This window comes from Malaya genurostris, chromosome 1 (genome assembly GCF_030247185.1).
Source record: "Malaya genurostris strain Urasoe2022 chromosome 1, Malgen_1.1, whole genome shotgun sequence".
Lineage (NCBI taxonomy): Eukaryota > Metazoa > Arthropoda > Insecta > Diptera > Culicidae > Malaya > Malaya genurostris.
In genome coordinates, this window is record NC_080570.1 from 94,165,186 (window position 1) to 94,237,274 (window position 72,089).

At 37.5% G+C, this 72,089-nt stretch overlaps 5 protein-coding genes across 5 annotated transcripts; 2 read left to right on the forward strand and 3 right to left on the reverse strand.

Moving 5' to 3' along the window:
• Positions 1 to 604: 604 nt before the first annotated feature.
• On the reverse strand, positions 605 to 4,069 carry LOC131425107 (rac GTPase-activating protein 1). The gene is made up of 7 exons (XM_058586702.1): positions 3,671 to 4,069; positions 3,408 to 3,610; positions 2,793 to 3,340; positions 2,553 to 2,738; positions 1,836 to 2,499; positions 1,543 to 1,663; positions 605 to 1,481 (listed from the first exon to the last, which is right to left on the reverse strand). The coding sequence occupies exons 1-7, from the start codon at positions 3,747 to 3,749 to the stop codon at positions 1,405 to 1,407; spliced, it is 1,878 nt and encodes a 625-aa protein (XP_058442685.1). The 5' UTR covers positions 3,750 to 4,069; the 3' UTR covers positions 605 to 1,404.
• A 9,016-nt stretch (positions 4,070 to 13,085) lies between these two features.
• Positions 13,086 to 49,943, forward strand: LOC131425106 (endoribonuclease Dcr-1). Its single transcript, XM_058586701.1, has 12 exons — positions 13,086 to 13,901; positions 13,971 to 15,432; positions 15,488 to 15,787; positions 35,226 to 35,465; positions 35,520 to 36,262; positions 36,329 to 36,975; positions 37,035 to 38,242; positions 38,321 to 38,434; positions 38,674 to 39,453; positions 39,510 to 39,644; positions 39,775 to 39,881; positions 43,170 to 49,943. Exons 1-12 carry the CDS (start codon positions 13,258 to 13,260, stop codon positions 43,345 to 43,347), a joined length of 6,558 nt encoding a protein of 2,185 aa, XP_058442684.1. The 5' UTR covers positions 13,086 to 13,257; the 3' UTR covers positions 43,348 to 49,943.
• Positions 32,566 to 33,424, forward strand: LOC131425109 (uncharacterized). The gene is made up of 2 exons (XM_058586705.1): positions 32,566 to 33,155; positions 33,207 to 33,424. The coding sequence occupies exons 1-2, from the start codon at positions 32,806 to 32,808 to the stop codon at positions 33,415 to 33,417; spliced, it is 561 nt and encodes a 186-aa protein (XP_058442688.1). The 5' UTR covers positions 32,566 to 32,805; the 3' UTR covers positions 33,418 to 33,424.
• Positions 49,944 to 65,185: 15,242 nt separating the features above from the next.
• LOC131426949 (uncharacterized protein K02A2.6-like) lies at positions 65,186 to 67,424 on the reverse strand. Its single transcript, XM_058589752.1, has 2 exons — positions 65,470 to 67,424; positions 65,186 to 65,411 (listed from the first exon to the last, which is right to left on the reverse strand). Exons 1-2 carry the CDS (start codon positions 67,422 to 67,424, stop codon positions 65,186 to 65,188), a joined length of 2,181 nt encoding a protein of 726 aa, XP_058445735.1.
• A 96-nt stretch (positions 67,425 to 67,520) lies between these two features.
• LOC131426955 (uncharacterized) lies at positions 67,521 to 68,459 on the reverse strand. The gene has a single exon (XM_058589766.1). It carries the CDS (start codon positions 68,457 to 68,459, stop codon positions 67,521 to 67,523), a length of 939 nt encoding a protein of 312 aa, XP_058445749.1.
• Positions 68,460 to 72,089: the final 3,630 nt, after the last annotated feature.

Here is a 72,089-nt window from a genome sequence, read left to right on the forward strand (position 1 = left end):
TTCGTTCGGCACGTCAGAAAAGACATTGCACTTCGTTGCAAAAAAAAAAAAAAAGTGTTCTGTAAATAGCAGAAACTTTACGTCTGCTTAGCGGTTCAAATTGAACTGCCGAGTTTAGCACTAAGCAGTTCAATTTGAACTGCTCTGCACTGATGAGTCAAAGACGAAACGTAAAAATAATGAAAACGGTTATGTGCCCTAGCACAAAATTTGGCTAACCCCTAAATGACCATACCTGCATCGGCCAGAAATAGTCGAAAACACGTTTTCGTTCGGCACGTCAGAAAAGACATTGCACTTCGTTGCAAAAAAAAAAGTGTTCTGTAAATAGCAGAAACTTTACGTCTGCTTAGCGGTTCAAATTGAACTGCCGAGTTTAGCACTAAGCAGTTCAATTTGAACTGCTCTGCACTGATGAGTCAAAGACGAAACGTAAAAATAATGAACACATTAGAGGTTGAATGAAAAATAGAAATTAAAGATGTAATATCTTCGCATCAGAACAATGTAATATTCCAATGAGTAATCAAAACACATGAAATATACATCCATATTGACAATAGTGACTTTTATTGTATGGGACATATGACTATTAAATATGAAAGTAACCTTAACACTGATAATAACGGAAACGGTTGTATCAAATGAAAAAAGTCTTCAATTCAATGTGCATTCTTATATCAAGCAAAGAACTAGTAATTGTATAAAGAAGTTCACACATTAAATGCAATTCATGTTCATTTTCACTACACATATGTTTTTCTATCCGCTGTAGTGATTATTATTGAATCCTATTGTATTTTACACATCATTTTAAAGTGCCCGTATTTTATACTGGAACAAACTATACAGTGAAATTCATGTCTTTCGTGTGAAGTGAACCCACTAAAAGAAAATAGACGCATACTATATATTAAACCACAACACGGACTCGTTTGACGACTCTATTAACAAAAAATAATTCTACTCCATTTTGTATGAACTCAATTTTACTTTATTTCTACGATAGGAAACGTAATGAGTTTGTTCAAATATTAAGAAAATAGTAAGCCAAATACCTTTGAGTGTCATACAAATGTAAATAATCTTAGAAACTTTACTGTAGTGATACACTAAAATACAGGATGGGTGTACTACATCGAGTACATGCAGTGGTTAAGTGAAACGAAAAAAAATGTCTATACATTGTTGGTGAATTTACACAACCGTTTGTCAGCAGATAGCTTCTGTCACTAACGGCTCTTCGAAAAACCATCAGAGACAGATCTCTAGATGTTTTTTACTTTATGATTTAATACAGTAATTATGTGCAGCATTTACATTGATTCAGAAACAAATGCAAGATTATCACTTACAAAACATTAACACATAAGTACTAATCGATGAAAGTTATTTCTACTATCTTCACTTTTTTTTAGACGGATAAGGCGGTGTTGCATAAAATTTACGCTCTCGTTTACTACTCTTCAATAATGGCGTACCTGTGTTAAAAAAATAAAAAATCGATTAGAAGAAGATAATCTTCATTATTTTTATTATTACCAAGATAACTCTTCATCGCCAATGCAGCGCACTGCTTTTGTTCTTCTTCCTGTGTATTTTCCTCGACGTTAACAAATTGTGACCAGTAATCGGTTGGTATATTTAGCAAACTATCCATAATCTGTAAGGAAATAAACGTATTAAAATTCACAGGTGACTTTCTCATTATTCTTGAATATTCTCATATTGCAAATTGATTCATCTAAAAATATACTATTTTTTGTAAAAGAAATAACAAAGGGATCAATTACCAAAGATAAACTCGTCGAAGAATGACACACACTAATACTTACATTACACTGAATGACTGTCTCGGCGAACACCACATGAGTATCAAGTTTGGCATTTGAGTAACCAATGATCGTAGGGGCGAAAACTTTTGCGAGATTTTCCAAAGGCATTTTGACATCCTTGCACTCAGCTATTCGCTGAAAATGTTGTATTAGATAAGCCAACGTGTCGCGATTAGGCTGGGGTAATCTGGCAATAGCATCGAATAGTTCTTTCTGCTTCTGTTTGTTAGATGTCACTTGAACTGCGTTCGAAAAGTCCATCCATAATGCTTGCGGGATGAGTGGTTCTCGAAGTGAACGTAAAAAGTCTTTTATACATCCACAAAGTACATGAATGTCGATATTCGTCAGGTTAGGTACGGTTTTACCACGAAGGAATTTTTCCTTTAACGTGCGAACTTCTCGTTCTGATCCGGAAACACGGTAGATGCCCACTTCGGTCAACCCTCTTGTTTCTATCTCATTGACGCAATGTACAATAAGCCCAGGTATCATTGGACCAACATTCGGCGTATAATCCGATAAACAGCCCGCTTGATTACCTTTAAGTGTTGGTGTTCCAGAGCTCTGAGGCACGCAAGCAATCGTCAGCCGATCCCTGCAATCCGAGTGAACTACAGCCTTACATTCCCGACATCGTAAACCAACGGATCCAAAACGTATTCTGCAGGATATGAAATAAGTTATACACAAGAGACAACTACACTAAATATTTACCTTTGTTGACATTGCGTACAAGTCTCGGAATACTTAAGAAATGTTTTTCCAGCAAACGCGTGCTGTCTCATAATACTACGCTTTACAGTTGGAGTCATGTTGTTTCCATTAAAAACCGGTTCCACTTCTTCAATTGGAGGAGCAGATGGCGTAAACATATTCATCTTCGAGAACTTGGAGTCGGTTCTGAAATAAATTTACATTTATTACGGAAAGTTTTAACTGGATACTTCAGCTTACTTCGAGGGCGTCTTGAAAGGGTTAGGCGATACGTTCTCCTTAGATTCTATGATATTCTTAGGAGTCGCTTTTTGTTGCTCAAATGAACCGTTATGTTGTGGAGGCATTGCCTGAATAATGGATTCTGCTAAAATTGGTCCATCGTCTTGAGGAACAGACACTTTTGTATGTGCCACAATTTTTTCATTCGGACCAAGCTCAATGACTTTCTTGCTTTCACTGGTACTTATTCTTTTAGAAGCATCTTGACTAAGGCGAGATCGCTTACTTCCTACACCGACAGCAGCAGAGTAGGACGGCCGATGCCTTCTCCAAGAGCTGTTTCTGTTGGTTTTTACATTGGCAAAATCATCTTCCGATTGAGTTAGGGATAAATCTGACAAAAAAGATCCAGTGGAATTAATATCATTTCCGAGTTTGTCCCCTCGATCGTGCGCCGATTTACGTTTATAAGAATATGCATTCATAAAAGCAAGTCTTTCTCTTGTTTCATTTTTAATGTCTTGTTCGTTCTTCATGATATCATAAACAGCTCCCATTTTTTTCTCCTAGAATCAATGAAAGTAAATGTATACATCATTTGAAAGTAACGTTCACAAACTTGACAAAACTCACGATAGCATCTCTTTCGTGTTCAGCACGTTTCCTTGCTTTACTTTCCTCGTCAAGCAGCTTGCGCGCAAGAAACAGTTTTGTATCCAGATCAGACATCTGCCTTAAAGCTGAATCAAGTTCACGCTGTAATCTCTGAGCTTCTTGAACGGCTTTCAGCCATTGTAAGCGACATTCATCTTGAAGTTGTACAAACTTGAGAAATTCTAAAAAGAACGTGAACATGAACGAAACAAAACTAAGCAAACAAAATTAAAATAATTTACCTAATTCTGCCGTTCCCTCACGCAACACATCCGAGCATCGTCGGAGCTCATCGAACTGAGCAATAATTGATAGTTCCATTATCAACTAGTTAGATTTCAGATTTCACACACCATCACTATGGATACACTGAGAATCCTCCGAATTAGATTGACTTATAATTAAATGTTAACAACTATTTTAAATAATTCTAGCTACAAACACAAAAAAACGCAAACTTCTTTAAAATTATGCCCGAAGCACGCGAAAGAGAATAACACTAGTTAAAAACGACGGTTAATTTTTGTGCCAGCGACAATCCAACGAAATGCGATTGGCGGGATTGAATACAAAATATCTCGCCTGTCAAACGACGGTGGCAGAGATGCCAGGTTAGATTTTCAAATATTACAGAAAGAATTCAGCAGTACAAATATTCTAAACACGATCTTTGAACATAACTCCTAGTTTGAGTTGCGATTACTCAAATTCATAAACTGGAACAATATGTCAAAATTTGAGTATAGATTTGAAAAGAATTTACTTGGGCCATGAGTTCTGTCACATTTAATCATACATTAGAGTAAGCGTTGAGTCGACGACACGACCTGCCACTCGTCTATCAAAACTGTATCATAAATTTAACTACCCCCCAGTAACTCGTAATGTCAAAACGAGTTTGCTTAAATTTTTTCAGTAACTGGCAACATAGGCCAAAAACTATTGATTTTGAATAACGGTTACTATAGCCATGGTTATCATTGATTGTAGGCATGATTGGGAATGTAAACAAATCTAATTTCCATACCAAACAAAGTTTTGTTTTTTATTCAATTGTAGTGAGAAATAATACAGCAAAAGTAAGTTACGCTCAATGTTCGGTACTAATGCTAGCGCAAATATAGCGATATCTTTATTCCTGGTTCTCAGCGAAACGTTTCACTACTAAACTACATAACACTTGCACTATTTTGGAGATAATTAGCACTCGTCCTATATTGCTGTTTCTTTTAAAACATGTCCCCATTTTTCTATGGACTATCTATCCGGTAAAAAAAATTCTGCGAAAATTCGATGGGAGATTTTTTTTAAATTATAGTTAAATGCATGGCACATATTTTAACCAAAGATATTTAACACTAAGTTTATTTTGGATTACTTACATTGATTATCATCAATTCGCAATCACTACCAGACAAGATCATCTAGACTATTCAATCAGATCAATACGGTTAAATATATTTACGACATAACAACGTATTTTACAATTGCGAGAGCCATTGAGCATTTAATAATTAACAAAATCTAATTACATATAATATTTTTACTTCATAGCATACATACTAAAGCATAAAGTGTTTTTAAATATTTCCGGCATCTGCACTAAGTGCTCTTAAACTGCGAGCCTTTTGCATCATGATGAGGGTCCATTCAATTGATAGGTTTCCTGTAATATCTAATCTTTATCGTATGGTTGCGTTTAAGCAATAATGGAAATGGGTGGCAATGACAGTACAAGTTCGCTTTTCATGTCCAATTTTAGGTTCATTTTAGGAGATTGTGACCTAAAAGAAGTAGAAACCCGTATTAATTGAATGAAAAACAAGAGAAAGAGAATTGTTTCGAATGCTATCGAGAGCTATGTATACTCCATGTTTTGCATTCATCGAAGCAAAATTTCAATTCAAAAGGTTTATCACTTACTTTTTCTGCTTTTGATTTCTGTTTAGCTAGCACTGACTACGACGACACGACCAGACACTCCGAAGCAACATCGGAATAAAAAGTGTTCGTGTGCGATTTACCGCCAGTTATCGAATATTGAAAAACCCCTAGGTAATAATAAAAATATATTTTACAAGCATCACTGCTGTGGTTGCTACGAAATAGTCGCCATGCACGGCATAATAAACAAACAGGTAATACTTTAAAAGATGTATTATAAGTAGAACAGTTTAACATATATCAAGTTAGGCTAAAATATATTCATTGTAGGAATGTACCAGTTATTATGGAGATAACAATATGAGGATGTGATGGTGATCTATCAAAATGGAACATATCCGCCTATATTTACCACTGAATTTCCTTTCTACGTATCTATCAACAATATTTGAATGATAGGATAATGTCCCTGTCAAGCCACCCACAGATTGTCTCGGCTTCTACAGGCGTTTAAAAAGAGATTCATTATAAGAATCATTCCACGGAAAACACCATCTGCCTAATGATAATCGGTAGCAAAACAAATTATCTCACGACCAACAAAGCACGCTCAAGAACTATTTACTTACAAAACGACTTGCTGTAATACGAGCACAACAAAAATAGATTTCATCATTTTACATTTTTATTTATTCCGGAGGTTTGAAATATGATTTACTAATAGACCGGTTGATTAAATTTGATTGTAATTGTAACAGCATGTTTCACCGGTACCTTAATCGTTTATTTATTGTTGCATTTTTATATAATTTAAATATTGGTGAAGTCATTTGAAATTCGCGAAATCTGATTAAAAATGTACAAAAATTTGGATCGAAAAACATTCGAAATATAAATAATTTAAGCTGTTCTAGTACATTTGCATTAAAAGTAAAAAAATAACGGCAATCACGATCGGGACTTTTCACCGAATTTCGAAATTGCAGCATATCACCAACATTCGGGGTCATATACGTTAATCTGAGTGCCTCAATGGGTTGCAGACCATTTTGGTCTCACGATGAAATTTTCTTCACTCTAGCTAGTCCGCTAGCTGTGAAAAGATAAACAATGGTAACTAGGGTTACTGTAACTGTTATTTCGAAAACAACAATTTCTCAGACCGCGTTGCCAATTTCAAACATTTTTCATAAGATATCATTTTGACATTACCAGTTACTGAGGGGTAGCTCGATTTACGATACAGTTTTAAAAGCGAGTGGCAGGTCGTGTCGTCGACTGACTATGTAATTTCACAATCGCAATGCTCTCTGGAATTACTTTTTCTCTTGAAACGAAGAGGCCGCACAAACAGAACTGAAAAACATTTCATAAATTTTTAATCGTTTATTTATTTATAGCTAGGTTCCTTGGCAACTACTCTGTAGCAACCAAAACAGTGTTGCTTGAGAAGATTGTTTTTATAACATTCAAGGGGCCGTTCAATTTTTGATAACTGGTGGTAAATCAATAAAAAACACTTTTTATGCAAATTTTTATACGGAGTGTCTGGTCGTGTCGTCGGTTGAGTTTTCAAACATTCGAGTGAAAATAATACTTCTTGCAGCTCACTGTGTTTTCATTCTCGGAATATTCTTATTGAAATTAAGAATGCAAGAATACGTCGTTTCTTGCCGTTTCAATATCCGGTTTTGAAACCATGCATCATAAACCATAGATGTTTTCAATATAAATTCAGTGGTTTCAATTATGCTAAGTGGGAAACCCAACGTAAGGGCACAGACTAACAGACAGGAAACTCAAATTAGATTCTTCAATCATTTTAACGGTCATTTCGAATATTCCTTTAGTTGGGACAGTACACGCATATGTCATGATGTCGCCACGTTACCCTATCAAAAACATCCTGTCTGTCATCAAGACCGACGACACGACCAGGCACTCCGAAGAAAAATCAGCATTAAAACTGTTCGCTAACGATTCACCGTCAGTTACCACAAATCTAGCGACCCCTTGTAAATGATAAAAATAATCTTCTCGAGTTCAACTTTGTCCAAATTAAGCAGAAATGCATTTCAATGAAATCGATTTTCGGAATTTAATCGAAACTATGGATGAAACCAACGAACGAGGACAATGATCTGCTTCCAGCGATTCATCCGTACACTTCAACTGCTAGCTTTTCTGGGCAGTAGGATTCGGTGTAATATACCGGTGTCAAAATTGTTTTGTGTCGGTTGATTGCGCAGCAGTAGAAACAGTATTTCACCTTGTTGGCCACTATTCGAGGATTACTAGTGAAATTCCACAATGAAATCATTTTACCGTACGTTATGCAGGTACCGCAGAGCACTAGCTCGTTGTCGGTCATTTCCATGTCTTCCTTCTCACACAACGGTTTCAAGTCAAGACCTGAATTTTGAACTTGGCTTTATAAAAGCCATAACTCAAACTCCTCAATTTTTACATTCCGCTCGAGTCAGGTAAATCCATTAAAATGTTCCGTAATATAATAACCGATCTGAAATTTATTTTGTTTACATTCATCTTGCCTTCGATATGCAGTAACCAAGGTTATGGTGACTGTTATTCAAAATCAATAATAATAATAAAAATAATCTTTTCGAGCAACACTGTTTAGTTGCTACGACCTAGTTGCCAAGGAGGTCCAACACAAATAAACAAACAGTTTGCTACAGGTAAATAACAAAATGACCATACTGGAGACAAATCGGTCCTATCACTCTTTCTCTCAGGGCAAAGTCGGTGTCTAATCTCTGAAAATTCATTGAAAATCAATTCGAATATGATTTTCCTGCCCCCGATGGCTAACTTAGCATAGCTAACACATTTCGGCTTTACTGGCATCGGTGATAATCTGTTCGGAAGCTATGGTATTGTCTATTACTGTCTACGTCACATACAAAAAACGCGGAAAAAGGAAGATTTGCCACCTGATGGCTTCAGTGTGTAATTCTAACATTTTCTCGTTGGCTGATTCGGTAGAGTAGAGAGTCGGATTCAGGTTTCTCGTTGCTTTTGCTCCGAAAATTTGCCAAATAAATTTAAATGGTCTGGAAGAGATTAGATAAGGTATTGCCGTGGTAAAAAAGTCACCTTTTTTCCTAACCAACGAAGAAGCATCCTGGTCCCGGGAACATAAATCTGTTCATGAGACACGAAAACATACTCCGTTTCATTGTTGATATCAAGGGAACCGGAACGTGGAAGTAAAGATTGCTGATAAGTTGATAACCGACCTTGAACCTGATAACCGACTTTACTTTGAAAAGCTGCTAGTTAACCCACATATGCTAAAGACTATATGGGGTAAAACATTTTCGTTCACAAAAATCAACACGTTTGATTCGACAACGGTGAAGATCAGTAAAACATGTAAAAAAGTCCAAAAATATTTAAGTAATTTAAGTACAAGAATATGTTATGTTAAAATTATGTGTATACATTAAACTAATTAAACACTTCCAATACTGCATAGATTATTTGCAGTTGTGATCCAGAGAACTGCGACTGCTATTCAGACTGTGACAACTGCTTGGATGATCATTAGATGTCCGGTAGATGTCCACTAGTCTACTTCATAACGATATTTGAATGTTCTTCTCCGTCGGACTCAAGTGATTCGAGTTTGACCGACATGAAAATTAATGAACGTCCAGTTTCATTACAACGCGGTTTCCCTGAAAAACAGTCGTTACTGATGAAACTGTCGATTTCGGATGAAAATTACCAACACAATAAAAATAATCTAGATGAGCAACGTTGAGAAAAATAAATGGTTACCCTCCAACATCGCTAAAAAAATTAATTATATTATCAACGTAATCCAATAATTTATTGTGATGATTCATTTTCAAATATTATGATGAAATCAGGCATCCCTGCAAGCAGCTGATCGGTGTTGACAAACGAGGGGAAACCAACTAGTAAAAAAACTTTCACATATCACAAGTGATGTACCGATAGTAAATAGTTCGCGCAGTACAATATAGGTGGAACTAGCAAATACAAATTATAATACGGAATACTTCGACAAATTTTCAAGGACACATTTTGCATCGTGCGGTACACTGTCATGATACGCTGTCAGAGTGACAATGTACTTTAACGAGTTTTCTATAAAACTAGCAACACTGAATGGTAAGAACAAGTTCACCATAGTTACTGTTTATTATAGTGAAAAATAAATAAACAAACAATTTTTATCTGATAATCAAGATCACAAGCGAAATATAAGTTAAACAATTATCTAGAATAGTTAAGCCACCATGAATATACTACTAGCTGTATTGATATTTGTAGATTCGTGGGTGTTTGTGTTCATTTTTCATCTTTTGTGCTAGTGCCGGCGATATCTAGGCTGATTGTTGCAGTTTAATACAGCAACGATAAATATAAACAAACAAGTTTGTTTTGCACCGTAGCAACTAGCATAAAGCGTTGCCAGAAACGATCTCCTTCCACATTTTCAAACTATCGCAATGAAAGGGAGTAATTTTCTAGGCTTACTTGTTCAGGCTGTGAACCAAACATTGGCGGTTCGTTTGTATGGGACTTAGGGGTATTATTATTTGTATTTGGAACTAGTGCATCACGAAAAATTATTTTTATAGGAATTTACTCATACTGTCATGTCTGTTAGTCTGTGGTAAGGGTTTCTTAACTTATTACATGCATATCTACGCTGAGAAAAATACCATAGTAACCGTAGCCTGTTTTTCATTGTCATTTTAACTATACTCTTAAATAGTAGCAACAATCATGATATATGACTATTCACCATCTGTATTGTATAAATTACTAGACAACAAAGACTACGACTTAACTAAACTATTTGTATTTATGACTTTTCTGGCATAGTAATCATGACAATGGTAGTCATCTCAAATATAAAATAAATAGTTAAAATCACAAGTCGTCGATAACTATTTCTAGTAAGGTGAAATTGCTCTCGAGCCTTCATATTTATGAGAAGCGAAATAGTTATTGCTACCATGTAAATATGTTCACAGTATAATAATGTTACCATAAATGGATACATGGTTTAAAAGACGATTATGAATATATATTATATTCGAGATGACTACCATTGTCAGGATGCCCATGAGCCAATTTGCGCCATTTTTTCTGATTGTATTTTGCTCAGTGTATGTGATTTTTTACATAAGATTAATGTGTGGATTTTTTTGAGTGTATACAGTCTCTACACTGTTAAAAATTGACACCTTTTAAAAATCTGTATCTCTACCAGAGATGCCATTTATACAGATTTATCTGTATGATACAGATTTTTACATGCGCATACAGATTTAATACAGAGTACAGATTTCTTAAATTTAATACAGATTTATACAGATTTCACCAAAAGTATTAAGGAAAAAATTAAACTATCTATTAGTATTTGAGCTATTTATTAGTATTTGATTGTAATGACGAGATAAACGTATAGGAATCAACGTACAAATCACTTTTTAAAATATATATTTGTTGTGCAGATATTTATGAAGAACACTGAAATCCATGTATATTAAAATTTGTAACTAAATTGAACTTAAAAGTTAGACAAGTCTTGGCATCATGAAACATTATTGCCAGACTGACAGTTGTATTACCTGACTTGTCTTATGAAGTGAACATTTTCAAATTAGACAAGTATATAGCACCATAATTCAATTGTTGTTAATAGGAAAAAAAACTATAAAATTTCGTCGATGAATATAATATAAGATATGAAATTTAATCTACCACTCTATAACCATAATCTATTGGAATAACACCTTTTAACATAATTGTATTGTAGAGATTTCATTTTATTAGCGAATACAGATAAATACAGATATTTTATACGAATCAATACAGATTTTCTATGAAAATATCTAGCATACTTCAAAAACCTACAATTTTGCCTAAAATTTAAGTTTCTACAAAAATCTTAATCTAAGTAATACAAAAAACTATAAAGGGCGAAACTGTCATTCCATTTGTTTACGTAAGTTTTGCCCTCCGTGTTCCATGCCAACAAACAGGATGAAGGGAAGAGGGAAGCTGTTATTTTTGTTATTTTAAGTGGTTTCCGAACTGTTTACTACTGGAAATAGTACATGAGACAAGATAATTGCCCGCAGATTTATCTTAGCCGCTGAAACCAGCCAATTCACGAAATACGCGCAAGGGTGTATCGTGCTTCAAAATTCTAGCGCATAAAAGTAAAGTGTGTTGTCATATGGCTCAATCAAATGTCATCACATATTAACATTAAGTGCAGACTTGTTGATATAGAATGATTTGAACATGAGACTAAAGTGTGTAACTGTATGACAGAGATCAATGTCGCAACATGTCAGTTTGAAGTGTCGCTTCATTGAAGTATATATGTTTTCTTAATAGTCTTTATATTCCCTGACAATTGCGGCAGTACTAAGTTTCAAGCATTAAGTAAAAAAGTTTTAACAAAAATGGCTACCAGAATCTTCGTGAGACTGATTGGATCAGGTTTTCTATCACATATCTTAAAAATATTAAACAGTAATTATATCGATTACATTGTCGGTGACTTTTCGAAACATCGTATCAGCAAGTGACCGTTTCTGTTTGTTTATTTTCATCGCTCAATGAAAATAAACAAGAAATCATGAACAAGCAGTTGGTATTTGAGAATAATGAAAAATATTTTATCGCATGGCAGCAAAAAATTCACCGTTTAAAAATTCATTAGATAATATTAATTTGTTTTTGTTTGCATGACTCATAAAATGTTCACGTCTTCAGGTAATGGAATTGGAGATTACCTAACAAAATCGTTCAATTCTTCTACGGTCTTGTGTCAGTTGGCGAAATGAAAATTCTATACTAAAATATTGAAAATTTGGGCAATATTCAATAAACTATGTTTAACAAATTATTTAAAAGTCGATATCTAAATGATGACATTTCAATTATAAATTTAAATTCACCTGATATGAAAAAGTATTAATGATAATTATAGGTATAAATCTTTTGAATTTAAAGAATTTTCATAAGTTCATATTTATTTGTCTGACGATTCGAATGTAAGTGTCGAGCGAATTGAATACCAAGTGTCATATGTTTGAAAGAAATCACCTGTTTGTTTGATTGAATTCAAGTGTATTTTAAATAGAAATCAATATTATTTTATTTGAATTAGTTTTGAAGAGACTTACACTTGCAATTAAAGTGTCGACTCGTATGCGGCGAAATTAAGTGTAGAACACATTAGTCCAACATGTCGATTTTTATCAGTGTAATAAATACTGTTATCCAGAGATGCCAGGTTTGCAGATTTGTCTGCAAATTTGCAGATTTCTTATATAGCACTGCAAACATTTTTTGTTGCACTCTTTTGCATACTTCTAAAAATCGAGTTTTTAGCAGACTTTCGTCAAAATTTACAAATTTTTGAAAATTGCTTCGATGTTTTGTTTTGCTCGTCAATCCAGTTTGGTGTATAATAGTTTATAGAGAAATTTAAGCCCGCAGACATTTTTTCGGATTTACAGACTTTTACAACCCTGTCTAAAGAAATTTGAAATTTTCACCTGGCATCTCTGCTGTTATCATGAAATGTAAACAAAAAGCGGCACTTACATGAGAATTGTTAATGTCATTTTTAATGATTACTAAAGTAATGACATTTCAAATTTGTATGGAGAATTCATCATTACTGTCCTTATACGTTCATTAAAAATGACATTACTTTTTAGTAATGACACTTTTAATGATCGTGTAAGAGCCGCTAAAGGGATAGGTTCGGTGAATTCTTATGCGAGGTTCTTTTATTAAACTAAATTAAATTATTAGTGTGTGAAGAATGTTAAAAAGTATACAAGCCAGTATAGGATAAAAACTTCAGATAACATGACAACATTTCAATTAAACGGTGGACCGGTGTGTTGTGTTCATTCCGATGATAATTGAAATACGTATCAGCGGAATGGCTTATTATTGGACTGACAACATACATACAACAACGCTTACTCCTCGAGACTATCAGGTGGAACTGCTTGCATCCGCAAGAGAAAAAAATTTAATTCTCTGTTTGGCTCACAATTCTTCCAAAGAATTTATTGCCTTAAAACTTATTCATGAGTTGGGTTTCCAGTTGAGAAGCTCCACAAATCGTAAATGGACTGTTTACATTACAAATAATGATTCTGCATATCACCTGATCCGAAATCTTACAGATTTGAAAGTGGTATATGTGAATGGAAACGATAATCTTGATTGGGAGCAGATAGTGGAACAGTACCAGGTTTTAATTACGAACGGTCGACAATGGTTGGATGTTGTTGTTTGTGGATATCTAGACCTACAAAACGTGAATTTGTTGATCATTGACGAATGTCACAAAATCTATGGAAATGCGGAAATTTCTGAACTATTTGCTCAGTATTACAGTCAATGTATACTCAAACCAAAAATATTAGGACTGGCTGGTCCTCTGCACAACGCTGGTTGCGTTCCGGGAAGATTGAGTGCTGAACTAGAACAATTAGAGCAATGTCTCAAAGCGAAGGCGGAAACAGCCAGTGATATTGTTACTGTTCTGAGGTAAATATCATCACTGTACAGATATGTACACCAGAGATGATTTTCTTTTTTTTTTGTTGTTGTTTCTAGATATTACACCAAACCAAAAGAAATAATTTTGCAATGCGCACCGTTGCAGGAAACAGATCTCGCTCTATATTTGAAAGAATTAGTCTCAACAAATATTCATTTTCTTGAGGACCATAGATACGACCCTTGTGAAATTTACCAAGATGATGAATTTATTGAAGAGCTGAAAAATATTCCCGATCCGAAGTCGGACCCCTTGAAGTTTTTGTATGAATTCTTAACAATCTTAGATGAAATGGGTCCTTGGTGTGCTGATCGTGCAGCTTTAGCACTAATTATACAAATTGAGAAACAAAAAATTAAAACACCATATGAGAGACACTTTCTACTACTTTGTCTTGTATCGACTATTTTCGTTCAAATTAGGTCTATTTGTGATCTTGCCTTTCAAAAATTCACCACTGAAAAGGAGAAAATCGAGGCCTTCTCAACGCCAAAAATTTTACGATTATTAGAAATTTTTCGGGTTTTTCGACCGGATGCTCAACGAAACCTAGGAGGCACAGTATCCCAGAGCTTCACTAAAGACAATAAAATAGAATGCTGTCAAAGCTTACTGCAAGAAATCCAGTGTACAGATTTTCGGAAACTAAATGAAACACTTGATGATGTTACTAGAAACATCGACAATATATCGGAGGGTATAGAAAATTTGAAAATTTCTTTGCGGCTTCTTGCAAACATTTCACCGTTGGACTCAGATGTAGCAGGACATGGGAAAAAGCCAAAATCTCCAATGAAGAATGGAATTCGGCAATTGCGTCAGCGCAAGAAGGTAAATTTTTTGAATCGTCAAAATCGGTCAAATTTTCACAACCAAAACGATCCTGATGCATTATGTGCGTTAATATTTTGCAATTCCAAATTCACTGCCAGAATGTTGTACACCATGTTTTATGAAAGTGTTCGTTCAGATCCACATCTTAATTACATAAACGTTCAGTACACTGTAGACAAGACAGCTGATCCACTAACAGAACCTAAGGAAGCCGAAATCGAGCATCGGAAGCAAGAGGAAGTGCTTAAGCGTTTTAGAATGCATCAATGCAATCTCTTAATAGGAACATCTGTTTTGGAAGAAGGAATTGATCTACCTAAATGTAATCTGGTTATTCGTTGGAATGAACCAGTTAGTTATCGGTCATACGTACAATGTAAAGGACGTGCTCGAGCTGCAGCTGCGTATCACATCATGTTTGTAACGCCTAGGATTCAGCAATCTTCTTTGACTAGGATAGAACATCTTAGCGACCGAGCACATTATTATATGTGCAAAAAAACTTCTGCCGATAGTGTAAATAATGATGATTCAGATTTCGAAACAAATATTAACAATTGTCTTAGTGATAAAGACTCGCAGGGCTATTGTACGAGCGGCACTTCTGAGTCTAGCTTACAGATAATGGAAAATTGCACAAACGAAATGATTGAAATGGTAGCAGTTTACATGGAAATAGAAAAGGTATTTAAAAATTCAGATTCGAATCGGTATGATAAGTAATAAAAAATAATTTAAGCTTCTGCTTCATAAATGTGAAAACACAGAACCACCAGAAAGCCAACAGTTGCATGCTGATAATTTCAATCGATTCCTAGAATCATTCAGACCACTGTCAGAAACAGAAGAAAATAGCAATGCTGTGAGTTTGGCCAATGCAATACAAATGATTAATAAGTACTGTGCCAAATTACCTAGTGACACGTTCACAAAATTAACACCTTTATGGCGCTGCGCGAAGACCACGCGGAATGGCTATGACCTATATCAGTACACGATAAGGATGCCTATTAATTCTCCTCTGAAAGAGGATATTTTGGTAAGTGATTTTCTTTATTTCTATTAACACTCCTCCAACCATGCCTGTTTTACTTACACCAAGCCTCAAAAACTGTCGGAACAGTATTTTCAAATGGCTATAGAAACGATATATATGACTTTTACAGTATATGCTCTGACATTTTCAGTTTAACTAAATTGACCCATGCTTAAATCCAAGTCAACATTAGTCTACAATAACCTAGACGCTCCCAATAATCCACTGCAAACTTAACCAAATCGGTTCAGGGTCAACGAAGATACAGCCATTTGAAAATACCGTTCCGAATGTTTTTGAGGCTTTGTGGTTGGATTGTTAAGAGGACACTATGAAATGCTAGAAAAATTATCGATTTTCATTTTTTTTTTACTGTACAGAATCTGTTATAAGCACGAAAAATTCTGTTTCATATAATTGTAGAAAAAAAAGTTTTACATGACGGACATATAGTGTATCTTCCGCCAGATGCTGATCGTTTTCCCTGTCGTCCGAGGTTGTAGTCTGATACATAAAATGATATATCAAATTATTCTGGAGATTTGGCTCAAATGCGAAAATTTTCATAATTTAGCAATATGTCATATAAATGAAACAATCTGATTATTTTAAATAACTCTTATTAGAAAAGTTAAAATTATGAATTTTTGAGATTCATCCACTGAAGTATTTTTGTGCGACTTTTTTCATGTGAATTTTCTTTCAAAGTAATGCGGTTTCTTTTGTGTAAATTTTAAGTTGTTATTCTCGAAAAAACGAAAAATCGCTTGGGGTTTAGAAAATTTTTATATTGATTAGATTGGTGTTTGAATCAGAGGTGGAAATAAGCCCATTTTGCGCACGAAAGTGTGAATCAAGATTTCCGATTGTGAATCAAAAAATGTGTTTAATCCACCTAGCAGTGAGATGACACGTTTTTTTTTGTCAATCCGCATGTGTTTTTTGCTTGAATATTCTTCGGTGTTTAAGTTTTCATGACATTATTCTAATGACCGTCGTTTTAAGCGACAATTTGAGATTTTAATCACTCTTTACTCTGTAATGTCGAAACTGCAAATCGGATCGAATTTGAATCTAGAAGTGTGATAATTGATTGAACATGCCATGATATGTAAGTTCCACTTTAGAGTTTACGGTTATTTAAGGTACTTCCAGAGCCGGTATTCAGGAACCAGCATAACCCAACCCGATTCGTATGGCCATACGATGAATAAATTACAACAGTTTTGAGTCCAACTTTGAAGCTTTTCGGGATTGTCATCTTCTATATCGGTTTGAATTTTAAAAATTCATCATCATGTGATGTCATAATTGGATAAAATTAATTAATTTTGTATATAAGTTTATTTTAATTTGAATTTTTGTTTCTGAAATTTGATTAGGCTTTTTTTGAGAAAACGATTGAGCTTTGAGAAACGATTTTTCACTGGAACCGGAATTCTAAAATCGGTGTGGCCGAAGTCAGATAAATTCACCTGAGTAGCTGAATAGTTTACATTTGTTTCAAAATATTTGAAAACAGTGAAGACACCTTTGAGGAATCATAGCACGAACTAAAATTTTTAGGTGCCTACTGAATCGACAACTGAATACCACTAAAACTGAAAAAAGTTAATTTATTTTATCGACTATCCAAATCTGCTAACCCAAGAAACCTGATTAATTTATGTGGAATAGACATTTTTATACCAATCACCCTGTATCCCCGAAACCGGAAGTTATATCTGACTTAAAAGCAAGATGTTTTACAGAATCTTAAAGCTTTTCATTTGAATCTTAGATGATTCTTAGATTTCAATTAGTTAGTTTTAACTATATAAAACTACTTTTTAAATCTGATAATATCGATAATAGGAGTGATTTTTTACACTTTAATTAATTTTGATTCCGAAAAATATTTCAATAGACATTTATTTATTTATCTATTTATTTGAGAGCAGGAAAGCCTTCTGGAGATGCATTTTATAATCTCTTTCTCCAAAAGGCATAAACCCTCCTTGTCTTTTCTACCAAACAGATTATAATATCCAAATGGTATAATATAAGACTTCGATAAAACTAAATTACATTACAAATAGTTGTATAGTTTTGCTTGTAAAATTGCCCTAGCCCTAGATAAAAACGACCTTGTGAACATTCCTTCGAACAGACAGCAGATCCAAGTCGATAAGTCGGCAGCTATCCGCGTAGCTTGGAAGGTTGAGGATCGAACTTAGTTTGTCATGATAAAAATATCTGATTTCTGTACAATTTGATTAAAATGAAGGGGTCGTCATCAATATCCAGCATTCAAAAATCTTTTAGATCTCAAACAACTTGTAGGTTAAATGGGTGGGTTAAGTTTAATTTAAGTTTATTTAATACAGCAAATGACTTTGAATTCGTTAGATAAAATACATAACATTCAATGTGTGGAATGAATCCCGCAACCATAGGAAAGTTTTCATGCAAAAATCAACACTCTTGCTCTGTAAGTACCGGCTAAGATTTTATCCGGTTATCTCATTCAAAGTTTTTTGTCCGATTCTTGTATTAGTACATGGCTTTAAACGTTTTCTGCTCAGGAGTCCGGTTTTACCACACAAATTATTAACTTGGTTCTCGTATTCAAAGCTACTCAAAGAGGTTTTCAGTGATAAGTTGCACTTATCAGCCGTTTATATAACGCTCAGTCACCTTTTGAAATCTGCTAGGTTTCAAACAGTATCACACACAGAGATTGTTTGATAAGAAGGTGTGGAAATTAATGTTTCATTCATGTCTCTTCATGTTAACTTGAATATGTGTATTAGGCCGCAGAGAACTTTTTTGCGGTTGTCGCTCATTTGAATCATAGTGGTCTATAACTTTGAAACGGAACTGGTATTGATCGATTTTCAGAAAAATTCCACCATAAAAATTAAAACTGGCATATAAATGAACACAAAAAGATTATAAATCTTCAAAACTGATCTCACGCATACATTTCAAATTACCTTCTATGTCGGATATAAAAACTGATTCAGGAATACATTCAAAAACGGGTTTGATTATTTTGTTCATATGATTAAACCATTTTGCTGAGAATCTACGAATAGTTTAGGCATAATTTATTCAAAATCTTGCATCTAATTAGAAACCGATCCCCTTACGTAAAAGATCCTGCAGTTGAATTCTTGAACTTTACAAGCAGTGTCTCCAATCAAGATTAAAAAATTATCAGATCGTAATCACTAGCGAAGATGATCGCTTGTGTAGGAGCGCAACATTTGGCTCATCATTTGAATGGTGCGTTTGAATTAGCGTAGCAAAAACCTGCACTCCTGTTACTTCTGTGTATGATTTTCAAGTTAAATACCACAGTTGGAAAAAAATCTTGTGATTTTACATCTTATAAGATGCATATAAATGGAGCGTCGTATTTCACATAAATTTATATTCAAGAACATTGTGTGATATGAGAATGGATTGAATTGGAATGAAATGAAAACGAAAGATCGATAACAACAGCGCGACTTGAACTGAGAAACACTAGATCACAAGCACATCGACAACTCGAATGAACCACAGAAGCACATATCCGTTCATTGAATAATTGATACATATAAATCCATACAGCCGCACTTGGTAGCCAGAAGCGAATTACACTCGGAACGTGTAAAACTCTGTGCGAGTGGAATATTGCGTCATTTGAAAAATTGAATAGTAGTGAATTGTATCTTTTGTAGAATTACGTCGCCAGTAAAATTCAAATTTTTTTTCTGTGAGGGTAATATTAATCAGCTGCGCAGCACGCTTTGCGATTGGACATGTTTTTATTATCATTATAATTATTATTCATCGCAGCATGTGTGTTAAAATTATTAGCTGTTTTAATTGATGATATTATACCACAACGACGGTATTGCTGAATAAATTTTAAATACATCACGAAGCATGGCATTTCGATGCGACCGACGAAATAAACACCTAACGGGCCTAAAATTATTAATATCGGATAATCCATATCCGAGAAAATTGAGCGATATTCAGTTTTGACGCTTACGTCACTTATACCATTATATCACGGAAATCATAAGTGACAGCCATTTGAACTTCAACCCTGTTCCATTAACACAGAGTTGCATTAAAACGAGCCTAACTTAGTTCAAATGTTGATTCAGAATCAGACAGTGACACTGATAACGATGAAGAAGTTTTAAATTCTAAGTACAATTAATCTTATCAAAAATCATTCGTTTCAAAGTTCATTATAATATTTACAATATATATGTTATATGAGAAGATAATACTGACTGTTTTTCTTCGCTGTAAATAAAAAAAATGTGCTTATTTCCACCCCTGGTTGGAACTATATGAGCCCCCAAGTAGCAATCCGCAACTAGTTCTGATACGACAAAGTCCAAACTATGTTGCAACAAGAGCACGAATATGTGTTTTATGTTATACTGGTTAAAACATGGTGACAACAATGTTTCATCATAACATATTTGTGTTATATTGAATTAAACATAGTTTATAAGCTATCGCTGCTTAATCCAAACATATTTTTAATCACAACAATGCTTCTAGCCACTAGTTGAAAATAAGTTTATTTGACGTCAACAGTAGCAACCCATAACAAGTTTTGATACCACTTAACCCAACTGTGTTGCAACAAGAGCACGAACATTTTTTTTATGTTATACTGGTTAAAACAAGGTGACAGCAGTGTTTCTTTATAACGTAAACATTAAACTAACTATCATTTGTAAGTTATCGTTACTTGATTCTAACATATCTTTAATCACAGCTATGTTTTTAGCTACTAGTTGAAAAAAGGTTTATTTTCCGTTGCGAAACCATTATAAATACGTTAACGTATATGTGAATCGTTACTGTGAATTGATATAGCAATAACTTAGATATTATAAGATTGTAACATATAATTTCTTCATCAATTCAGATAGTTATCGGTAAGTTTTCCCAACGTTATGATAACTAAAATGCAAACAAAACAACCTTTGTTGGCTCGAATATGGCGAACACAATATGGAGTCTCAAGAAGTGTATGAAACGTAAATAAAACCAAGATATTACTTTATTCAAAACTACTTTAGTTATTTTTGTTCTATGCACTGTCATAAACACGAAGAAAATAATATAGGGATTGAACATCGATTGTGATAATATTATAGGGTAAGGGCTCCCTATTTCATCTCATTTGTGAGGACGTCGCCTTCAAACGTCGATTTAGCCACTAAAATCACTATAACTATTTCATATTACTGCTTCATTCGCCTTGCTCCACATTGAGATTTGATTCACATTCCTTGGAAATTAAAATAATGTTCATAAAACAGCAAAAAACACTTATGAAATGTTTACTACTCTGCTCCTAATTTCATCTCAATGGATTTTTATCCATCCTATCGTTGATCCTTTATTCATCCTATAAATTAGCAATGGCGACAGCAATCAAAACGAAATATTCCACTATTACACTCTCAGGTTCAAAATGTCAGAATTCTTCTTAAAAACGGCCTAATGCCAACTATGAGACAATATACGATATTTTTAGAACTAGTTTGAAATCATTTCAACGTTTAAAAATTTTTCAGTCGTTTCCGTTACCTTGCGCTCTAAATTTAAAATTTTACTGAAAAGTTAAATTGGTGAACTTTAAATAAAAACAAACCTGTTATTGTTACTATTTATTCATTAGCCCTTCTTAAAACAAAGTGTAGAGCCAGAGATGCCATTTATACAGATCTATATGTATTGTATAGATTTTTGCGTTCGCATACTGGGTTAAATCAAAGTACCGATTTTGTAAAGATTTCCTAAATTTAATACAGAGTTGTACAGGTTCATAGAAAGAAAGAAGTAAAAAATTAGACTTTTCTCTGAGTATCTATTAGTATTTGATTGCGGTGATTCTTTAAAAAATTATTAATCAACGGACAAATCACATGTTAAAGTGGAAATCTTTTATGTAGATAATTGATTATGAACACTGACAAACATTTATATTAAAATTAGGAACCAATTTGAACTATTTGAAGCCAGATATTTTCATAGAATATGTATTACGTTGCCTAGGAAGTCTATAACTGGTCTATCTGTTTTCACTAATAAAATGATGTTAACAGATTTTATTAGTAAAAACAGATTTAACATCATTTTATTAGTGAAAACAGATAGACCAGATATAGAGTTTCTATACAACGTAATACATATTTTCTATGAAAATATCTGGCATCTCTGGGCACAGCCGATGAAACACACACACTTCACACACTGAAAATAATTTGCACGCTAGCATGATGTGCAAAGCATTTGAGCTATCACTACTTGTGGAACACATGAAACTCATGAAAACATACATTCAACTCCTAAAATGAATGTAAAACTTGTTGATATTTAGTGGAAATCATGTTACATTTATCTAAAATGCACATAAAAATGATAAGATATATCGTTACCTCCAGATTCTATATGTATTTCATATGAATGTCACATTGTTTTTCATATAGATTTCAATTGAAACACGGTTGACCGAATCAAGTGTTTTGCACATACATTTGTGCTGTATTCATTTCCACTTGAAAATGAAGTGTTTCACACATGTAGTTCAATTCAATAGCAAAACACATCACATCCAAAGGAAAAACACATCAATGCTATATGGAAAATAATCTGATCTTGCATCTTAGTGAATTTGCACATGAAATCTTGAAACAAATGGCATTGGTTTTGTATTGAAATGAAAAAGCACATTAAATTGAATTGCTGTTTACATATGAATCGATCGTACAAATTTTTATCAGTGCAGCGTTATGTTGACGTATAGCGGAATGAAACTAGTGCTACTAGATATGCCACAATGGTTATTTCATTAGTATTTAACATGCTCTTCCTGGTAATATTCGAAGCCAAAACAGGTTTACTAAAATATAAATATCAACAGTATAATTAAACTAATGTCACGGATACCAAAAAACATACTTTTTGATGAGATTTCGAAGAAAAAAAAACAACTTTTCTTTTGAAACATTATGAGATAACTTGGCAACTTTGCGAAACCAAATGAGATGAAAACAAAGCGCAATCAAGTGAACTAAGTGAAAAACTTTCATCTCATATTTTTAAAGACTTTTATTGTTTGTCGGGTAGTTTTTGAAGTTTTAAATCGTTAATTAAACAAGTAGCAAGTGAACATTACTAATTATGAAGTCATCCAGCATTCAATGGTAGTGTAATTGTGCGAAATAGTGATCATGTTTTGAGACGAATCGATTAGTAGATATTCAGAAACATGACGAACTGTAAATCTTGAGACGAAAATGTGTCCTAAATTGAAAAGTGAGTTTATTTGAAATGAAAAAAAACGATAACCGAAGAACTTAAAACCATTTCGTTCAATGCAAAAGTGTGACAATAGCTTTTATAATCATTTTAAAACATTTCACAGTCTGGTTCAGGTAGGTTGTAAAATATTATTCATGTTCAAAGTAATGAGGTGACGGGATGAGATAGAAATAGGAGCTCAGATGAAATAGGGAGCCGTTACCCTAGTTCTCATGATATATGAATTTAAAATGATGAGAAATCACTCTACTTGGAATAATTTTGAGCATTCTGAACATAGGGTTATAATTTTGTTTATTTTTTATATCTTTAAAAACAGATTTTTATTGAAGGCGCATAAAAAACAGTTAAGTAAAATTGAATTCCGCTCGACAATTTTTGGATCGTTGTGAAATTTGTACCTTGTATCAAGTTTGTGACTTAAAGTACTCTTCTGCTTTTTTATTGAAGATAGAAAAGTATTCTGGATTCATTCAATGTTTATAGTGTCGATGGTGACTAATACCGTTTTCGTTTTTGAACCTAGACGCGGGCTACTCTGACTCCAAGTAAAACGAACACGTTTTACGCGCCCTAAACAACAACTCATGAAAAAAAGATAAAATAAACAAACTCGGCTGGATGCGTGGTGCGACCCGAAAAAATTTTCAGAGCGAAACTACGCGATTGGAGTCCGCTCTAGAGCGACCTCAGGTTGCTAAAACAAACATATTAAACGTTGTTTGGGCGACTCTGGGTCAGCTTTCGGGCTGCTCTGATCAATAAACGAAAACGGTATAAGTTTCAACTAGTTTACTTGGAAACCAGTTATTTTCAAGTTATGAAAAGATAAGTTATTTCAGTATGGCATTACAACGTAACGACAACATATTTTTAGTCGATTTAACAACTAGTAGAAACTGCGCCTTTTGAGTCATGCAAGTGGTTAGATGTTAGTAACAATCACTCAAATATCTGGTTGCAAACTAGTCACAAACAAGCTAGCGTAACAAAAATTGTTACTTGGGCCATTGCTTAGTTTTGTAACGGTGCAATTTTGTCTGTCGTATAAATCTTTCTGAACATTGATAGCAGTTCAAATGCAAAATTTTTCAAAAATCCATCATGCTACTTAAATCAATCGTGTTTGGAAATTATTAAGAACCAATTTTACTTTCTTTGTCACCATTGAATTCTACATTTTCACTAAGGTATAACACAATACAGATACTAATTCCGAAGTTAGTAGGTATGAGCTAATGAATACTGCAAAAAGTAGTTCAAAATATGTACCCGTATTGTAAGTATTACTCTTTAACGAAAGTGACAGTGGATATTAGAATTGAATTATGATAAGCAAAGTGAAATTGACATTATTTATTTATTTACAATCAACGTTCGCATTCTGCTCCGTGACACATTAAAATCATACCCAGATGAAACACGGTTGAACGATCTCTGTAAACCAATGATAGAACCATTTGCGCCATAGTTGGTACGTCGTATAGGAAGTCGAAGAAATGCACTGTTGCGAAGAGCTCTGGGTCGCACATTAATATTAATTTCGTTGAGCAAAACGGGACAGTCGATCCTACCGTTGAATATGTCTGCTATTATCAAAGCGCGTAATAATTCCCGTCGCACTTGTATACTGTCGAGATCGAATAATAACCCGCGACTTTCATAACTAGATAGTTGATGAGGATCGGTCCACGAAAATCGGCGAAGAGCGAAGCAAACAAATCTGCTTTGTATTGTCTCAATTCTGTGCGCACCGTTCATGTAGCAGAAATTCCAAACTGCGATTCGAGAGTTGAACGAACAAGCGAGCAGTAAAGGTATTGTAGACAGTATACGACTGTAAAGTGCCTAGTCATCCTCATTAAGAATTCTAAGCTACGGAAAGCTTTAGGTACAATATAACTGATGCAATGCTTGAATGTAAGTTGTTCATTGAAATGGACGCCAAGATCCTTAACGTTAGTCGATCTTCCAATCAAGGATTCATCCAAAAAGTATGCTACATGGAATGACACTTTTATCCTTATGAACGTAATCACCGAGCACTTGTCGGGATTTACAATCATATGGTTAACTTCACACCACTCTGCGAAGACTAACAATTGCCGCTGGAGAAAGGCTGCTTTTTCTAAGTTGCGGATGACGTGGTAGATCTTGGCATCATCAGCAAATGATAAGCGAGGACCTTCCAGAGCAAAATTGACATCATTGAAGTATAGTAAAAATATTAACAGTCCGAGATGACTGGTATTCCGGATGATGCGAGGAACTCTTCAGGAGTATGATCGTCAATTTTAACTGCTAAACGACGATTCATGAGGTATGACTGTACTTCATTCTTTTCGGAACCACCATTATTTTATTTAAAAAAAAACTATAAAATTATTTCGTAGAAATTATTTGTGTGTCAGAATGTTTGATGTAACTTATCCGCAATTAAGTGTAGATGCATCGTTTCAAATTCTAGTAGTTAAGGAGGTAAATTCGGCACAATTCACATGTTTACGGACGTAAGTGGTGAACGATCCTTCATTCCCGATTCGAAGATTGGCTCACCCCCTGACAAAGAGCAGGAATGAGCGAAGAGAAAAAAATTTCCGCCAACTTCCTTTCATTAGTCTTAAATTAAACATGTATAGAGTAACACGCGTTTTTCTTTCTCTTAAAAAGGCACATGTCCGAGTTAGAAAATTCTTAAATGATTTATTCGCCGTTCCGTCGAAATCGACTTAGTTTCGTAACGTAAACGTGCTCGCCGTCGGGCAACATTTGGTCCTTCGAGCCGGATAGCAGCGAATTCGCGACTATGGAAGTGCTGCTGAATAAACGAAACATCGCCATCGAAAGGCTGAAACGGGAACACGCGAGTGCAAGAAGCTTGTGCTCACAAGACCCTCCGACGAGTGAAATTAAAGATCGCCTGCAGAAACTGGTGGATATGGAGGAGAACTTTGACCAGATTCAATCCGAAATCGAGGAGCAATTTAACCCGGATGATTTGTTGTCTGTGCTAAACGTTCGGTCGGATTTCGAAAAAATCTATTATGCGACAAAAAATTTGTATGTTCCGATGTTGAATGAGGAACAAGAAATCGGTAGTGATCAGACTGTTACGGATACTAGTAGTGGTTTAAAAGAAGCAGTAAGAGTGTTACTCGAAACACAAAGGGCGTTGCTGATCAGATAAGCTGCAGCTTCAACATCTGTGGAGGAGTTGGCTGTCCAGTTCCACGGAAGGCAAGCTGAGCCAATCGATACACAATTACCGTCGTATAGTCTTCCTATAGTCCTTCTATCAATGCAGTGATTTTAAGCAAGCACCGGTGAAAGAGCGACGTGAGTTGGCCCAGCATGCGAAACTTTGCTTTAATTGTTTACGGTCAAATCATTGGGTGAAAGTTTGCCAATCGAAATCTGTATGCAGAAACGCTGACTGTAAACAAAAACATCATACATTGCTGTGCGATAAGATGACGAATGTAGCTGTTAATAAAACAACCGTGAAAGCGAACGAGAAGCTAGCGGCGAAGAGCGACGAGGATGGCAACGAGCAAGTAGTATCCTGTTCGGCTAACGTCAAAAACAGTTGTTCAATGTTGACTGTAGGTACTTTACCGACAGCCGTGGTTCGAGTAAAATGAAAAAACGATCAGTTTTATGAGGTACGCGCGATGATCGATTGTGGTTCCCAAGCATCACTCATCACCGAAAGTTGTGTTGCACACATTGGATTGAAAAGGAACAACGCTAATCTCATTGTCACCGGAATAATGAACTGTGGATCCGAGACCACCAAAGAAGTGGTGAATCTAGAAATCTCAAGCAGTCGTCAACACGAAGGCCTTTGTGCTAACCAAGCTCACACGAAACCTTCCGCAGCAGAAAATCGACACCAACCGTTTGAAATGTTTGGAATCATTACAACTGGCAGATCCCGGATTCAGAAAGCCAAGAAAGATCGATCTAATTCTTGGAGTAGATGTGTTTCTCTCGATTTTAGGTGATAAAAAAGTGAAGAATGAACATGGGCTTCCAGTAGCATTAAATTCAGCGTTTGGCTGGATTGTTGCTGGTCAAGTTGGCGATGCGGCCTCGCTTCAATGTCGCTCAGCAGTAATCAATTTATGTTCAAAAATCAACGTTGATCGTACGCTTCGGCAATTCTGGGATGAACCGAAACCCCTCACCCAGGAGGAGGACAGAGCAATTGAACTATTTCAAACCACACACCAACGTGATACAGAAGGTGATCAAAGTCCGTTTACCATTCGACGAATCCAAGTTGGCTCTTGGAGAGTCCTTGCCAGCAGCGATACAAAGATTAAAAGCGATGGAGAGGAAATTCAATTTGGACCCCAAATTCAAAAAACTGTGTGGGTGCACAATGCTGATGCGGACTTCTAGCGGATCGTATGGAGAACTGATCCCGAATTGCCTGTAGAACATTATCGACTTCTAACGGTAACATACGGAACTGCCTGTGCCGCTTACTTAGCCATCGAATCACTACGACAAGCAGCCAGGGACAGCAAGACAGTGTACCCTGTTGCTGCTGAAAGAATTGAAAAAAATTTTTACGTCGACGATCTCCTGTCGGGTGCTGATTCGTTAGAAGATGCAGTCCAGTTGAAAAGCGATATTATCCAGATAACATCAGCCGCTGGATTTAATTTGCGAAAGTGGTCGACAAACGTTCCACAGTTGCTGAAATCAAATGAAGAAATGCTTCAATAACCGATTGCGCTGAAACTGGCACCAAAGGCGGATTCAGTGAAAGCATTGGGGATACATTGGTCTCCATCAAAGGACGAATTCTGTTATAAACTGAAACTGAACATTCATCAGCAAAATACTAAGCGTCAACTGTTGTCAGATACGGCTCGCTTGTACGACCCTCTTGGATGGATTTCGCCGGTAATCGTTCGGAATAAGAATTTGTATCAATCACTTTGGCTTCTCGATTTATCTTGGAATGACCCCCTTCCTGCTGCTATTGATGATGAGTGGACCAGGATCAAATTAAGTTTGCAGTTGATTGAGGAAATACGCATTCCTAGGTGGTTAGCAAACCACAATGGAAAGATCCAGCTGCACGGATTCGCCGATGCATCGGAAGCAGCCTATGCAGCAGTTGTGTATGCACGCTCGGACTGACTCCCGAATTGTTTTGGAGTGGCTCTCAGCGCACCCCGAAATATGGAAACCATTTGTTGCCAATCGCACGTCGACAATTCTCGATTTGCTTCCCCGAAGCTCATGGAATCATGTTGCATCCGTTGACAATCCGGCTGATTGTGCTTCTCGAGGAGTTTAACCCGTGGATTTAGTGAATCATACTCTGTGATGGTCAGGCCCTAACTGGTTGCAAGATGGCTCTGAAAGGTGGAAAACTGAATCGATTTCCCCATTACCCGAAGAAACAATGCGTGAAGATACAAAATCAATTAAGTGTTTGAATACAAATATTGTTACCCTAACATAAATATAACATTTGAAGTGGAAAAATATATCTTAGAACGCTATTCGTCTCTTGTGTTCATTAAACGGTTGTTGGCATGGGTGACTCGCTTCAAAACAAATGCACTGGAAAAGTTAAGAAAGGAAACGTTAGTGAGTAGCAATTTAACACCATCTGCAATACAACATGCAGACACGCAGTTGTCTCGACTCGCTCAGTTCGAACAGTTCGGTCGCGATCTCGATCTCATTCGTAAAGGGTTGGAACCAAAAAATGCTCAGCTGAAACCAGCCTATCCGTTCTTTGATGGACAGGGTACACTGCGAGTCTCAGGCAGGTTGCAGAACTCAGGATTACCCTACAACATGCGGCATCCGGTGATTCTACCGAAGACACATCGGTACACATACTTGCTTATCCAGCAACAGCATCTGCAAAATCTACACGGTGGGCCAACGTTGGTGATTGCTTCACTAAATCAACGATACTGGGTTGTCAGTTGTCATACAGCAGTATCATCCGTGATCAACAACTGTGTTCGTTGTGCTCGTTGGAAGGCCAAAAGGCTAGGCACAGCAGCTGATGAAAAGTTTGCCTGCAGTCAGATCGTCAGGAGGACGTATACTTTTGAAAATGTTGGGGTGTACGCCGGACCTGTCACATTACGAACCAATCTTCTGAGATCATCAAAACAGTTAAGGGCTATGTTGCTGTCTTTGTGTGCCTAGCGACAAAAGCCATCCACTAGGAAGGAGTAACCGATCTGACGTCAAATGCCTTCATTTCTGCTTTGAAACGTTTTTGTGAACGTCGTGGATTACCGTCTCAGCTGTGGTCAGATAACGGGGCCAATTTCGTTGGTGCGGATCGAATGCTACGAGAGAATCTTCAGAAGTTAAACTTTAACACCGAGATTGATCGTTATCTTAGCCGTTGCGGAGTTAAATGGAGATTCACCACATCCAGTGCTCCTAACATGGGAGGTATGTGGGAGGCCGCAGTCAAGAGCATGAAAAAACACTTTCGTACCGTGGTTGGAACACAGATTCTTACATTCGAAGATCTGACGACATTGCTCGTGGAAATTGAAGCTTGTTTAAATTCCCGCCCTCTTTGCGCGCTCTCTAATTCTGCAGATTCCTGTGAAGCATTGACGCCAGGACACTTTGTCATTGGTCAACCACTGAACTTGATACTAAAGCCGAATACAAGCCATGTGCCAGAAAATCGATTGGATCGATATCAACGACTTCGTCGGTATTCTGCTGATATCTGAGAGCGTTGGAGATCTGAATATCTCGCAACCCTTCAGCCGAGAAATAAATGGAGAACGATACAGGAGAACATCAAAATCTTGTGCTGGTCAAGACGGAAAATACACCGCCAACCTTTTGGGAGCTTGCTCGTGTGGTAGCAGTCCATCCAGATGCTAACGGGATTGTACGCAACGTCACACTTTGGCGGGCTCAAACTCAATGGGCCGTATGAATAAAATGTAGTAAAGTCTGTTGTTTGTAGTATCTCTGGTTGTGTTGTATCGCTGGTTGTGTTGCCCTGTAATTGAGGCTATCGTCTCAAGGCCGGCGCGGTGTTTACGGTCGCAAGCGGTGAACGATTCTTCATTCCCGAGTCGAAGATTGGCTCACCCCCTGACAAAGAGCAGGAATGAGCGAAGAGAAAAAATTGTTGCCAACAGGAAATGTCATTTGTAATTTCCGCCAACTTCCTTTCATTAGTCTTAAATTAAACATGTATAGAGTAACACGCGTTTTTCTTTCTCTTAAAAAGGCACATGTCCGAGTTAGAAAATTCTCAAAGTTCTCATCGTGATTTATTCGCCGTTCCGTCGGAATCGACTTAGTTTCGTAACGTAAACGTGCTCGCCGTCGGGCAACATCACACTTTCGATCAAGTAACTGATATTCGGAAGGGTGGAGGAAGCGTGCCAATTTCATTCTTATTCACTACATCCAGTTATGTCTCTGACATTACCCACCCACCTTTTTGGCATTAAAAATGCCTTACTCTTCACTATACGTGGCCGGTTGTCAATTAAAAATTTAAAAAATAGTCGCGTAACCTTTTCTGTTATAATTTAGAACTGAGTTATTAGTCATTTGTTGATGGATTTTTATAATCTTACTACCAATCGATTCGGGAACATTTAACTTAATCATGTATGGCAATGTCGTTCTAGTATTTCAATAGCATACCATTGAAAAATTGAAAAAAATGTTTTCCAAGCAATAGTGCTAACGCTACATTAGACATGAATATCAGATAAACGTACAGTTTGCAATAGCAAACTATTGAAAAATCAGTTTAAATAGACCCATGCTTTCACATGCCAATCAGAACACTTTATCAAGACATCAAACACACTATGCGGATATAAAAGCTATGGTTTGAAAATTTTCATTATTATTTTCTGAGCGGTTCCCGCAGCAAGACGGCAGTGTGAAACATTTTGCGCACCTCAACTTTCTTCTGTATGGAGCGGTCATAGCATCAGCGCGAGAAGTTTCCTGGAGCGATTATTGGATCACGACAGACAGTGCAAAATATTTTACGCACATTATTCTATCTGCTGCAGATACACTGAGCTAAATTTTCTTTTTCACATTATATGATATTCTAATGATTTTGCACTATTAGCATTTCCAATAATAGTTACAAGATGTGTTCAACATCATGTCAAATATATGAGATAATCTTATGAAACATAAAACTCTTCTTAACGTTATTTTTACAGGATTTCCATATAACGAATGAAATTTCCAGTCTGAGTCAAATTGATTGGCGCGTCCTATAACCATTACTAGATATCCGCACAACATACATACATACAATTTATGAAGCGCATATAATATTCACTTCGATTTTATTTAGATAGGTTCATATATACCATATGACTAGTTTGAAAAAAATTTTATATATATATATATATATATATATATATATATATATATATATATATATATATATATATATATATATATATATATATATATATATATATATATATATATATATATATAACTTTCAATTGAGCTCATACGAATAGCAGATAATCGCCAACTACTACTTTTCTTTGAGGATTCAAGCTTTACTAGTATTCCGTTCGGTAAGGGAGCACCTCATGATATTTGCGAAAAAGAAGTGAGATCCCGAGACTGAAAATAAAAATGAATCTTACTAGACAGATAGAGTAATGAAATGTACCGGATATATATTTAATGGTCCGTTAACGCATATCCTTGAACGAAGTTGGATGAGCTGTCTTGTCAGCGATTTAAAATTACATTGAGATGCGGAACTTCCTTAAATAAATGGTCTGGAGCAGTTGATGAATATCGGAAACACAACTATTTCTTCAGCTTCAAGCAGTACGATTCACGACTTCCATCAGATTTCCATATAAATTATTAGGGGTAATTTTTATAACTTTCATTATGATAACGTCCATTTAGATTTGACGTACACATTATATAAAGATTATAAGTTACCATATAATTTCTATGAATTATATTCTGCATATGATTCATATGACAAATCTAATGAATATAAATAAGATTTTCATTTCAGTGTAGAATAATGTGCGCTGTTTTTTAAGCTTGGAAATCGGAATGTTAAGGCATGGAAAACTGCTACATTCCTAGCGAGTTACACTGAAGTACGCTGCGCGCGTGCGGGCCATGGTTGAAAAATGTACTGCTCCGAAAGTATTAATCTTTCCATTCTGAAACATTGGCAGAATTTAGTCAAACCAAATCGCTTATTTGAAAGCTAAGAAAAAGACGCACATTTCATGTCTTGGGTGGATTTTCGTATCTTTGTTAGATTTTTCAATATAGGCTGTTTAAAAAAAGGTTCTTTTTTTTGTGAACACGAAACTTCAAAAAATCCTTCCTCGAAAATTTTACGTATCATATTGAAATAAAAAAAAAGCATATCGAATATTTTTGAGTTCTTAACCGAAAAAATAAGTTACCTACATGAAAAAATATTTGGTGGCTTATTTTGTGTGGAAATGCCTCATATAAAAAATATCTCAACTAGTCAACACGTTACGATCCCAAGTATTTTGTTAGAACGAACTGGTGTTGTTTCGAATCTAGTTAGCTTTGACATACTCGGGGATATGATTTCTACAATTTATGGCAGATCGCAATGTGAAGTGTTACATATGTTCTACGTCATCCTGTTATTTTAATTTTTTTTTGGAATTTCATTGATGGAATCGTTTGATCTAATGCTTAATTTGCATAGAGAGGCTTTACAAAACGTTGCCAAATGGTGTCCACCATTTCGTGACTGCGATGAATTCAGTACCAATTTACATGTCAACGCGGGTAATGTTTTTTCCGATACTAGCATTACTTCAAGTAGTAGTATAACATTAAACAGACATAATATTTACACTATTGAGGAGTTAACTGAGAATTCGACATTATCGATTAGAAAATCTCAGCCGGAAACATCGAGCAGTACAGAGTTAAAGCAGCGTTTGGAACAAATAAAAAAAATCTCATCATTAGCACGAAATGCTAAACGTCCAGTTACTAGAAGGGGGACAGAAACAAGGTAGGATTTTTTTTCAGATGGCCTATTAAAAAAATAAATCTATTCTTTCAGATTATCTCTCACTACATTATCCGTTCGAGGCAATTACTTCGATAATATTGTGGAGAGATTTGATTTGATGGACCGATTTTTGAATGATCAACAGGAGATAAAGCAGGATAGCAGTGATGAATCCACAAGACTCCATTGCACACAGTCGAAGTCTGCATCGAATAAGAATTGTCTTGTTCGTCGCTTTTGTTGCTATTGTATCTCTGAATAGTAAATAGTCTAACTTCATAAAGCTCCGTTTCCGTTTTTTTCTTCTGATAAGTAATACATCAGGTCATATAGAACAAAATAACCTAATTTCGAAAATATCTTCAAAGGGACACAAATATACCTGTAAATTTACCTTTCTAGGGTGAATATACCAAACTTTTGGTAAACCCGAAAAATGTGGGGGTTATATGTTCCTAAATGTGTTCTAACATATCTATAAATTTGGTATATCTATCACCTAACCGAAGCCAGGATGACCCGGTGACCCCAAACCGCTGTGTCGACGCAGGTTGAGTCAGTCGTCGACCCGTCATCGGCCTCTCTCTAGCTGTAATCCACCCGTTAGCCCGGTTTACTTAAAACTTGTTTCTATGCCTTAGTTAAGTTGGAATCCCCGTTGCGAAGCCGCAATATTTTTTATCGAAACTTGGAGGACATTACGATGACATCGCAACCTTGGTGACGAAAAGTCATCCAATGACCAGTCGGAAGTGATGTCTTCTGTATACAAATCTGTAACCGCCTCGTTCGTGTACTTGTCAAGCCCGTTTCGAAAATACAAATTAAATAGCGATTTGAAAGAATATCTACAAACCGAATGCAGCCTTCGATTTGAGGAATTCTAAAACTGTAAATTATTGATATCCACTCGCCAAGCGTGAACAAAAAGTATCTATAATTACGTTAAAAAGCCATGCCAAATTGTAAAATATTATTCACTTATAGACTGGTAACAACTAGGAATTTGTATTAAACATCGTACAAGTCAGTTGTAATACCATATAAAGAATTTTGTTGGAATATTATTCAGTTCTTTTATATAATGGTGCATAGTTGAAATCAGCTAGGATAGTTATTGTCACCATGCCAAAGATTGTTATCTGTAACCAGTGATGGCATTTCACTAGATTGATACACCAGTGCGTAAGTTTCTATTTTACACTGCGAATACATTTGGTGTGCTCTACACAAAGAGGAAAGCGCACTTCTTCTCAGTGTCCATTAGACAGACTTTAAGTGTGTGCTTGTGTTGAAAGAAGCTGGTGCGAGAGAATCACATTATCTTCACATGAATCGCTCTCACGTGCTCTCGCCTAAATACACCCAAGTGATCACTGGTGCGTGATGGTGAGCGAACACTTCTGTGAACTTCAATTAACAGAGAGTAGATCTGGCCTTGCTATGGAAAACTTTCAAGGAAAAACGAAAATTCAATAATAAATTGTTTTATTTTGCTTATTTTGTGTGCCCCACGCTTCTTCTACGCAAACCATACACCTGAGTGCTCACCGGCGTGTGAAAGTATCTGCATCCACCTCAGAGAATTTAATAGCTCTGCTCTAGCACTTTGGTTAAATTCAGTGAAGAAAATAAACACGTGCACTCATGATGCGTGCGCACTTTATACAGCAGTGGTGTATATATGTAAAAGAGAAGAGCTCTCGTTGAAGTTGTCAGTACGAGGGGAGAAATTTTGATTGCTCTTCGTCAAACAGAGGAGATGGACATCTCTGTCTGTAACAAAAAATGAACAATTTCTTAATCGGCGAAAAAATTAATTATAAGAGCATTTGGGTTATAATTGAATGAGTAAATTGACTGTCTTAAACAACATGCACAAATGTGTCACCTTCATATTAGTCAATCAAAAGTACTCATAAACATACATACTTCTATGTGTACCATAGTTTCTGAGTGCAGTATATGTGCGGGAGAAGCAATAATGCAAATGCAATTTGTGATTTTAAAATTATTTCTTTTCATAACAACAGATGAACGCTAGATTTTTATACCACTACATTTTTTAAGGGTCTGCCAATGCCTACAGAAATTTTAGCTCGAAGAATGGCTGCATATATTGCTTGCAGAGTGCTACATTCTGCTGGAGAGCTGGATGACTCACTACAGCCAATAGGAAAAGAATCATTCCGTGCATTTGAAGCAGATTGGGAAGACTTCGAACTGGAGAGCACTGATGCTCAAATTGTCAATGAAAATTCTGAGCCTAGACCAGGTACTACCAAACGAAGACAGTACTATTATAAACGGGTAAGTGGTAGTAGAAAATTTGAAGCACAAACCCGTATATTTTCTTCATCGTAGATTGCATCAGCGTTCTCAGATTGTCGCCCCAAAGTTCAATCCAATGTATATCTATATCACATCAGCATGACCTTACAGTGTCCTATTCCAGAGGAACAAAATACACGAGGACGTAAGATTTATCCACCCGAGGATTCTCCACAGGGTTTCGGGATACTAACAACTAAGATCATACCAAAAGTAAGTGCATTTCCAATTTTTACCCGTTCGGGTGAAGTTAAAGTCGCATTGGATCTGTGCAAACAGCATGCTGTTCTAAGCCAGCAACAGCTTGATAAAATCAATCTATTCATCAACTATACTTTTACCAAGGTACTGAGATTACAGAAATATCTAATGCTGTACGATCCAGAAGCTACTGAAAACTGCTTCTTCATAGTACCCACTATTACTCGTCATAGTGAAGTTACGGTAGATTGGGATTTTATCGACGTTATTGCTAAAAATGTGGATAAAATGCCTACCTCTGTACCGGATGAAGAACGAAAAAACTATGCATTTGATAGCAATCAATTTAGAGATGCAGTAGTCATGCCGTGGTATCGCAATCAGGATCAACCGCAGTATTTTTACGTTGCGGAAATTTGTTACCATTTATCACCGAAGAGCTCATTTCCAGGACTCAACTATAGTACATTTGAAGAGTATTATTTGAAAAAGTATAATATACAAATTCAAAACTGTAAACAGCCCTTACTTGATGTAGATCATACGAGTGCAAGACTAAATTTTCTCACTCCTAGGTTGGTAGTTTGTTTTTAATATTTACATATTCGAAAATAGATAAATATTATTATATACATATATAGATACGTCAATCGTAAAGGAGTAGCTCTTCCTACTAGCTCAGAAGAAACGAAACGGGCAAAACGCGAGAATCTCGAGCAAAAGCAAATTTTAATACCTGAACTTTGCACTATTCATCCTTTCCCCGCGTCCCTCTGGCGCGCTGCCGTTTGCTTGCCATGCATTTTATATCGGATCAATGCTCTATTGTTGGCGGATGAAATTCGCAAAGAAGTTGCACACGATCTTGGGCTAGGGGCTCCTAACATTCCTAATGATGGCTTCGAATGGCCAATTCTCAACTTTGGTTGGAGTCTAGCAGATGTGTTAAAAAAATCCAGAGAAGCAAAACTAGCTATTTCTAATCAAGCTCCCGAGTGTTTTGAAAATACTGAAACGAATGATCGAGGGAAACGTTCTTCAGAAGAAAAGGACATTCAAACTGAAATTAAGACTGATGAAAATTTTGATAGCCAAGCAAAAGATCCAAAAGAAATTGCACAAAATTTATCGGTTGCAAGAACACTTGAAGAAATTGATGATAAGTTCAAAGCAGATGGATTCCAGATCGGTACATGGACCAACGAAATGGCAAACAATACGGATATCTTGAGCGATGATGATTCCTGGGGCCTTCCACCAAATGTAGACCTATGCTCAAGAAATAAAAGTAAGTTATAAACTAGTTGGCTCTAACATGTATAAATAACAAATATTTCTTTCTGCAAGCAAATATTCGCTACGGTTCACCCACATCATGGGAAGTTGGGACTAAAGAACAATTGAACGATGTGCGATATTACTCTGATTCGGAAGGATCATTTATATCAGACGACGAATTGGATAGTGCCAGTGTGGATAGCGATCTGGAGCAGAACTACGGGTTGAAGATTGAATTTAAATCAGACAATGTAGCCGAAGCAATAGAATCTGAACATGATATTCTGAAACGCCAGAAACAATTGGACATAATAAATAGCACGAATATTAATGAACAAATATATCAAAATTCTAAAAATATTAGTAGTGGATTCGACTGTACGCGAAGTGTAGATCTAGAAGCTAGACTTAAAGTGCATGAAGATCAGTTCTTGAAATCTACCGATAAGTTCAAAGACCAAATCAGAAGCTCCGGAACATTGGTGAAATACGATGAACCGTTAATAATTGATACGGTCCATCAAAGGACAAACTGCATCGCGCTGTCGAATGTTTCGAATGTCGGAAACATCTATGAACTATTTCCGTATGCAAACAGAAAGGAAATTGATTCACATTTATCAACTTCCAGTGATGGGACAAAAATTATGAAACTCGATGGATTCTATGAAATTAACAGCTCATATTTTCCGGAGGAATATAATATCGTAGGAACAGGAGATTTATTTGATACTTTCAACGATCAGCATATGTTATTCGTTAATGAGAATGGAGAGAAAAAAATTAAGCTGAAAATAGAGAATCCGTTTGTTAAAAATGAAAAGGCAAAGATAGATCCCGATATTAAACTAAACAATGTTTCTCGTATTCAAGTAACTAAAAACAACTCTTCTAATCCATCAACAAACGAGTTTAGTTTTGATTATCAGCCTGACCTGAATAACCATCCGGGACCTAGTCCAAGTATTATACTACAAGCTCTCACAATGTCCAATGCAAATGACGGAATTAATCTAGAACGATTAGAAACGATAGGAGATTCATTTCTAAAGTACGCAATAACAACTTATTTGTATTGCACATATGAAAACGTTCACGAAGGAAAACTAAGTCATTTAAGATCGAAACAGGTGTCAAACTTAAACCTGTATAGACTTGGAAGACGAAAAATTTTAGGTGAAAGTATGATCGCAACAAAATTTGAACCTCATGACAATTGGTTACCACCGTGTTATTATGTTCCGAAGGAATTAGAACAGGCACTCATCGATGCTAAGGTATGCATTATATATGAAATTACTATTGTATTGCTAGCTGGTAGATGCAAACATAAAATTCGTTCATTTATGAATTAGATTCCCGCTTGCCACTGGAATTTAGCTGATCTGCCAGATATCAAACAGTTATCAAGTGAAGAGATTTGTAAGCTAGTGAAAGAACGCGCTTTATCACTGGGGCTTCTTGATGATGTAAGTATCATTTTGTTCTAATAGCGGCCCTTACACGAGCATTAAAAATGTCAGTTTTAATGTAACTAAGTAATGATGTATTTCAAATTTGTTAGAAATCTCGTCATTACTGCACCATTACACGTTCATTAATAATTCAGTAATGACATTTTTAATGACTCGTGTAAGGGTCGCTAATCGTTCAACTCCAATGTAGCGAAAAATGATTAAATTACATCAGTGTATTTATTTCTATCTAGTCCGAAAATGAAGATGGAGAACATATGAAGGAAATCCAACAGTTAGAAGTGCGAAATGATGAATTCATCAAAAATTCAGACTATTTCGCTTGCTTTATTCCATATAATCTTGTGACTCAACATAGTATTCCAGACAAGTCGGTGGCAGATTGTGTTGAGGCTCTAATAGGTGCCTATTTGATAGAGTGTGGTCCTCGTGGGGCTTTGTTATTGATGGCATGGCTAGGCATCAGGGTCCTACCAATTATTGAAGTGCCGTTTGATGTGGATAAAAAGCGAATCCCTGGCAGCTCTCCGTGCTATGAGGCGGATGGTAAAAAGATGAATTCTGTATATGGATACTGGATTCCACCAAAATCTCCTCTACTTGCCTATGTACCAGATCCAAAAACAACATTAAGTCATCTTCTTAACGGTTATGGCACATTTGAAGATTCTTTGGGTTATCATTTTTTAGACCGCTCCTACCTGTTACAAGCCATGACTCATGCTTCATACTGCCCCAATCGCTTAACTGACTGCTATCAACGGCTAGAATTTCTCGGAGATGCTGTTTTGGATTATCTCATCACACGACATCTTTATGAAGATCCTAGACAACATTCACCTGGTGCATTAACAGATTTACGGTCTGCTTTAGTAAACAACACTATTTTTGCATCACTAGCTGTAAGACATGATTTCCACAAGTATTTTAGACACCTATCTCCTGGACTGAACGATGTTATTGATCGTTTTGTACGAATACAACAAGAGAACGGCCATAGTATAAGTGAAGAGGTGCTTTAGTGAGTTAAACAAGATTACCTAATATTAATTTTTGGTTCTGTATACAGTATTACCTCATACTAGAAGACGAATGTGATGAAGCTGAGGATGTGGAAGTTCCAAAAGCATTAGGTGATGTTTTCGAATCTGTCGCCGGTGCTATTTTCCTAGACTCGAATATGTCTTTGGATGCCGTGTGGAAGGTAAATGCATGCATACCTAACGAAACTTTTCTATTTTGTAAATCATAGTCAAACTTTTAAAAGTGTTGAGAAAAATATTGTTTGCAATTATAAAAATAATCGAAACTACTCAAATCACATTTTTTATCAGGTATATCGAAATATGATGGGGCCAGAAATTGACCAGTTCAGTAACTCAGTTCCCAAGTCTCCCATTCGAGAATTGTTGGAACTGGAACCGGAGACCGCCAAATTCGGGTAAGTTCCTTCAATTAGATCTAGATCGAAAAACGCCTGTGTGTGTCAATTTTCTCAGAGATTGCTAAACCGATTCGAACATTCGTAATTACAGAGATTTTCTCAAACTTTGATCTAAATCAAAGGTCTTTTGGTCCCATACAGAGTTCCTGAATTTACCTAAAAATGTAAAAAAATGTTACTCAGTTTTCTCGAAGTGTTTAGTGTAAAAATTTCAATTTCAGGAATGCTTTTCTGAAATTGACACTGAACAGATACAAATTTCTAGAGCCGAGTATGCATGTGAAATCTGCCCACAAAGTAAATTCATATTGTTATACTACATTCGAAAGAGCTTACACACTTAATTTCGTTCGGTAATTCTTGCCTCTTTTGACGAGTTTTGAACAGCCGAACTACCGAATATTTCCATTCTACTGATATATCAGCACAAATGAACATTTGTTGACAGCAGTACCTCAAGGTACCGCAGTGATAAAACGTGAATTTTACCGATAAAATCACCTACCGAGATTTGAACAGCTGAGGTCGGTAATCCAATTTAAGTGTGTACACACTTAATTTCGTTCGGTAATTCTTGCCTCTTTTGACGAGTTTTGAACAGCCGAACTACTGAATATTTCCATTCTACTGATATATCAGCACAAATGAACATTTGTTGACAGCAGTACCTCAAGGTACCGCAGTGATAAAACGTGAATTTTACCGTTAAAGTCACCTACCGAGATTTGAACAGCTGAGGTCGGTAATCCAATTTAAGTGTGTACTGGAGATATTTTTTCCAAAATTTCGACCCTTCTACTGTCACATTGACGGAGCAAGGGTGGTTCTGTTAATTTTCATTTTATTTGAAATTTAAAGCATTTGATATTTAAAAACCTGTTTTAATCCACCTAGTGGTGTAATGATAACATTCTCATATCAATCATACTATCATATATAATTTTGCAGTACCACAGTATTATAAAACTAAAATCGGTTTGTTTGACCATCTGCTGATAAAATCTATCAATTGAACTAGTTTTGAGGCCGATTTAGAATTTTTTTTAAAGTGATGATAGAAATTTTTAACACCTTTTACCCTATATTTCCGGAACCGAAAGTCGAATCCAAATAAAATTTAGGAACTCCGTATGGGACCACAGGACCATTCATTTGAACCTAAGTTTGTGAAAATCGGTCGAACCATCGCTGAGAAAAGACAGTGAAATCAATTTGGGAAAATATGATTACTTTTTCGGTGCCTTCGGCATTGGAAACTGGGAACCGTGATAGCCAGAATTGGTCTACTGATAATTACTTGAAGTAGTCTTGAGGCCAGTTCAGAAATTTAGATTTTTTTTATTATTAAACCTACTGGTCTCCATAGTTACCATAGTTTGGCAAAGTTCAACTTATATACTTATATATTCCTTATAGAACTATTTTCGCGTGTCCAAAAAAAAGAAAACACAATTGCCAACATCAGTCTAGGATCCATCCTCTTCAGAATAACGACGATCGTTCTTCAAAAAACTCTGCTGTTGTCTTCGTACAGTCTACAATGAAACAGTGAGTGATCTGGTGTACCCAGTGCATCTTCGCATTGACAGGTGCCGTCGTCTATGATGTTGTTTCTGAACAAGTCTGTCGGTAGTCTTGAGTGATTGCTTATGAGTTTGGATATAATGACAACTTCTCTCCTGCTAAATCCGCCATCCTTGAACCACGCTGACGTTGAGACTGTGGGAATAATTGCAAAGCAGAATCTGCCTTTTGTACCGGTGTTCCAATCCCGTTGCCAACTGGATATAGCTCGCGTGTATACCGAAAACTTGAAATCGATGCTTGAGAATTTAAATGTTTTAGGTTCGCCATTTTGATTTGTTGGTTTGGCTGCAATATCCGCTGCTTCATTCGTGGTATACCTGTATGTGATGATCGTTATCGATGATCCCTTACTTTCAATTTGATCAACGAGGTGTTTGATTTCGAACCACGCCTGAGATTGGTATGAATGTATTCTCTTGTTGGACAGACTTGTTAAACTGCCCAAGCTATTTGTCAGAACGACATATTCTCCAGTCTCCAATGTAGCTATGATTTCGTCAGCTTTTCTTTTTTGTTGAAAAAAATCGTTTCTTCGCCGCTATGGTTGCGGTCAACTGCAGGATCTCGGCAGGATGTCGAAGCATTTTTGTAAAAGATAACATAGGATTGAAGGAATAATTCTTCCATTGAAACTTAACTTTGCATTCTTGTGTTGCCATTTGGAATTTGCTCAATTTCGATGAATTCACTAAGTTGATGATTTTAATATTTTCATTTTTTGAGTTTCACAAAACTTTTGCCTTTAAACAGCAAAATGATAACATAATGTGATATTATTTGAAAATTTGAAGAATCGATGTCATATTAGGATTTTAATCTGATGTTGCTATCATAATCAGATTTCAATTTGTTCTCATTTTGATGCTAGACTTTACTCGGGAAGCCCACTACACTCAATCACTGAGAATATTCCTTATTTCTAAATGTCGGTTTTGCACGAAACGCATTGTGCGATGATTTGTTCAGTTCATAGCAAAGCCTTGGTATTACATTCCTGTAGTGGAATTTGACCTTCTGTTTCAACAGACTTCGCAGCCGATTCAGAGTGTACAGAACCATTGCATGGATAATGCTACGATTCTACTGACACTACGAATTCTTCCGGGTCGGGGCTCGAACATACGACTACTGGATTGTAAGATCAGTGCCCTATGCATTGAACCATTCAACCCGGAATGTTCTATTCATGTGGTTAAAATCTCGCGTGTCTGATTTTGACACTGTATTTCACCTTAATACTCGTTCATATCAAACAATTTAAATAACTTCATTTTTGAATTAATCTTGGCTCTCTTACCGCGGTACATTTTATCACAAATTGCTGAATATATTTCCGATAGTATGGAGATAAAATTATGTTGCTGCGTTAAATACAACAAGAGATATTCACGATTAAGTTCTAGCCATTTTCTTGTACAGAGTGAATTTTTTTAAAACGCACCATAGTAAAGTAAGATTTATTCACGTCAAAAAATATACAAATCTTGACGTTTCTTGTATTTCTCATATATGACATCAAACAATAATTTTAGGAATTTCTCATTCACATGCATGGCAACCCTTAACCATGTCCGATTAAGCTAAAATATATTTTAGTTATCTATTTTTTGATACCATTTCTCAAATTATTTTTCTTGAAATCTGTAATTTTCCTTTAATACTCAGAATATTAAATAACCAATTTATTTTTTCATTTAGGAAACCGGAAAAATTGGCTGACGGACGGCGTGTTCGAGTTACGGTGGAAGTGTTTGGAAAAGGTACGTTCCGTGGAATCGGTCGAAATTATCGCATCGCCAAATGCACAGCAGCCAAATGTGCATTACGACAACTGAAAAAGATGGGCCTGATTAACAAACGTCGACAATTATCTTAAACGGGATCATATTGTGCAAAATAAATACAAAATTTATTGAGGCTGAAAACAAGCAATTGACACCTGCTCACACACGATGCTTTCGGTTAGAGATTACTATTTAGAACTAGCTGAATTACCCGGCGTTGCTCGGAAATGTTTCGTGAAGGCAAAGCTGCAAAAACATTATAGAAATTGTGCAGCTTATCGAAATAATTAGATCTCACAATTATTTTAATGTTGATTTGATTTGATCTCTTCTGTTAGGAATATTTCAAACATCTTTCTGTATGTATGTATGTATGTAAGTATGTGTGAAGCCACCATCAGTTCAAGGCATTACCAGTGGATGCAGGTAGACTTATAAGATTTTCATTTTGAAGGTCCAGTCTTACGAGGACCCAAAGCCTTCCAGTAAAAACGTCCGGCCATATAAAAAAGAATTTCACTGTTCCAGCTTAAACCTATCTGATGGTTTGTTTATTAGAAGGGTGCGTCTTACTCATTTCAGACCTTCAAGGGAACACACAAAGCTTCCTCCATGTCAATGTGAACGGTTGATAATTCACTCCTTCATCCAGTCATTCATTTGTAAAATACCCTGATGCATTCTCAGCCCCTCTCCTTTATCAATATATTTGAGCATAATATTATATAATTTAACATAATACAATATAACATAATATAATATAATACAATAAAATATAATATATTATAATATAACATAAAATACAGACATAGAATATAATACAATATAATATAATATAATTATACAGCGATTCCATGAAAAAATGATATACGGTCTCTCACAATTTCGTAATATTTGCAATAATTATTCTTTTTATTTTATTCTTTTTCTGTCATTGATTAAAAAATCGATTTTTTTTCAATTTCTTTAAAAAAAAAAGTACGGGTGTGTAATGTCAGAGACAACTGGATGTCGTAAATACGAATAAAACTGACTTCCAAGTATCAATTAGTTGATCGATTGTGTGAATTGTGCTAGCTTTCCCTTTTTTCACTACTAGAATTGGAAACGATACACTTAAAGTAAAGTACTCAAAAGAACCGTTTCGTGAGCGTTCGTGATGGAGGGGGACGAGTTGAGCTCGACCTCCGATGGATACCTCTAACTTCCGTCATCTATTTCCAGGCTGTTGTTCGTGGGTGTTGATTACGACAGGCAAATTCGAAATGAATCGCTTCTGAATCAGGTTTTTTGCATTCTATGTAGCAAATTAACAAGAAGTTCTACTACAAAAATGGGCCGTATACATTATAGTGAAGCAAAATTTCGCATAATTCTTTGGGTATACAATTATGGTTCTAAATAGCAACATACAGAATTTTGATGTTGATTATTCCATTTCGGATTTGATAATATTTCAGTGAAAACCACTATCAAAATGCGTGATGATATTTCCTCGTAATTTCCAAAAGTTTAATAAAACTTTGTTGTTCAGTTTGGTTTTACATCTCATCCAAGTCAGTCGATAAAACAAAACCGCTTACGTCCGGGACAGAAGAAACCAAGTACAGTATTGTGTAGTGAACAATAGACCTCGAAATGAGTGAACCAAACGAACAAAAGCTACCGCCGACACGAAAGAATACAATTGTTGTTGACTTTAGACAGTGCAAAATTCGACCTTCGATACGTGAACTTGAAGGTTTGCTTAAGGAACAGATGCATCTTGACATTGAACGTGTGCATTTACTTCAATGCAATAAGACGAATAATGTTGTTTACATCCAGTTTTATAAAGGGTTGAATGCAATTCAATTCGCAAAAGACAATAACAATGTGCACTATGTGGAGCACGAGAACATTAAGTACAACATTTCAGTATATTTGGATGATAGTGCTATAGAAGTGCGTGTGCATGATCTTCACTCAAGCGTCAACGATTCATATATTCGCAAAACTAGGATAACAGAGGTATTTTGGCCACTTCATATATTTTGGTTCACCTAACAAACTTTATGGATTTAATCGATGTTAAGTAACCCATGTTGCATCCATTTGAAGCTAATCACATTAAATAACCTATTGCAGAAGGGTTTTTCAAAGATATTACAACATTTGGTGAATATTTTTACAAAGTGGGCCAAAATAAAATCAATCCTAAAGTGGGCCAAAATACCTCTGTTACCTTATGTCCCAATACGGAGAGATTCTCTCTATGGAAAAAGAAAAGCGGAAGAAGTTTTTCCCCGGTATTCTAAATGGCGTACGTTTATTACGCATATACTTGAAGAGGCCTATACCTTCTTATGTGATTTTCGGTCAAGATACAAAAATTCCGTGCAAATCACTTGTTACCTATGACAATCAGATGGCCACATGTCAATATTGCCAAAAAGCTGTTCACTACGGTAAGCCATGTGATAAAGTGGACAAGGAGACAACTACACCAACGGACAACGGTGCTTCCTTCACACAAACCCCAAGCAACCCCAGTACACCTGTGACAGCCGCCAACAACAATGAAGCATCCCCTGCAACGAAACCATCAGTATCCTCTGTAGAACAAAGTACACCGGCTGCAGTTAACAACTTACCCTCCAACCAACCAGCAATTGCAACCAATATACAACAAGGTGCATCTACAGCAACTAGAAACGAAAAGAAGACGGAAATCGACAACAATACCATCGATGCGGCAATGGATGACGAGACGAACCCCGAACGAAATGCCCCTCAATCCTCGCAGGAGGGAAATGGAAGCTCCTCTCCCCCTAGAAAAAGGGTGACAACGAGATCCAACTCAAAAAAAAATCTATTTAAAAAATCGGCTCAATCGGCCACGTAAAGCTTGTACGCAAATAGGCCTGAAGAAAAAATACCTTTAAAATAAAAAAAAACTTTGTTTTTCAGGTATTTATGATTATCTCACGCTGTTGAAAATTCAATCACAAATTCCTTATCAGAACTATTCGCGATAAAGTTCTGTCCATTCTTGTAAAGGATAAATTTTGAAAAGGCGCTCCATAGTAAAGTAAGTTCACGACAAAACATTTTTTTATATCATAGCTTTTGAACCACTCGACCGATGTGGCTAATTTTTAGATATATTGTCAATGAATGCCTTTAGTTTTAATGAAAAAATATTGTGAAGTTGAAGTTTTGCGTTTAAAAAAGTCAACTGTATAACTTTTTAACGGTTTTCATGGTTTGCGACCAATGAGCACTATGTCATTTTATATTTTTTCTGAAAGCTGAATCATGTTTACATAACATATCCAAAAATTTGCGATGTATGTTTTTTTGTTTGTTTTTGAGTTATATTTTATTATTTTCAAGTTTTCGTAGTTTCCGTGTTTTTGCCTTCCACATATACAAAGGTTATGCAATCACTGTGAAAACCGACTCTTGACTCTTGCCATATACCATTCAATTCAGTTTGTCGAGTACGCAAAATGTCTGTGTATGTTTGTATGTAACGTTTTTTTTACTAACTTTTCTCGGAGATGGTTGAACCGATTTTCACTAACATAGATTCAAATGAAAGGTCTTAGTAGTCCTTAAAACACTTTCGATCTCCAACTCCGGAACTACCGTTAGGTATTACTTCGGGGTGGAAGGCTATCGGTACTCAAAGCACCCTTCCCGGCCTTATGCATCGCCATGGACGTCTGCATCGTTCTCTCCTACTTTTGGACCATATAGCTTTCGACTTTGAGCCACTCGCTTTGCTCCAGGGGATCGACCAGGAGGATGTCGAGGTTGATCCGGCGATTCCGGTTGGTTGGAACATGACTTTCGGTTCGCTGGCACCTCGACGACCTAGGGTTAATCTACGTCATGAACTTTCCCCGGGACCAACGCTCCCGAAACCCGTGAACGGTTCGAACGGCAGGATGCCTGGATCGGTCTAGTGATTCCAGTGGGATGATGACTTCCGGTTCACTGGCGCCCCGACGATCCATACCGGAGATACGTTACGCCGACGGAGTTTCTCCCGACATCGAATCTCGTGTTTCGCCACACGGAACACTCAAATAAATGCTGGGGTCGGTCCTTTGATTCCGGTTGGAGCATGGCTTCCGGTTCACTAGCGCCCCGACGACTCGACTTCGGTACTGTGGCTTCTACTCGGCTAGTCCCCGACGAAGGATTTATCCATACCAGGGCTACGTCGCAATATACTCGTCTAATGAAGGATTTAGACTACACCGACAGAAAGTACCACGACAACGAGAAAACTCCCGAGCCGACGCTTGTTCGCTGATCCCTCTTTAGCGGTCGACGATCGCGGCTGTCTGTTGTTCTGCGTTTCAATTCCGCTGCAAGATGCCCGTGATCTGGAAGGTTCAAGTTCTTCTCACTGTGACACATCCTCTGTACTAGGTTCTCTGCCACATACATCCAGTAACCTGTGTATGTAACAGCTGAAACAACCGTGGCCTCAACCTCAGTACGCCATCGTACATTAACATATATTCCACAGAAGCAAGCCCAGGATGGATCCCTGTGGTACTCCGGCGGTGATAGGAGTGCTGTGTAAGCCTTCCTCGGTAGAGCAATACCCAATTCTGAAAATAGCTTTCCAGAATCTTGTACAGCTCTACTGGTACTCCCAGTCGAAGTAGGGAGTCAGCGATATCCGCCCAATAAGAACTATTGGACGCGTTTTTGACGTCAAACGTTACTACCGCGCAGTAACGAATTCCACGTCGCTTAGGTTGATGACATCCGCGTAGACCTTTGCGGAACCCGTGTTGTTCGTTAGACCACCCGTCTCCTCTATTAACGGGGCTAACCTGTTCAGGATGATTATCTCCAGGAGCTTCCCTGTGGTGTCGATCAGGCAGATTGGTCTATACGCCGACGGATCCCCAGGAGGTTTCCCAAGTTTCGGTAACAGTACCAATATCTGCCTTTTACAAATGTCCGGGAACATTCGCTCGTCTAGACATCTCTGCATGACCTCCCTGAACATGTCCGGTTTTGAGGTTATCGCAACCTTTAGAGCCGCGTTCGGGATACCATCTGGCGATCTCGCCGCTGACAACTCTTCGTTCGTCACTCTGCCAACATCATTTGCTGGTAGCGGTACTGGCGACCACGGGGACGTATCGTGGTGAGGGAAGAGGACCCTTATAATCTCATTCATCTTTGTCAAAAAACAACGTGTTTTGTCGAATACATCACTTATACCATCATATTGCCGGAACTAAAAGTCACAACCATTTGTTCTTTGAACCTGATCAATGGTCTAACAATAGCTTTTAAACGGGCCTAGGCTTGTTAAAATCGATTCAGCTATCTCCGAGAAACTTGCGCGGTAAAAAAAAACAACTCGTTTTGTCGGTTACGTCATTTTCACCATCATGTCTCCGGAACCAAAAGTCACAGCCATTTGATCTTCGAACTTGATCAATGGCCTAACAATAGCTTTCAAACGAGTTTGTGAAAATCGCTTCAGTCATCTCCGAGAAAATTGAGTGGTAAAAATATCTTCGAACATTCATACACACACAAACATTTTCTGATCTCGTCGAACTGAGTCGTATGGTATATAACATTATGGGTCTCCGAGGCACCGTTCAATAGTTGTTTTTTCCAGAAATTCTAATACCTTTCTGTAAAAAAATGCAAAACACATCGCCAATTTTTTATATGTTATGTAAAAATGTTCCGGCTTTCAGAAAAAAATATAAAATGACATAGTGTCCATTGTTCGCAAACCATAAAAAAAATAAAAAAGTTATAAAATTGGCTTTTTAACCACAAAACTTCAACTCCACAATATTCGAATATTTTTCCTTAAAACTGTTGACATTTGTTGACTACATAACCAAAAATTAGCGAAATCGGTCCTATCGTGTCTTTTTTGAAGAAAATCGATTTTTTGATCCACCCTAACATATAAATTTTCGCCCTAATGACAAAATAAAAAAATACGGGTCTTATATTTTTAGATGGAAAATAATTCTTCCAAGTAGTTCGAAATTCGGAGATCGTATATCAGTTTCTCATGGAATTGCTGTATAATAAGAATGATAACGATAATGACAATGATAATAATGAAAATGCTAATTATAATGATAATAATAATAATAATATTAAAAATAATAATAATAATAATAATGATAATAATAATAATAACAATACTAATATTAATAATAAGATTAATAATAACTGTTTTTTGTCCCAAAGTCCACATGTCCAGAAGATCTCATCCAAACCTGAGGGAGTGTTTTACAACTGTGTAGCATCCCTATTCATATCTGTTATATACCGAGTTCTATCTTTCTAAGAAATATCAATCCAGCACAACATATCCTCGTCATCCTAAACATATTGTTTCCAAATAAATTTGCACTAAGTCATAAAATGTATGACCTTTCTCTTATTGCGCATTCTACCCGCCACATGTGCGCATCAGCACATGAGCCATTATCCGCTTGGGCCAGCAACGATTACGCTGCAATGCCGTAACACAATTGCCTTCTGCATGCGCACAGCGATACCTACGCTGCAAGACCATCGCAGATGGTTTACATTAACTTATTTTGAAACATCGTTAGTGACTTGAGTTTAGCATGTAAAATAGAAATAGGTAGCCGTAATTGTTAAGCTTTTAATACAACAGTCGTCTTTAAAACACGAACCATAAGAGTTCTTAGACCGATGACACGCCAAACGTAACTACTGCGAATACGACTTGGCACGAAATTTGGGTGCTCGATCAACCCGATTGACATTGACATTATAAGTGCCATTGATATTTCGATCATTCGATGAATGTGCTAGTGTAAAAGTAAGGCGACTTACGCCATTTCATTGAACTCCAGCTAGAGGAATGCGGGAATTCTAAGAAGAACTGGTTATTTACTAGTTCTGTATATCTGAAACTGTTGCAGCGTAAAACATACAATAGATTACTTGGATTGACTAATGATTATTGAAAATTTATTTGAATCAACAACCTACGGTGCTAGGCGTTGCTAAGGCTACATAATACATTAATTGATTAGATCTTGAACGACTACTTCGATTACAACCCTTCCTAAGCAACGAATCCAACTAACTTTATATTCTCTTTCAGCTTCTGATTAGCCAGAGCCTTTGTGAACTCAACTGCAGGTTGCTGTTTTGTGTTCACGTATCCCAGCTCGACTACTCCCTGATCTAGGACATCTCGGACGAAGTGATACTTGATATCTATGTGCTTCGTTCGTGGATTGTAACCTTGGTTCTGCGCGACACTGATTGATTGTCGCATCGGATAGTGTTTTGTTTCTAACTTTTATTTCAAACAACTAATATTTATTATGAACAAACGATGTGAACACGGTGAGGATACGCTTAACACTGAATGCTGAAAAGAAAAAGCACAGCTTGATTTAGCGGGAAAATATGTGATAATGTGTAAGTGAGCAAGGGGTCAAACAATACTACAACATCTTCCCCTTTCTATAAAAACCTTATTCTAAAAGTGTAAATCAAAATCTTGAAGTTTTTTTGGTATTCTCGTTGATCTTCTGGGTCGGTCTACTTTTGTCGGTGTAACAGAATTATTCCCTTCTAGCCCACTCGGCAACGGCGACGGTGTAGCAGCGTTCGGTATTGTTGGCAGTCTACTAATTTCAGCTGTCAAGTCTGAAACATCGGGTATCGTATGAGCTTCACGATTTAACAGCTCTCTTCGTGCAGGAACTTCTCCAGGTGAAATATCTGGAACACGACCTGTGCCTTCCTGGGCTTTAAGTGGATGCTGCGAGCAGGATGACGATTGATCGATTGGCAGCGTATTAGGTTCCTTACGCGGCTTCAAGTGAACTAGTGAGCGACGATAATTATTTCCACCTACATTCACTGTATACGAGCGCTCGTTGAAACGGTTGGTGATTCTCCCTTTTGACCACATTTTGGATGTTTCCGGATTCAATTGGACGTAGACAGGAGAACCAATCTGTAGCTCAGGTGATGCTCGTGCTTTTCTGTCGTAGTTTAGCTTTGTGCGCTTACGATTTGCCTCTATTTTAGTTGGTACATCTTCTTCTACCTTTGGTACCAAATTAGTTGCAGCTGTTGGAACACTGCATCTTGTGAAGCGAGACAACAACCGAGATGCTGGACTGGATCCAATGTTATTGGGGATATTTCTCCAGTGCAACAACGAGAACCAAAAGTCGTTGCCACTTTCTTCTGCTTTCTTCATGAGTTGTTTCGCTATTTTCACTGCTGCTTCCGCTTTTCCGTTGCATTGCTGATGATGTGGCGCTGATGTAACGTGCTCGAAGTCCCACTCTTTCGAAAAAATGACCATCTTATTATTGACAAAATTTGTCCCATTATCAGTTATTACTCTTTGAGGTACTCCAAATCGCGAGAAGTTTTCTTTGCAAGCGTTGATAACTGATTCGGGGCTTAAGTCCTTTAGAAAATTCACTTCAAAGTAATCGGAGTAATGATCGACGCTGATCAAAAATTTACTCTTTTTACCTCTTTGTTCTGCAAAAAAGACGTCCATTGATATCAGCTGAAAGGGGTGCACCGGTATTTCGTGGCTTTTCATTGGTGGATTCTGCTGAGATGCTGAAAATTTTGCGCAAACTGAGCACTCTTTCACGACGTTCTTTATCTGCGATGTCATACCTGGCCAAAAAAGGTTAGCTCTAGCGAGTCGCAAAGTAGCTTCGATGCCGTTATGGCTTGCATGACAGCAATCAATCAACATTCTGCGCAAAGAATGAGGTACTACGATGCGATCGTTGCGAAAAACCAGTGAGTCCTGAGTAGACAGCTCATTCCGATAGTTGAAGTATAGCTTCGCTATGTCCGGAGCCTGGTCGACGGTTTTAGGCCACCCATGTTGAATGTACTTGATGATTAGTTGCATATGTTGGTCTCTTTCAGTTTCTCTCATTATTTCGTTTAATTTCGAACTAGACACACTCAAGAAGTTGGTGAGTTTTAATCCCTGGATATCCTCGAAAATAGTGAAGATGTCAAGCTTCTTATATTCGTCTTGTGTATCTGAGGTTCGAAGTGGAGCTCGTGACAACGCGTCAGCAACAACATTCTCCTTGCCGGTAACGAACTCGATTGAAAGATTGTACCGCTGCAGATTTAGCAACATGTGTTGCAACCGACGAGGTGCTGAGAGGAGAGGTTTGTTAAACACACTAATGAGAGGCTTATGATCAGCTCTCACTGTCGCTTCCGGGTTACCCACTATTAATTGGTCAAATCTGATGCACGCAAATAGTATCGCTAGTAGCTCCTTCTCGATTTGCGCATAATTTTTTTCAGTAACTGTAAGTGTTCTGGACGCGTACCCGACTATTCCATTCTTCTGGTACACTACAACTCCAAGTCCAATGCTACTTGCATCACACTCGATAGTTAATGGTTCGTTGACATCATAGTATCGCAGTGTTTTAATATTCGAAACTATGGATTTCACTCTATTGAACTCTTCTTCTTCGATAGATGACCATTGCCATGGAACTGATTTTATAATCAATTTGCGTAGATTAGTCAAACTGGCACTGAGGTTACTGATGAAACGGCCTAAATATGTTACCATTCCCACAAATCTATGTACTTCTTTGTGGTTTAGTGGTCGTGGGAAATCACGTATTGCCGCAATTTTGTTTTCATCTGGCTTCAGACCTTCATCGGTAAGAATATGACCATAAAACTTCACTGAACGTTCACATAACTTTAGTTTCGCAATATTCAATTTGACATTATTGAGCTCCAAACGACATAGTAGTTTCTCCAAGCAAATGTTGTGATCCATCAATGCTTGCTCCAACGTATCACCGGCTCCATAAACGAGCAAATCATCTGCAATACATTCGACACCTTTTAAGTCTTGAATCACCTCTTGCAACTTGATTTGGAAGATTTCAGGAGCAGGTGCGACACCAAATGGAAGGCGTATCCAACGGTATCGTCCAAAAGGTGTCCAGAATGTGGTGAGTTTACTGGAAGCCTCATCCAACACAACGTGCCAGAACCCTTTTTTCGTATCTATGGTGGTGAACACTTTTGCTTTGCCTAACTCGGGTAGTACTTCGTCCAACGTAATAAACTGTAGGTTGGGACGCTTTAATGCTTTATTGAGCAAAACGGGATCCAAGCAAATACGAAATTTGGAACCGGGTCCTCCCCGCTGTACAATAACTATATTGCTAACCCACTCGGTGTGTTTAGTTTCCTTGACAATGATTCTTTCTTGTTCAAGCTTATCTAACTCTTTTTTTCAGTTTGCTTCGCAATGCGATGGGCACTCGTCGAGGTGTTTGAATCGATGGAATAATGCAGTCGTCTACTTCCAAAGAAACTGTGCCGGGAAATTTCCCGTAACCAGAAAACAGCAGTTGGTGACTGTTGATAATCTCTTTAGCCTTTACGCGATAGATATTGAACAGTTGTTCTGTGCTCTGGCTTGATTTCGTCGATGTCATTGATTCTCCGAAGCTAACTGCATTACAAAACTTCACTAGACCAAGCTCACGAGAAGCTCTGGCGGAAAGCAATGGACGATGATCTACATCCACAACTTGAAGTATCAGTAGGAATCTCTTCTCCAACCGTCGACATGGTATTTTTACTTGACCCAGTACCTTGATGGGGTTACCACCAAAGCTTTGCAGTTGTAACTTCGATGGAAGCAATGGTGGATTCTTCTGACCTGACAATTTGATAAGATAATCATGTCCTATCAGACTAGTGTTTGCCCCTGTATCAAGTTCGCAAATCACTTTTCTCCACTTATCATTGAACTTCAAGTTCAGTTCTGCCAAAACACTTCCCCCGGTAGAAGAATTATCGTAGATTTTTCCTATTTCATATTCCTCTTCTTCTGATGAAGATTCACTTTCGGAATCCTCCTCGAATTCATCGTTTTCCTTTACTTCTTTAATGCGACTCGACTTCCGGTTTTTTGCGTTTCCCGTTGCCTTGCACACTTTTTCGAAATGGTTCTTTCTTTTGCAGCGATGACAACGTTTACCGAATGCTGGACAGATTTCTTTGGCAAATTCATGAATGTCCCCGCAGAATTTGCAACGAAGTGATTTGTTCTTCAGGTATCCGGCGCTTTTGCTGACTTTATTTACATCTGACGGTGACGATACTCCAAGATCGAAAGAACATTTAGTTGCAATTTGTTCGGCACGGCACAGATCGATGGCTTTCTCCAGATCAATTTCCGGAATAGTAAGCATTTTGGTTCGCAATTGCGGCCACTTGTTAGCGGTTACGATCTTGTACGTGATCAATTCTTTTTCCATATCCCCAAGCATCGCTACCTTCCCTAGCAGTTTGAGTCTAGAATTAAAATCGTCTATGGACTCTTCAACTAATTGCACGGCGGAAAAAAAATCGAGGCGGTCAACTATCACGTTTCTTTTGACTATCACCTTGGCCTTTATCGCTGTTAGCGCTGCTCGTAGATCCGTTTGCTCTGCTGGAGACAACTCGAAGTTGAAGTACTTCTTCCTTGCTTGCTCTCCTATCACAGACAGTAGGTAGTTGACTTTTCTAGCATTCTCCGTAGCGGGCCATTTATCCATGCCAATAGCTTTCGAATAATTATCCCAGCTCTTCTCGAAAAACTCAAAATTTTCTGCCATATCACCTTCAACTGCTAACGGTGAAGGCTGCGGAACAGGAACATTTATGGGCTTTGGTTGAAGCTCCGGTTGATTTCTGCTTTGTGCTGACGTTGTTATAGCACTCATTTGTTGCGTAACTAAATTTGTCTGATGTTCCAAGAACATTCGGAATTGATTTGGATCCATATTGATGAGGATAACCACTTCACAAAATTTTAAAGTTCAGTTTTCACTTTTTTTACAAGATGGCTGCCGACACTACGCCACCTTTTCTCGTCGGAAGAGAAAGTTTACTGAATTTTTTCCGCGATTTCACTTAATGACGCCGAAAAATATTCTCAGAAGCACGCGACTACTTCTGACACCATGTTTTGTTTCTAACTTTTATTTCAAACAACTAATATTTATTATGAACAAACGATGTGAACACGGTGAGGATACGCTTAACACTGAATGCTGAAGAGAAAAAGCACAGCTTGATTTAGCGGGAAAATATGTGATAATGTGTAAGTGAGCAAGGGGTCAAACAATACTACAACAGATAGGAATCTTTTGCACTACGAAAATCTGTGACTGTAACTGATGCCACCAAAGTGCTTCCTGTAGCGTTCGGGAAAGCGCGATGTAATTTGCTTCGCACGAAGACAATGCTACTGCTGGTTGCCGCTTGACGTCTCATGATGGAGCTTCCCCCATAAACGTGAAAACGTATCCTGTAGTGGATTTTCTAGGATCCGGTTCTCTTCCCCAATCAGTATCTGTAAAACCTACTAGATCCGTGCCATTCACCTTCGAATACGTAACGCTTGGCCGCGTTTCAGTGATTACGTCCAGGATTCGCGTTGAATTTGCTAACTCGATTAACAGCAAACAAACGCGTTACCTCCGCCAGATAGGTGAGACAGCCGACTTCCTCCCGGTGAGGAATCTCCTTCAATTCGCGTATTTCTTCCTGTGTCGGACACATTGATTCACCCAACTTGACAATCGCTTCTGCTGGCGAGGGATACTGAATTGCAGTTTACCATGTTGAATCGTTGCAAAATGCTGTCGTTGTAGTGCTCCTGATCCACCCACAGTTTATCTTTCTTTTTGTCTCGCGTAATTCTCAGTCCTAAGAAGAAACGCGCTTCCCCAAGATCCTTCGTTCTGAAGCGACTGTGAAGGAACGATTTTAATTTTTGCTTCAGCTTGTCACCCTTCGTGAATATCAGGAAATCATCCACGTAAATAGTAACGAAAATCATTTTTTACCGTTGATTCGGAAATACAGTCACGTGTCAACATTCGATTGTTCTAATCCGAATTCTTTCAGCGCTTCGCCCAGTTGGTTGTTCAAAACACAGCTCGACTGTTTGAGTTCATAAAGTGCTTTTCGTAACCGACAGACTTACTTTGAAGTGCCAGCCAACCCTCTCGGTGGCTTCATGTAGATGACCTCGTTCGATAGATTGCCTTGGAGAAATGCAGTAACAGCAACCTATTGCTCTACATCTAGATCATACTTCATTGACAGCGCCAGTAGGTAACGAATGGTGGAATAACGCACCACGGGGGAATACACCTCGTCGTAATCGACACCAGGTCGCTGTGAGCACCCTTTGATGACTAGACTTACATTTTACCGCTCGATGTCACCAGATGATCCTCGCTTTGTCTAGAAGACCCACCCGCGGCTCGTTGTCGGCATCCAAAAACTCAGAATCATTTGAATCTCTGTGGGATGTTGCAAAATCGGCAGTTGCATTGTTGTAGATATCATCGTTGATATCAGGTTACATCAGTGAACGTTGTGTTGGGCTCAGCTCATCAAATGAATACAACTCCATGAACTGTATCTGCTGCTGACTTTCGTTCATTTTGATTATATCTTGTGATTTCCTTCCTGAACAAAGATCACGTCGCAGCTATTCAAGATATTACGCTTGATCGGATCATACAATTGATATCTCTTGCTAGCTTCAGCATATCCCACGAAAACTCGGCCTAAAATTCTTTTGGTAAACGCAAATCATTCAGCATGCTTCTGGCTTTCTCGATGATGGTCCTGTTCATCCTTCCCGCCACTCCGTTTTGCTGAATTGAAATTGAATAATAGAATACAATATTTATACCCGGTTTCAACCAAAATGCGGTCTTTCGCCGGCTGCCTCATCGTAGGATGATTATTCTTAAATTAATCTTCTTTCTCCGTTTATGACCAATCCTATAACCTGTTGCAGAGTAGAACATACAACTGGTTAGGTGGATTGACTAATGACTAATGAAAAATTATTTGAATAAACAATCTACGTTGCTAAGGCTACATAATACATTCGTTGATTAGATATTGAATGACTACTTCGATTACAACAGAACCACTTGAAGATTTAAAGTTATATATTCAGTTATAAAATTTTTGAATTTAAAAATAAATTGAAAATCAGCACGAAAACTTGCAAAATCATAAAAGAATAGAAATCCCAAGCAGCTCACGTTATTACACTTCAATGACAGTAACTTATATGAAACAAATTCATCGAACATGGTAAAGCCATTGCAACGTGTAACTGTCATGTAACCGAAAAAGCGTAAGAGGCGGAGCTTACGCGACTTACCGAAATTCAAGTAACACAATTTGTTACACATTGATTACAGTAACTTATTAGAGGCAAAATCATCGAACAGATTGCAGCCATAGCAACGTTAGTTATGTCTACTAAGTAACCCAATCAGTGCTCAAGTGATGATGTGTTCAATATCGGTCTCATTGAAACAAATAATACGTTTCTGTCAAGCTATTTTGGTAACTTTCGAGATGTCAATATTATTGCGCCTGAAGAATTTGTTTTGCATTTCTCTTTCCAAATGTTAAAGCTATACAAGAGTTGAAATTTTAGAAGAGCATTATCTGTATAGATTGGTAGTGGATTGTAAAAAAATTAATTAAAGAACGTGATCATTCTTAAACTTTTTATGTCTAGCCAAATTCAACATGCCATTCAATATTTATTGTGATTGATCTTTGTACTTATTAAAAACGTTCGCGCCGTCGAAATTTTTAGTTTTTGAATATTGTTTTGAAATTATTATTAAAATTTTCTTTCAGGTCATATGCAAATTGAAAGAAAACCTTTTCATAGGAAACCCAAGTTCCAAGCATTTTCTTAGTAATGACAAGTGAATTATTCACATATCATGGATCAATGGCTTAACAAACTCATTTTTTTTTTGTTTCATGAATACTGATTTTAATGTTCATAATGTAAGCCATTTGCATATATTTTGTCGAATATACACTACCGACACAATAAGTTGAAATATGTTTCCAAGTCAATAAAATGTATTTTCACTTCATTGTTATTATACAACATTTTGCATATTTACTAGCAATTTATACAAAAACGTTTATTTACATACTTTTTCAAAGCAGAATAGTGTTAAGTTGCAAAACGGGACAGGTTTTTTAATAATGTCAAGGAATAATGTTTTGGTTAACCATAACACACCTAATGAATAACTATCTTTGTTAACCCCGCGTTTGGTTAGTTTTAGTCAAAAATTACCGCTTGCTAAAGTTTTATATCTTTCTTGAACAGAATACTTCCTTAACCTTGATTCGAGTATATGTGTCTATGTGAGTATAAGAATGCGACAAAACTGTGCCAATATGTGAATTAAAACAGTTTTTTGTTTTGAATTGAGTATTTATGTAAAATTTGCGCTTAATGTAAGACTTCTGCTCATCTACAGATATTAACAAACTTGGTATTGCTCTTTCCATCATCATTATCGCTATTCCTTTTTCAAGAATTTTTCCATCACCCCTGCCTTTCCGTAAACATATCACGTATTCATTTTATAGCAACATTCACCTTGATGAATAATTCCATATTCCATTTCTAAATAGTTCGTTGTTCACTGAAAGTAACAGTAAAAAACAAAGAATTTTTATTTTCATCTCGCGTTAAAATTAATCGTTCGTGTGCAATTCCTTCTCAAACTGGATAGATTCGATACGTATTTGAAAATTTAGCGGATAGAAAAATGTACATAAACTTTCAAACTACACTGTATAAATTCTTCAAGAATTACAACTGTTACAGTAACCGATATGAATCCATTATTCCATTTAAATGTGTATTATGTTGATGTTTTTTAAGTAACATATTTCGTTGCGGTAACTAGTTAACAACAAAAAACATAGCTGGTTTGACCATGCAAATTTGTCGCATAAACATTGTTACGAATTGATTTTTTATCACACGAATTTTTGTTTCGGTGTAATCTACACATTTTGGCAGCTGCAGTTGTGTCAACTTTTATGGAAACAAAAGATATTCTGGTGATGATTAACAGATCGGCTGAAAAGTTCGTATCGTTTCTATGAGAGGGCGCCACTAGAATTAAATCCATACCATTTTCAGTTAGTACCAACCTTCAAAAGATACGTGTATAAATTTGACAGCTGTCTGATTATTAGTTTGTGAGATATTGCATTTTGAGTGAAGCTACTTTTGTTATTGTGAAAAAAATGGAAAAAAAGGAATTTCGTGTGTTGATGAAACACTACTTTTTGATGAAAAAAAGTGCCGCCGATACCAAAAAATGGGTTGATAAGTGTTATCCAGACTCTGCATCGGGCGAAGCAACAATTCGTAAGTGGTTTGCAAAATTTCGTACTGGTCATATGAGCACCGAAGACGATGAACGCAGTGGACGTCCAAAAGAGGCGATGAAAACGTGAAAAAAATCCACAAATTGATTTTCAATGACCGTAAAGTGAAGTTGATCGAGATAGCTGACACCCTAAAGATATCAAAGGAGCGTGTTGGACATATTATTCACGAATATTTGGATATGAGAAAGCTTTGTGCAAAATGGGTGCCGCGTGAGCTCACAATCGATCAAAAACAACAACGAATTAATGATTGAAAACCATGCTGAAATTGAACGAATTGGGCTTCGAATTGCTCCCTCATCCACCGTATTCTCCAAATTTGGCCCCCAGTGACTTTTTTCTGTTCTCAGACCTCAAGAGAATGCTCGCTGGTAAAAAATTTAGATGCAATGAAGAGGTAATCGCTGAAACTGAGGCCTATTTTGAGGCAAAGGACAAATCGTACTACAAAAATGGTATCGAAAAGTTGGAAGATCGCTATAATCGCTGTATCGCCTCTGATAGCAATTATGTTGAATAATACAAACGAATTTTGGCAAAAAAATGTGTGTTTCTCTTAAACGATACGAACTTTTCAGCCGAACTGTTAGTTTGTTTTTTATTTAATTTTTCAGTTCACAATGGTGTTTACCGTTGTTCAAACACGAAAAACCAATCGGTCGCTGCCATCTATGACAGTGGTTCCATCGAATTGGGTAGAAGATAGGTTTACTGGCCTCGAAACAATGTTATAAGTCTGCCGAAAAATGAATGTTTCAAGCCGGAAAAAAAGACCTGGAGGAAACAAAAATGTAAGATTCTTGGACGGAATCTGAAGCTGAAGAAATGATGTGTATACTTGAACAAAAAACTGATTCATAAGATGCCTCGCAGATGGGCCATGGAACAAGATTAAACCCTGCAAAAAAGGCGGGTGGGTAATGTCAGAGACATAACTGGATGTCGTGAATACGAAAACAACTGACATGTTCCTTAACACTTCCGAATATCAATTGTATGAATTATGGACGCATTCCCCTTTTTCACATTTTTCGCAAAAACAAAGAAAGCTTCACTTGATCTCGATTACTGTGAATTTCACACAGCGAAAAGTGCACAAATCTAAGCAAACTGTTCTTGATTTGTAGTAAACTGAGGACGTTTCCCTACGATTTGCAAACAACAAATCCTAATAGTTCTTTAGAAAACTTTTAGAGCCATCAGAACGGCTGATATTGTGCAATGCTCTCCACCGTTGTTTTTTTCCCAATGCTAATGACTGGCAGTTGTGACGAATTCGCTCTTGTCGAAAGCGTGCAGACGACACAAAACACATCTGCTCGCAGTGGCGATACAATCCAAACTGATTCAAGTTTTGTTGAGAGGCTTGTTTCTACCTGATTTCGTTTGTAGCTTTTTCACTAATGGGCGGTCCTAACGGCTATAAAAATAGCCCCATTCAGAATTTTAATGTTGATTATTTCATTTCGGATTTGCATAATTTATTGAAAGAAACTATCAATATGCTGAAGGGACTCGTTTCTAGCATTCAGAAATGTCAAATTGCGTAATTCTCTACGACATTAAACTCTGGAACATTTTTCGCAAAAACAAAGAAGGCTTCACTTGATCTCGATTACTGTGAGTTTCACACATCGAAAAGTGCACAAATCTAAGCAAACTGTTCTTGAATTGTAGTAAACTGAGGATATTTCCCTACGATTTGCGAACAACAAATCCTAATAGTTCTTTAGAAAACTTTTAGAGCCATTAGAACGGCTGATCTTGTGCAATGCTCTCCACCGTTGTTTTTTCCCAATGCTAATGACTGGCAGCTGTGACGTAATCGCTCTTGTCGAAAGCGTGCAGACGACACAAAACACATCTGCTCGCAGTGGCGATACAATCCAAACTGATTCAAGTTTTGTTGAGAGGCTTGTTTCTACCTGATTTCGTTTGTAGCTTTTTCACTAATGGGCGGTTCTAACGGCTATAAAAATAGCCGCGTACAGAATTTTAATGTCGATTATTTCATTTCGGATTTGCATATTTTATTGAAAGAAACTATCAATATGCTGAAGGGACTCGTTTCTAGCATTCACAAGGACCAAATTGAGGAACTCACTGCGATGTTCACCACTTTTCGGAACATTTTTCCCGGACGATTTGTTGTACAGCAGCAGATATTTCGTTCTCTTCCTTAGAACGCGTTCTGATTCTTATCACTCTCTCAGAGGGTAAATTTTGAAAAGGCACCCCATAGTAAAGTAAGTCGTATTCACGACAAAAATGGGTTGTATAGAGGTACAGTAAAGTAAATTCCGCATAATTCTTTAGGAGTATTATTATGGTTTTAAGAAGAACCGAATAGAAGTCTGGAATAGAGAACTGGACCCTGAGTTCAAGACCTAAATTTAGATCCAATAACAGACTCAGAATCCAGTTTCAGTCGCTGCTGGTTCTCGCCTTGGTGGCCAGCAAGCGAATGAGAGATGCGACCTGAGCGTTTGAGGTTTTTATTAACCACGCAGAAGGTGCATTCTCTCTCGCTGCTGCTGCTGGCTGGTCCACGCGCCTCGATGGCCAGCAAGCGAATGAGAGATGCGACCTGAGCGTTTGAGGTTTTTATTAACCACGCAGAAGGTGCATTCTCTCTCGCTGCTGGTTAACTCCCGCTGCTGCTGCTGGCTGGTCCTCTCGCCTTGATGGCCAGCAAGCGAATGAGAGATGCGACCTGAGCGTTTGAGGTTTTTATTAACCACGCAGAAGGTGCATTCTCTCTCGCTGCTGGTTAACTCCCGCTGCTGCTGCTGGCTGGTCCTCGCGCCTCGATGGCCAGCAAGCGAATGAGAAATGCGACCTGAGCGTTTGAGGTTTTTATTAACCACGCAGAAGGTGCATTCTCTGTCGCTGCTGGTTGATGATTCCACTCCCACGACGTCTGCTTCCACCGAACGCACGAAAAGAAATGATCGATTTTCGACCACGGTTCCCCTTTTATACGCATTCAGTTGAAGATATGTGCCTGACTATCTCAAAATCGTCGTCTTTGCGCGAAAAACCCAAGCGAAAGTAAAAAGTTTTCCGCGTTGTTTTCAAATTTTAAGAAAACTTAATTTTTGAGTTGTTTGTGGTTATCGCACACTGTTCAAAATATTATCCTGAATTCCTGATCATATTTTTGATGAAATGGTGAAAGAATTATGTTGCTACCATTAATACAAGTCGAGATATTCGCGATTAAGTTCTGCCCATTCTTCCATATGGCTAATTTTGAAAAGGCGCCCCATAGTAAAGTAAGTCGTATTCACGACAAAAACAAGTTAAATTTTGTTCGAAGAGCTATAAATTAGTAAGTGGCTTCTATCATGCAATGGTATTATAGTGAGAATTTGATTAATTTTGTGGTTTAAAATCTAGAGTTTACCTACAACCCCCCAGTATTGTACGACTACTGTTGATACAAAACCTTCAAACATGAATTTTACAAGGGATTCCGAATCGTTATGAGAAGTTTGTGTATGATAAACAATATTTTTTTACATCGAGTGTAATCCGGCGCGTCTGATGCTGTTAAAAACCAATCCAACCCATCGGGAACTTTAACCGGAGCACAAATAAAAAAAGGAAGCTTCGAACTCAAATGCTAAGATGAATAACCATTTGCTTCCAGTGTACAATGCAGATATCGACAACAATAATATACAAACGACAATGGCTCATGATGATGAATCTGCATCAATATCGATTCGCTCTGAAGTTCAACAACTCAGCCGCGAAATTCGGTTAGATTCGTTTTTCGCTATGGTGTATTATTCAGTATACACATCTCGAAAATGTGCATTCAGCAGACGACGGCTAAACATCATTGATTTTTTTGTTTATATTACAGGAATCTCAAGAATTCACTATTCCATTCATCATGGGAAGCGATGGAATGAAATACGCACAACTTGATAATGGTTTTTATTGTCAAATAACCGATGATGTAAATAATGCCGAGATGCAATCGATGTCGCCTTTTGTCAAACAAGACGAAATTGACCTAGGAAATAATGATGTTAATTCAACACGTTCTCACTCTCCAGTACCGGATGAGTCGATCATCGTTACAGAACTATACAAGATAAATGCCCGCTTAGATGCAATTGAAGGAAAAATATATCAACTTACAACTCAGTCATGCAAGACAAATGATCGCTTAGTCATTCAAGAAAAGTTATTAATCAAAGCGATGGATTTCATGGCCGACCTTAATAAATTTATGATGGCGAAGAACTCTAGTGATATTGCTACTAGTTACCAAGAGGAAACTTTTCCGGAATTTGAAAGCATTAGCTAATAAATCAAGTTCTGCACGCAGCAGACTGTTTAAGTACTCGCGAACAAAGTGAAAATTCGTTCAAAAATTTGTTGAGGTATAAAAACTTAGAGTTGAAGCGTTATGAAATGGAGGTGGTGAGTGTCGTGCATCATCGTCGAGAAAAAGATGCAAAAAACAGGACATTAAATTTGATGATTCTTCAGCAGATACTGTTGATGCTGCTCCCTCATTGTCTTGTAATCAAACCCAGAGCAACGAGTGTGATAGTGATGAGTCAAACGTGTGAATTTCTGTGTGCGTGGCGAAATGTGATTTTGAATTGCAACAAGTTTTGTCAAAAACTGGCTACTGTAAAAAGTATTGAACTAAATCAACTGATCACTGAGAACGTTTGAAACATACATTTCAAATAACTCAAACAGGCGGGTAATAAATGCATTTGAAAATAAAAGAAAGAGAGAGATTCATACAGTAATCAGATAAATAAAAAATCGAATTTGAATATGTTTTATACCTTGATGCTTTTATTAAAAACCATAAATATTTTAACGGATTGTATGAATCAATGGAAAGAAAGCCGACTATGGTAATGCTACGTCCTTACTGTTGTGGGTGTGTTCGGAGGTGACCGATAATGAATATAACACGACCCAAACATTAAAACTGACTTTATTAATAGACGCACAGTTAGAGATAAAAACGCGTGTTCCTTATTCTACTACATATCACATTCTGATTCTGACACATAGACCGGATGCTGGTCGGTGCATCTACTGAGTGACAGTCGGGCTGCCACCAGTGAGCCCAGCAATTACTATTGAGTTGTAGGGATGGTCACGTCTCCAACATCTCCCCTTCTAATACAGCTGATAGGGATCGAACCATTGCGGAGCTCTTCGTACACGCGAAGAGCGGCGAGGAACCTGTACAGCTGAGTCGGCTTCATTAGCAGACTGAAATTCTGATGTTGAATTTGGCGTTGTCGAAGATGACGAAGACGATGCTGACAACGAAGACTCTGATGACAATGTGGGCCTTCTCAACAAGGTATTTGGTACTGACGACTGGCTCGAACTAGAGCAGCTTGGAATGGGTGCTACTAGTGTTGAATGTGCTAATGGATCTGGTGTGCAACGAGCCGGAAGGTTCCAAGCATCGAGTAGAATGCTGAGAGGAAGTTTCGTTCTATCTGTCAATGCTGGTACTCTGCGACTCTCTGAATCAGCACGATCTCGAAGCTGGTTAACGTGGGACCGAATAAGCTTACCAGTCTCGAGCTGAACGTTGTACATAAACATAAGACCTGGCAATCGCCTTCATTCTCTGAATTCCAGGGTGGCCACGATGAAGTTGATGAAGACTACGCTTGCGATGGGGCGATGGTATAACCAGTCGATCGCCGAATAGTATGCAGCCTTGTACCGTGGTAAGGGATTCACGTCGAGCATAAAACCATTTGAGCTCTGCATCGGTAACGGTCTTAGGCCACCCATCAAGGAGGTAACGATAAACTGCCTTGGTAATAGGATCGGACTGTGTAGACTGTTGTACGATCCTAAAACTTAAAGGAAGAATAGTTAGTGCATTTTGTGTAACTGACCTTAAGTCATTTTCCAGAGAGACCGAAGCAATCACGTAATCTTCCTCAGGCCTGACGTGCTGGCTGATCAGACGGGAAAGTATGTCAGCATTGCCGAATTTCGCTGTCGGAACGTGCTCGATGGTGAACTCATAAAGCAACAGCGTAAGAGCCCAACGTTGTAATCGGTTCGATGTGTAAACAGGAATCCCTTTCCTTGAACCGAAGATTCTCAGCAACGGCTCGTGATCTGTCTGAAGATGAAAGCGACGACCAAACAGCATTTTATGAAACTTGGTCACCGCAAAAATTATCGCAAGTCCTTCACGATCGGGCTGACTGTAGTTTTTCTCTGCCGCTGTCAATGCTCTGGAAGCGTGGTATACAACTTTGAGAGTGCCGTCCGGAAATTTGTGTGACAAAGTAGCACCGACACCAACAGACGACGCATCTGCCGACACCACTATATCAAGTGCAGGGTTGTAGTGTGTCAACAGTAGGTCAGATTTCAGCAACTCCTCAAATTTGTTGAATGCCGCCTGGCATTCTGCAGTCCACTTGAATTTCGCATCCGCTTTGAGCAGCTCATCAAGAGGATACCGCAGACAGCGCATACGAGGAACAAATTTTCCGTAGTAATTAATTGCTCCTAGGAAGGACCGAACACCAGATACATCAGTGGGCGGTGGCATTTCGTTAATGGCTTGAACTTTTGCTGGATCCGGGCGAAGGCCATTGCGGTCAAGCAAATGACCTACATATTTGATTTGAGGCTGAGCGAAGATGCACTTTTCCACTCGGATGGTAAATCCAAACTCGCTGATTCTTTGAAACACTGCGCGAAGGTTTTCCCAGTGTGTCTCAGTAGTGACACCACCAACGACGACGTCATCCAAATAATCACACGTATGAGGAAGACCTGCCAGCATTGTATCGATAAGTTGCTGGAAAGCTCCCGGTGCTGTTTTGACTCCCGGTGGCAGACGATTGTACCGGTAGAGTCCACGATGGGTGTTGATGGTTAATAAATCACGACTACTTTCGTCAACCTCTACTTGCAGGAACGCATCCGACAGGTCGATTCGGCTAAATACAGTACAATTAGCCAACTTGTTGAAAATCTCCTCCGGTAGCGGTAACGGGTACTGATGCGGTTGCAGTGCATTGTTGAGACCTGTAGAGTAATCTCCGCAAATGCGATTGGACCCGTTCGTTTTTCTGACAACGACGATGGGTGCTGCGCAGTCCGAAAAGTCTACCGGTGTGATGATTTTTGCTCGTTCCAGTCGGTCAAGTTCGTTGTCAACCGTGCTGTGTACTGCATAAGCCACTCGACGTTTCGGACCAAAAACTGGAGTTGCATCTGGTTTCCGTTCCAATTTCACTTTTGTTTTCGTGCACAACCCTAACTCGTTCCTAAATACACTCGGGTATGCCGCTTTGAGTGACTGCAAAGTGATAGCAGGAACACTGACGTTGTTGCAGTACATGCTAATGGGTAATGAAAAGAGACCGAATGCTTCCATCAAATCGATTCCGAAAAGATAAAGCGGGTTTTCGACCACGTAAAACTGACAGTGATGTTGTTCACCGTTGAAAGACACTAGACAGCTGAACTTTAACAAAAACTGCAATCGGTCGCCTGATGCTGTTGAGGCTAGCTCATTTACTGGTGCAGTGGGTGGTTTACCTATTTTCTCCCACAAGCGTTTCGATACGATGCTAACGTCAGACCCCGTGTCCAACTGTAGACGCACCTTCACACCGTTCAGTACAATTTTAACAAAACGGCGTTTTTGATCGACGGTATTTATACGGAGACTTACGGTTTTTGTTTTTAACGATCCTGGGTGCTTTCTGTTTCGGCTGGTTTTGAAATTTCGCTTGGCAGAGGAACAATATCCCTCGCGATGTCCGATGTTGCCGCAATCCTTGCATTTGTGGCTCCGATGGGTGCAGTCTCGAACGAAGTGCATTCCCCCGCAGTACCAGCAGGGTGTAGAGGGTATTTGTTTGCTCTTGTCTGGTCCGGCTGTCTCCACTGGTAGCTTATGTTGACGTTTTGAAAACTGCTATTTTCGCTTGATGAAATTCACTGATGACGTTGATGCCGATGACTCGATCATTTCCGTGTCCCGCTTCAGGCACAACAATCGCTGACAATCTTCCGAAAGATGCTCTAGTGTGACGTCATCACGTTCTTCGATTTTCGCCAGCAGCCGCGTTCGTATTTCGCCGTCTCCCTCTGACTTTAGTCCGCAAACAAACATTAAGCATTTAAACTGCTCTTCGGACAGCTTGCTCAGCTCGAATTCAACACAAGTCTTGTTGATTCGACAAGCGTACGTGACATAATCATCGGTCGGTTGTTTGGTTACCTGTAGACACCGATACCGTTTACTGATGACAGACTCAGCAGCACCGAAAAGAGTTTTCAGCTTTTCCACTGTATCGCTGAATTTGTAATCTTTTGGCGATTTCGGCAAGATGTAACTCACGTAACGTTCGTGTTCTGCTGATCCTAGTATCCGCATGAGCAAGCGGACTTTCGCTTCATCGTCCAACCGTGCGGCATCTTGCTCAAACAAATCGTCGTATCTGCCATACCATGCAGCGAAGGTTATGTTTCCGTCCGCATCGTAGCGAAACTCTTTGATGTTGTTCGCCAGCGAGTCGAGAATCATTTCAGGGTTTGGAGAGACCTGAACATTGATCGATGATATGACACTCCGGAAGAAATCTTGCTGCTGCTGCATTAACTGTTGTTGCTGCTGCTGCATGAATAGCTGCTGCATGAATAGCTGCTGCTGCTGCATAAGCTGCTGAAAGAGCTGGTAGGTGGTTTCTGTAGAAAATGAGCTGCTATTCGCTGATTGTTGCGATGATGGTGGACCGTTGAAAAATGGAGCTGAATGACGCAGATGGTTTTGCTGCATTCCCGGGTGCTGTGGACCGCCAGGTAAGCCGGTTCCGGGTTGCTGATGCTCCGGATTGAGGTTAGATTCCGCCATGCTTCTCGTTTCCTCGTGGGTGATAAAGATTAGCTTCTGATCGCCAATTTAACTTAAATCCTCGTCGCCACTGTTGTGGGTGTGTTCGGAGGTGACCGATAATGAATATAACACGACCCAAACATTAAAACTGACTTTATTAATAGACGCACAGTTAGAGATAAAAACGCGTGTTCCTTATTCAACTACATATCACATTCTGATTCTGACACATAGACCGGATGCTGGTCGGTGCATCAACTGAGTGACAGTCGGGCTGCCACCAGTGAGCCCAGCAATTACTATTGAGTTGTAGGGATGGTCACGTCTCCAACACTTACATTCTATTTTAACCATTTTACAGAACATTGCATCAGATTTGATTAAAATTTTCGCTGCATGTTTTAAATTCGATCCGAAAATTTGCAATGATGATGAGAGGATAGGTTCCTTGAATAAATTAGAGAGGTCATCTAATGGCTGCCCAATGAAACAAATAGTATCTGACAAGCTGAGATGTACAATATTATCGATAGATGCAACCTTCATATCTGTTGTTAAAATCCACTTGTCGACAGTTTTCTGAGTGTCTATACAGAAATTCCCAAAGTTAACGAACGAATACATTATTGGACATGTTTCTGATTGTAAAATGGAAAAAATATCAGACATATTTGAATTTAGTTTTCCTTTGAGAATCGGTTTTTGTTTGGATTGGTAAGATATTGGTTTTCGATTAAACGCGTTATTCTGTATTTCACAAATTCTCTTAGAGACCTGTGAAAGCGGTAAATTTCCACTACGCATCAAACGTTTCAAAGTGTACAGCCTTGATTCAAATGGATAAGCATTGAAAGTATCGAGTGGTCCAAATCTTTCCACATCGTCAATCAAATGTGTTAAGTTATTCATATTACTGCAAACCAATTGCTCGCCGTTTAAAATTTTAACACCGTTGAGAAAGTCAGTGATCAAAAAATGTGCAACTTCATAATTGCTTGAGTTTTGATCGTGTCTGACACAAATCTGAATTGCAAAGAAATAATTCAAAAGTGGTCAACAATTTCGTAAGATTTAAATGACTTTTTCAACACAACTACGCTTAAATATAATAAAAACGTCCTTAACTCAGTGCCTTTCCAACGAGAGAGATGATCCAAACTTCTAACTGGAGTGTTGAATTCTCTTGGCAATTTACAAGTTTTCAAAAAAGTAGAAATATTTTCCGTTTGTTTCGCTGACCATTTGGAGTTGTAATTGTTGAGAGTACCAGATTTCCATCCGTTCAACAGTCGTTTAGTAATTCCTAAATCGATCAAGTGTAATGAGTTTCCAATAGGAAAATCTTCCACCATATCCAATCCAACGACTGTTTCTAAAATACTATCAAATTTATGGTGCCCTTCATATACTCGAGAACGAAAATCTGAATCATTTCTCAGGGTTGCCTTGATGTCGGGAAATGTCATAGTTTTGAATGTGTAGGAGTATTCACCTTCAGTTATACCGACGACACGACCAGGCTCTCCGAAGAAAAATCAGCATTAAAACTGTTCGCTAACGATTCACCACCAGTTACCACAAATCTAGCGACCCCTTGTAAATGATAAAAATAATCTTCTCGAGCAACACTGTTTAAGTTGCTATGGACTAGTTACCAAGGAACCCTAAAACAAATAAACATGTTTTGAAAGCGGTGGAATAGTTCTATTAGTGTTAAACTTTGTCCAAATTAAGCAGAAATGCATTTCAATGAAATCGATTTTCGGAATTTAATCGAAACTATGGATGAAACCAACGAACGAGGACAATGATTAGCTTCCAGCGATTCATTCGTACACTTCACCTGCTAGCTTTTCTGGGCAGTAGGATCCGGTGTAATATGCCGGTGTCAAAATTGTTTTGTGTCGGTTGATTGCGCAGCAGTGGAAACAGTATTTCACCTTGTTGGCCACTATTCGAGGATTACTAGTGGAATTCCACAAAGAAATCATTTTACCGTACATTATGCAGGTACCACAGAGCACTAGCCTCGCTCAGCTCGCTGTCGCTCATTTCCATGTCTTTCTTCTCACACAACGGTTTCAAGTCAAGACCTGAATTTTGAACTTGGCTTTATAAAAGACATAACTCATACTCCTCAATTTTTACATTCCGCTCGAGTTATGTAAATTAAAATGTTCCGTAATATAATAACCGATCTGAAATTTATTTTGTTTACATTCATCTTGCCTTCGATATGCAGTAACCAAGGTTATGGTGACTGTTATTCAAAATCAATAAATATATCAACTTGTGCTGCCAGTTTAAAAAAATACACTACACGCTCATTCAATGTTACTCTCAAGTGAGTAATTTGTACTCACTTTTGCTTATTTAGTTCAAATGTCAAAAAGTGAGTAATATTGATTTAGAAGAATGAGTAACTTAGACTCAGTTTCTAAATTGACAAGTTTAACTCACAGAGCTTTGAAAACGTTGTGTGAAAATTTACGTTCACTGAACTTTTCCCTTTGTCGGAGGCGGAACTTTTTCCTTTGTCGGAGGCGGAACGGAGGAAGACAGACGGATCCTTTCCAATGACCGATGAACAGGTAGCGGCTTCCTTCATTCGTTTAATAGAAGTAAGTCAGTATTTGTTTAAAGCAAAGAATTCCTTATTTTAATCCCTTACTCAATTCGAATACTATTAAGTAATATTTACTCACTCGAGCTAATTTTACCATTTGTAAATGTTACTCAGAATTTGACAAATACCATATTTACTCAAAAGTGAGTAAACATGCCTTGCTCACTATAGAGTAGTTCCACTTTTAACGAAAGTGAGTGAAATTGTACTCACTTTAGAGTAACATTGAACGAGCGTGTAGCGTTTTCGATTTGACATATCCAGTTACTGAGGGGTAGTTAAATTTACGATACAGTTTTGATAGACGAGTGGCAGGTCGTGTCGTCGGTTATACACATCAGGCATGAATTGTAGCCGAACAATGACACCTAGAAACATTAAACGTTATTATATATTCACCCTCATTCTTGTTTTCATTCGAATGAATTTGAACGCGATTCGTTTGCCACAAAAAATTCAAATATCAGTAAACTAATATCAGTAAATGCTAAGCCTTGATGAAATCAGTCCAATTCTTGTGATAACCATATGCGAATCGCTAAAATGTATGGCAGTTTAACCTCAAACGATACGTGTATTCGAACATCATTCGTACGAACTTAAAGTCCCATTCTCGTTTACGGACGAATAGACGAAATGACATGGTTTCGATTCGTCAGTTTTATGTTGCGAATCAATCGTTCGAACACATTGAAAAAAGTTTAACCGATTTCTAACAAATTTATTTTCGAGTCTAAAGGTGATTTGCAATCAAATCATAAATTTGTATATTGCAGAAAACATTTAGAAAGCATAGCAGTATAGTAAAATGCTATTTTTTTCTGGCGAGCCTTCGAATATATGCGCGGTTCCAAGTTTTTACGCATAAAATTTTACATCCATAAGGTACTGGAAAATACGCCATGGGCAAACATGCTGCCGATCCTTCTTTTGCACAGGAGTCGCGTACGTACACGTTCGAGTGAAAACAAGAATGGCTTGTTCGCATTCGTTCAAAAGCATGTGTTCGTCGTATGGTCGAT

Excerpts from the sequence above, each read along its gene's own strand:
- LOC131425107 (XM_058586702.1), bottom strand. The coding sequence starts at position 3,749 with ATGGAACTATCAATTATTGCTCAGTTCGATGAGCTCCGACGATGCTCG. Across the intron at positions 3,611-3,670 it reads TGAGGGAACGGCAGAATTAG|AATTTCTCAAGTTTGTACAA; the intron begins GTAAATTATTTT and ends CGTTCTTTTTAG. Across the intron at positions 2,739-2,792 it reads CCTTTCAAGACGCCCTCGAA|AACCGACTCCAAGTTCTCGA; the intron begins GTAAGCTGAAGT and ends AATTTATTTCAG.
- LOC131425106 (XM_058586701.1), top strand. The coding sequence starts at position 13,258 with ATGATAATTGAAATACGTATCAGCGGAATGGCTTATTATTGGACTGAC. Across the intron at positions 38,435-38,673 it reads CACTGGGGCTTCTTGATGAT|TCCGAAAATGAAGATGGAGA; the intron begins GTAAGTATCATT and ends ATTTCTATCTAG. Across the intron at positions 39,882-43,169 it reads CCGGAGACCGCCAAATTCGG|GAAACCGGAAAAATTGGCTG; the intron begins GTAAGTTCCTTC and ends TTTTTCATTTAG.
- LOC131425109 (XM_058586705.1), top strand. The coding sequence starts at position 32,806 with ATGGAATCGTTTGATCTAATGCTTAATTTGCATAGAGAGGCTTTACAA. Across the intron at positions 33,156-33,206 it reads AGAAGGGGGACAGAAACAAG|ATTATCTCTCACTACATTAT; the intron begins GTAGGATTTTTT and ends CTATTCTTTCAG.
- LOC131426949 (XM_058589752.1), bottom strand. The coding sequence starts at position 67,424 with ATGCACTTCGTTCGAGACTGCACCCATCGGAGCCACAAATGCAAGGAT. Across the intron at positions 65,412-65,469 it reads TCTCTGGAAAATGACTTAAG|TCTACACAGTCCGATCCTAT; the intron begins GTCAGTTACACA and ends ATCGTACAACAG.
- LOC131426955 (XM_058589766.1), bottom strand. The coding sequence starts at position 68,459 with ATGGCGGAATCTAACCTCAATCCGGAGCATCAGCAACCCGGAACCGGC.